Genomic DNA, 62570 nt, shown 5'->3' with positions numbered 1-62570 from the left:
CGGTTTTCAACCGAAACTGTGCATATATGCATTATTTCGGTTTTTTTCATATGCATTATTTCGGTTTTCAACCGAAACTGTGCATATATGCATTATTTCGGTTTTTTTCGTATGCATTATTTCGGTTTTTTCATATGCATTATTTCGTATGCACAGTTTCCATATGCACAATTTCAGGGTGCCGCAAAAAAAGGCAACATCAAATGTGTATATATGGAATCAGGGATAGCTAAATCGTGGACATTCTTAATCGAATATACTCTATCTCTTTAGCAGAAAAAAAGGCAATTTCCATAAAATCCGTTCCCTGCATAGGTATATTAAAAATGAAGTGATCAGTTATGAAATATATAAATCTTTACATATTCTTTAAAAAATTTTCAAAATAACAGGTGAAAATACCCAATTATTGTATCTTGTTTTTTAGAAGGTAGTTTCACTTAAAAATTTTTGACATAAACCATGTCTGTGACAAACACGCAATGTGGCCACTGCCACGATATAGAACTTGGGAATTTTCGCTTGTTATTTTATATATTTTTTAACAGAACATGTACAATTTATATATATATATAATATATATAACTGATCACTTCATTTTTAATATACATACATATACGTATTTAATACATACATTTTTGCCACTGAATAAAAATAATAAAATTTAAAATATAACGGCAATATTTCTTGTTTAAAATGTTTTAGATCCATCGGACACCACGGACTTTATTGGCCGCCGATATACGCGGTGTGTTACATGAACGCACTTCAAAATGTAATGTGTAAATGCCTTTTATTGAACAGCTGGTCAAGCGTCAAAATATTAAAATTAAAATACCGACAGTTAGCGAAAAAGCAAAATTTATTAAACTTTGGAAAAAAAATTCTAGTAAATGATCTGTTAATGTTGGAGCTGTTTGGAAAACATGATAGTAATATTGAAGTGTTCTTTCATTCAATGATAAAATATTTATGTAAATACGCATGATTTCAGATGTTCAACGAAAAAAGGAAGATGAACTTATGGAAGACTTTAGCTTTTTTAGCTTTCGCCCAACTTTTTAATAAATGTTTTGCCTCATTTGGATGAAAAAAGATTTAGAGAAATTGTGCGAGTCAGCAAAATAACATTTGATCTTATCCTTGACATGATAAAAGACGACGATGTGTTCAATGGTCCGCGTTCATGTAAGCAGTTCCCTATCCAAATTCAATTGGCTGTTGTAATAACTCACCTGTTATGCGATACCCCAAATGACATAGATATTTCTAGTGGTGATTATATGTATTTAAACTGTAATAAATAATGTGTACAAATTCACAAACAGGAGCTAATAAATTCACAACCGCACAGTTCAGCTAGTACACGTCAATTCCTCGATTCTTACTCGATACATTAATCGACTATCGCTCACACATACATGTCCAGGTCTCTACATCTCTCCCTTATTTTTGAGTCTTCTTTTCCATCTCTGAAATCGGATGCAGTGTGGATTGTTGGTGATGACCAGGTTCTGTCTTTATGGTGTAGGTGCTGGTAATGACGATATGTGTTGTGGAGCTCCGTCGCCCTTGGCCTGTGTGTGTGATGTTGACATAGTTGAAGTCGATGTGGTTGGATCTCCGGGGTGTTGTCGTTCTGCTGTATTTGTAGCGTTATTGATAACCGGCAACTTTTTGATATGGCTTATGTTTCTCCTGAAGGTCTTTCCGTTTGCGGAAACTGTCACCTCATGTCCATCTACTTCTTTTACTTGATACTCGGTTGGATCAAAGGTTGGCGTGAGTTTGTGCGCGAATACAACATTACGCAAAAGGACTTTATCCCCCACTTCAATATCAGGTTCCTTCGCACCACGCTTCGTATCAGCCTTCTCTTTCCCTTTCCATTTGTTGATCATGTCCAGATCTCTAGCCGCCGAACCCATCATATCTTCCGATATGTCCTGTATACCCGGGATCTTATCTCTGATGACGCGATTAAACATAAGTTCGGATGGTGAAGACCCTGTTGTACCGTGGGGTGTAACGTTGTACATTAGCGTCAAGTTCTGGATTTCCTTTTTGTAGTCGCGCTTGTTGTTATGTGCTATTATCAAACGTTTTACCAGCGACCGGTTCATGTTCTCTACTTCTCCATTGGCCTGTGGTCAATATGGTGGTGTCGTGATTAGTTCTATGTTGTGGGTTTTACAGAAACTCTTAAACTCTGAGATTACAAATTCTCTGCCGTTGTCCGCTCTTAACGAATTTGGTATGCCCAAACGGCTGAATATCTCTTGCAAAATCTCAATTATGACTCCAGAGGTAATTCTCTTTGTAAACTTGACCTCTTCATATCGAGAATAATAATCGATTAACATCAACACGTATTCGTCATTTAGGAGCGGACCCAAAAGATCCGTGGCAACACATTGCCAGGGCCCATTCGGGAATGAGTACCTCTGCATTGGTGCTGGTTTGTTTGGATGAGATACCAATAAACAACTGATGCATTTTTTTACACACGATTCCGCATCTCTATTTACTAGTGGCCACTACACTTTGGAACGTAGTCTCCGTTTCATGGCCGATTCTCCCGGGTGTCCTTCGTGGGCCAGCTGTAATGTTTTCTCCCGTAGAGTTTTTGGGATGACGATTCGAGTTCCTCGGAGCAATATGTCGCCTACCGCTGCTAATTCGTGTCGGAATGGGTAATAAACATTAGCTTTGTTGACCGACCATAAGTCATTCTTAACAAACGATATGGCATCTACCAGTTCCTGATCCTTGATACTTTCCGTCGCAATCTCGCATATTCCCATAGCTGAAGGTGTGGCGCTCTCGATTATATGAAAAATGTTATAGTTGTGATCATTATCGAAAGTGTTTCCCTTTTCAATTTTGCATAGTCTTGACACGGAGTCAGCGATATTCTCCTTGCCAGCGCGATATATCACCTTGAATTTGAACGGCTGCAGCCTAAGGAGCCACCTTTCTATCCTGGCAGGTGGTTTGGACGTCGGTTTGAAAATTGTCTCCAGCGGCTTATGGTCGGTTACTAGTTCGAACTCCAGCCCCATTAGGTAGTAGTAGTACCTTTCCACTGCCCATACTAGTGCAAGACTTTCCTTTTCCGTTTGAGAGTACCGCTTCTCCGTGTCTGACAAACTCTTACTAGCGAACGATATGATTTGCGTCTCACCCGAACGATCGATCTGCAATAGTACCGCACCTAAAGCTACGGGACTTGCGTCAGCTATGACTCGCGTTCTTTTCTGAGGGTTAAAATAAGCAAGATTGGGTATTTCTGAAAGCGCGTGTTTAAGTTTATTAAATGCTTCTTCTTGGGGTTTCTCCCACACAAATTTACAGTTCAGTTTCAACAAACTTCTTAGCGGTTCAGTGGTGTTAGCGAGATCGGGTATGAATTTCCCTACGTAGGTTACTAGTCCTAAGAAGCTTCTCACTTCTTCCTTCGATTGTGGCGCTCGGAATTCTCTGATCGTCGTGATTTTATTTGGATCGGGAGCAATTCCTTCATCTGATAGTACATGACCTAGAAATTTGAGTTGTCGTACCTTCCACACACATTTCGTTTCGTTTAGTAGCAGACCATTGCTTTTGAATACCTCAAGCACTCTTTTGACAGCCTCATCGTGTTCTTGCTCTGTTTTCCCGAATATGATGATGTCATCAATATAGTTTAGTGCGTTTTTGCAGGAGCATAAAAGCTTTTCAATCACACGCTGGAAAATTTCAGGAGCTGAGTTTATTCCAAACATCAGCCTCTTGTACCGGAAAAGGCCTTTGTGAGAAATAAAAGTAGTGATGTGACGGCTGGACTCATCCAATTCCAGTTGGTGGTATGCCCATTTGAGGTCAATCCTTGAGAATAGTTTGGCTCCTCTCAACTTCGTCACGAACGTATCAAAGGTCGGTAGCGGATAGTTCTCTCGCAACACAGCTTGATTTGCTCGACGCATGTCTATGCATAGCCTCATTTCGCCTCCCTCTTTGAAAACAATCACTATTGGTGATATCCACGACGTGGCCCCTGAAACCGGCTCTATAATATCCTGCACCAGCATCTGATTTATTTTATCTTCGACCTGCTTCTCTAATGCTATAGGGACTCGTCGCATTGCCTGTTGTATCGGCTTGATTTTTGGGTTTATAGAAAGTTTAATTTTTACGCCCAGCATCTTGGGAAATAGTTCTACTACATCCACTCGGTTTACGTTCACTCCTAGTTTCAGGACTCCTAATTGCGCTCCCGTGTCGCGCCCCAATAGTGATTGACATCCATTTTCAATCACGTAAAAAGTAGCAATTCTTTCGGTATTGTTAATTCCTATCGGTGCGTCAAATACACGCAAAACATTTAAAGATTGGTTCGATGCATATGTTCTGAACTGAGTGGATGAGTCTTTACGTTCATTCCATACGACCGCTGCGTTACTTTTCAACAATTCCCAATCGTTTTCGCTCAACAAGTTAAGTCGTGTGCCTGAGTCAATGATCATTGGTATGACACAGCCCCCCACGTTACACTTCAGGTTTTCGTCATTGGACCCATCATTTAAAATTTTGAAACATTTAAACTCTCGCGCCTCTTCTTCCTGGTCGCTATCATCCTCAACGTTGCGCACTTTAAGTGATTCTGATTTTAGTTTTTTCGGGGAACTGTGTTCGCTTCTGGTGAACTTTCGCTTTTTAGTCTGACATTTCCTCGCAAAATGTCCCACCAAACCACATTTGTTACATTTCATGAATCTTGCTGGACACTTCGAGTCTTTTGCTCCATGGCCTTTATGACCACATCTACTACACTCGTCGTCGTCATGTTTTCTTCCAGGTGTTTTGGTTGAAATCCTGTTAATTTTCTCTTCACTCGGTTTAGTAGACATGGATCCCGATTGTTCGTAGATCTGAGATGACTCGACTATCTCTTCAAGGCTTTGCTCTTTTTCTAACAATTTTCTTTTCAATTCAACGGGAGCCCATGAGTCGATAATTTTGTCTTTTATGCAAATTTCGGTAATTTCCGACTTAGTATTGCCAAACTCGCACTTTGACACTTGATGTCTGAGACGCAACAAATATTTGCTAAAATTTTCGCCCTCAATAGGGGACAGGTTCCGAAAAAGGTGTCTCTCAAAAGTGGAGTTGCGCTTTGGGGAGAAATAGTCGTTCAGTCTATCTACTAACACTTTAAAGACATCAGTCTTTTCGTCGGGTTCAACCAATGCACCTGGGATATTAAATGCAACTTCTTGCAACTGTGGTCCGCCCAGGTGTAGCAGTTTATTCTTTTTCTTTACTTCGTCGTTTATGTCTTCTGATCGAAGGTATAAAGAGAAGGACCTGTACCATTTTTCCCATTCTGAACGTATCAGTGCTTTGTCGATATTATCGCACAGAAATGGACGAATTTCGGTCATTTTGCATAAATGTACGTTCAAAATTAATCTGAAATTTGTTTAAGTAAATATTTTGCTTTCATATGCTCAATTGAATGCGCAACTTCAATATACCTGTGTTTGTGAGTTTTACCCAATTCGTGTTATTGTGGTTGCACTCGTATCGTTGCCAAAATTTAATTTGTCACCTTTAGCTTTTCTTGTTGCAGGCGAGATTTAACTCGTCACCTTCGATTCCAAATTGCTGTAGCGAAATTTAATTCGTCCCCTCTTACTTGTTCTTTCTGCAGACGAGATTTAACTCGTAGCGAAATTCAATTCGTCACCTCTGATTTGAACTCGGTATAGGCGAAATTCAATTCGTCCGTCTTGCGAGATCTGAAATCTCAAACTACGTCAAGTTCCAGTTGCTTTTCCTTAATTACGCAACCCAATGTATCACACACTAACGCAATATCAGGAATTCAGCATTTATTCGTTATCAATAGCCTGAGTTCACCGAGTATATATATGTATATATATATATACTCGTTCGAAGACACCAAAGAAAATGGTAGCAACTGCCGTTACTCAAATTTGCCAATCTTTTATTTTTGGTGTCTCGATCCCATCCTCGTCGCCACTGTAATAACTCACCTGTTATGCGATACCCCAAATGATACAGATATTTCTAGTGGTGATTATATGTATTTAAACTAATAAGTAATGTGTACAAATTCACAAACAGGAGCTAATAAATTCACAACCGCACAGTTCAGCTAGTACACGTCAATTCCTCGATTCTTACTCGATACATTAATCGACTATCGCTCACACATCCATGTCCAGATCTCTACAGCTGTACCGACTTGGTTTATGTGGAGAAGGAGCAACAATTACCAAAATTGCAAGTTTGTTTGGTATTAGCGATGGTGGAGTAATACAAGTAACTATTTTTGTATCGGCTTCAATTTATATTTAAACTAAATTTAAATTTTATTTTTAGGTCATGACCAACAGAGTCTTTGATGCAATTCTTATAAGAAAAACAACTTTCTGCATTGGCCGGACCCTATAGAAGGTAGAGCTTTGGTTGTCGAAACACTTAGTGAGTCACCACATTGCGTTGGTTACGTAGATGGAACTGAAATAAAATTGGCAGAAAAACCCAGTGAAGATTGTGAAGCATATTTTTCTCGCAAGAATATATATGGTTGTGACCATAAATTACTAATTCGTCATATGGTGTTGGGATATCCCGGTAGTAGGGCTGTGCGATTAATTGATTATTCAAAATTTTAATTAATCATAAAGTAAATAACTCAGTTATTCGATTAATTGAAAATTATGATTACTCAAAAGATCAATTACTCGAGTAACCAAGATTTTGATTAACCAAAAACAAAAATATATGAGTAATTTGCTTTATGATTAATCAACATTATGAGTAAAATGAGTAATCAACATTTCAAAGTACTGTTTACATATAAAGAAGTTGAAGTTCCTTGATACTTTGAAAACAACGTTTCTGTTTTCAAAAAAATAATTTTTTCATGTACAGAATGTAAAAAAGAAAATAAGCATTTTTCAAAGCAAACTCATTTAACGAGCAAAATTAATTTTTTTGATTAATTGATCAAGTAACTCGATTAATCATCGTTTTGAGTAATCAAAATCTTGATTAATCGAGCAATTGATTAACCGGAAAACTGATTAACCACCTTGGTCGAGTAATCGAATAATCGCACAGCCCTACCCGGTAGTGTTCACGACGCCAGAATATATAACAATTGCGAGCTATCTACAAAAGCCACTGAAATGCTTACAGGATCAGAGTGGTTGGCTGGTGACAGTGCGTATAAATTGACTGCGAGCGTCATTACTCCTTTTAGAACAAACGCAACGGAAGGCACCTTGAACCAACGAAATCTGTTCAAAAGAACTTTCAGCAACTACCGAATCAGAATTGAGCACTGCTTTGGTTTACTGAAACAGCGTTTTAATAGCTTGAAAGAACTTAAAATTCAAATAAAGGGTGACAATTCTGTGAAGTTTGCGTTCAGGTGGATACTGGATTGTGCGATATTGCACAATATTCTTATAATAGAAAACGACCATAATATTGATGTCGACGAAGATAGCGTGAGTGACTATCGTGAGGGCGACGAACCTGGAGACCAAAACTTACCTACAATTGAAGGTGTATCTAAGCGCCTCACATTGTTATCTCTAATGGAAACTTAATAGTAAATTCTTAAAACACATGCAAAGTATATCTAAAAAATTAATTTATGTATTTATGTACAGGTACATTCATTTACACTGTGCCCAGCTACATACACTAGGCGACAAATGAAAGTGTGCACTTTGTTCTAATATAATATTCCCAATAATTTTCGTGAACAATTTTCGCATTAATTGTTTTTGAAAATATAGTTTATTCTATAATATAAACCATATAAATCAAAGTTTCACACTTTATATAAAGCTAGCAAAAATTCAAAAAACTTTCATACAAATTTTCAACTTTTTATTCAGAATTTCTAGAAAATTCTCCAGTACGCAATTCTAGTAAACAAAGTGCAAGTCTCAAGTCGCTAAAGATTACGGTTGACTTTTTAGATTTTTTTTGTATGGAGGGTGTTGCCCGTTTTCTTCCATAGAACGCATGATCAAAAACTATTTTTATATGGACGAAACGCGCAACACCCTCGGGGAAAAATTCTACAAAATCAACGGTAATCTTTAGCGACTTGAGACTTGCACTTTGTTTACTATCATTGAACTGGAAATCAAACTGCATACTTGAAAATTTCTAGAAATTCTGAATAAAAAGTTGAAAATTTGTATGAAAGTTTTTGAATTTTTGCTAACTTTATATAAAGTGGGAAACTTTGATTTCTATGGTTTATATTATAGAATGAACTATATTTTCATAAACAATTAATGCGAAAATTTTACATGAAAGTTATTGTGAATATTATATTACAACAAGGTGCACACTTTCGTTTGTCGCCTAGTGTATGTATGCAAACTCCAAAATTATATTCATACAAAATTACTTTGATTTGAGTTTTAGCTCTATTTCAAACATTTTGATTCTTTCCTCGCTTGCAAGTTTCAGCTTTTCAATTTCCAGCTTGGATTCTCTTTTTGATTCAGTCTCAATTCTTGTCATTTCCATTTGATTTTTCAGTTCAATTTTTTCAACTCCACCTCATTCTTTTCCTTTGCTTTTTCTAATTCTATTTTCGTAACTTCTAGTTCCAACCTTTTCTCCTGAATGAGAAGTAATTTATCAAAGGGGGCTTCACCTTTTCTTTTTGGTTGTTTTTTTATTGAACTTCTAAAACTAGCTGAGCTCAGAGGTGTAGAAGTAACCGCAGCACTGCAATGGCTGCTATTAGGCAATACTGGATCAACTGAATCCTCAGACTCGAAGGAACATAACTCGTAGCACTCGGTGGTATTATTTAATGAACTATCAGCAGAAGGGGAATCGGCAAGTACTTCAATATTTTGAGTGATTTCAAAAATTACTGTGGGATTTACATTTCCGTGTTGCCCGAAGATTTCTTCAAGTAAGTTAAAGTTGGGACAAGTTTTGCTGATATATATTGATATGCTAGATTCGTCACCATTAGCCATTAGTTTTATTTTTCCAGCCTGCAGGGGCAACGTACGATGCCTTTAGGTATCTCATTTTACTTTTCATCGCTAACCAAGGGACAGATTGAAGTGCCGATGTATTGTGCTGCAATTTCTCATAAAACCTTTGAGCCGTCGGTTTCTGGAAGATATATGTTAATTTTTGTTGAATACACCAACATTTTTCTCTATCTAAAATGCTTACCTCAAATGATTCTGGATTTTCCCTTACCACATCGGAAACTGCTTGCAGCAGCTGCAGGGTCTGCGAATCTGTCCAGCGATGGAACGGTTTCAATCGAAGGCCCTTTTGCTTTGGCTTAGATTCCTGAAAATATAAAAAATTTAGCAATTAAACAAATATTAGGTTCTAAGTTTCATTCTTACCTCTTTCATTTTAAATTTCACAATAATAAACATCAGCTGGTCGTTTGGAAGGGTTGCTAAAATTGGTGCATAATATGTGTAAAAGAATTTTCATACAAGTTGCTGCCAAATTTTTACGCGTTGGTAAATTTACGCAGTTTAAGAGGTTTATTAGGCTTTTACACGTTTAAACGAATACCCTTATTATATTATGCTTTACATCGAAAAAATGCGTAAAACCGTAAACTTGGAATCTTTCTAAAAATTCTGAATTAAAAGTTTGTTGTTAAGAGAACCCGCTCTTTTTTTTTAATTTTCGTACAAAGTGTGAAATATCGATTTGTGAACATACATACATATATGGTGTTTGTTAAATTTTCTCTGTCACATAAAATCCGAGATGTTTTATGAGGTTAGAAAAAAATCCAGACGTGATGGAGTAAAACGGACTTCAGATTCGTGTTCAGCGACCCCAAAAACATATAACAGACTAGGTTTGGTCAAAGGAACCTATCATCGATTTTTTTTTTTTGTGGACCTGTGAAATTAATCAACTGGTAAAACTGGTCAAGATGTCTCACTGCCATTATTTCGCATATAAGTACATACATATATGTGTAAACACGTCAGAATAAATATATTCCGGTGTATTTCCCCTTCGTAATTAGAATGCTGTGTTATTTTACGATGAATTTATGTATATACATATGTCTAAGGAATCCTTCATCAAAGTCATTTGCTGTAATAATTTGGTTAATTAATAATTATAATATTACCTCAGTGTATTTTATAACTAGTATTTTTAAAAATATATTGTTCTTAAAAGACCTTAAAAGAAAGAAGTTTTAATTTTGTGGCCCTTTTATCTTCTTTTCGACACTATTTTTGAAGACCATTCGGCACATTTTGAAATTTTTAAATTCCATCCCTGGCATGAAGTAGTCGAGATTTTCTGATTAGCTGAGTACTTTTGTATGGGAACTCTCCTGCGACAAAATTGCGACATTGCCATCACGGTTGCTACATTTGGTCGCTTCCCAGCAAAAAATCGGTAATCGTTTTTAGTGGTTACGTGTTATAGAAGGCATAGCGTTATAATGCCTTCGAATTTGTTCGCATCGTTTAGGCATTGCCGGTAATGCAAAGTAGAATGTCCTATAATATTTTTTTTTTATTCGCTTCTTTGCTTCATTTCGGGGAATGCAAAGTAGAATGTCCTACAATATTATATTTGTTTCACTTCTTTGCTTCATTTCAGGAAATCCAAAGTAGAATGTTCTACAATATTTTTTTTTATTTCGCTTCTTTGCTTCATTTCGGGAAATACGAAGTAGAATGCTACATTGTAGTCAGCTGAAAAAATAGAATGAGTATCCAAAAATTCTTTTTCTACCGTTACTTTCTGTGGAAATTTGTCTCACATAAAAATCATGTTTCGCTTTGTTAAATTTGCAGCGATGTTGAAGTCAGTCAATGAAGTGAACAGGGTAGCCAACTCATTTCTGATAATTCCCCGATTTCGACAATGAAATTCCCGATTTTGTCCCAAATTTCGTCAAATTCCCCACCCATAAATATAGCTTTGTTACAAAAAAAAAAAAAAAAAATTTCTGTTCTGTTTCTTTCTGTTAATTTTATTTTTAAAAGTATTCATAAACCAAAGCAAATCTTTATAAAGTTATTAACAAGTAAAAATAAAAAAATGTTTATATAATATTTAAATACATACAGTTGTCGAAAAAACTTAAGTCGCGCCAGTTACATTCCTTTTGTTTTGTTATTTCATTTGAGTTTTTTTTATAAAAACATAGTTTAACAAATAACGTATAAATCCAAGTTTCAAACTTTGTGCAATATTTGAAAAAAAAATCAAATAACTTTCCTAAAAATTTCGAGCTTGTTACTTCGATTTTCTAGAAAGATTTTTTCATTATAGAATTTTTTTGCCGAAGTTTTTGCGGTTTTCTACCATAAAAAAATAAATTATGTTTATTCGTTATGTGAAATATAATAATTTTTTTTTTTGGCCATTAATAATATAATTTTTGGCCATTTTAAACTTTATTATACTAGAATTGTACGAGCTGAAATTCCCCACAAAAACGGTCCATTCCACACGCAAATTGAAATTCCCCACAAATCGGGGAATTCCCCACAAAAACGGTCCATTCCCCGATTCCCCACGAGTTGGCTACCCTGGAAGTGAAGTACAAGAGCGAGGAAGTACAGTTTTAAGGTTAATTAAATATGCATGTATGTATGTACATATCGATTTTTAAGTAAAATCTAAATACCTAAATACATACATATGTATGTATAAAAACTGGTTTATAAAGATTTTAATCTTTTAAGACAATCTGTATTTTCTGTTTTCAATTTAATACAAATAACTATGCACTTATCTAGGCATTCTACATTAGTTTCTCTGTAAGGTATTGTTCGCTTCTCTGGACTCTGTTTATCCATGCGTTCTCCCTTCGTTCGAATGTAATGCTGCGAGTAAGGGCTTACGGCCAATGACATGCCCATGTTAAAATAATGCCTTCTTGAAGCGAAAGGGTAAGCGATTCCCATCGCCTAGCCCGTTTCCACTTCCGTTTCTGTGGTAATCGTGTTTTTTGCTAGGTTGTGACCATAATAGGTAACTTTTCGAGTGCTTGGTAACTTGGCAACTTTTTTTTTCATTTGGTAACTTTTGGTAAGTTTGCCGTGTATAAAGTCACACTAAAAAAGTTGGATAATTTGATAAATTGTACTGTGTTTGTGTGCGGTAACAACCAGGGATGGAAAATCCAAATTTCAAATTGTACCTAATTTGACAATAGAAATGTACCTTTTCACTCAAATGCACTCAAAAAGTAGCTCACGATTTTATTAACTTTTTTATTATTTTTAGACTATTGCTAAAAATTAAATAAATTTAAACATTATTTGCAATAACAATAAATTGATTAATATATCAAAACAGTTGAATTAGTATTCGTAAAAATGCAATTAATATATATGTATGTATGTACATTGGGGTAGTCCAAATAAAATTAAAGTCGGAATTTCAATGCTCTCACCCTCTAGGATTGTACTTTAATGAAAAAATTCGTTTTATATGGAAATCAAAAAATATTTAGGGGTCGCTCAAAGCACTCAAAGTTTTCCATGAATTTTATATGGAGAAAAACATGGTTTCGTAGAAATGGTAAGGAAGAACTTGGTTTCTCTTTCGGACCTTTTTACCCAATCGTTTATTTAACCTCTTTATACTATTAACTATTTCTTATAGGACCCCTAAAACCTTCAAAACAATGCAATGGGGGACCCATAAAAAATTGCTATTATTAGAAATCGTAAAATGATCAATTGGGTATTATTATTGGCAGTATCTTAAAGAGAAGCAACGCTTTCCTATCAACAAATATTGATTTAAGAATTATATACCATTTTTACGAAAACTTGTTTTCACCCCATATGAAATATGTACATGGAAAACTTTGAGCGCTTTGAGCGACCTCTAAATATTTTTTGATTTAAAAAAAGGGTATAATTTTTTTTTGGTATCATTCATTCATTCATTTTATTTAACCCTGCTTATAAACTATGTTTTTAGTAGGCTTTCTTATGGTTACGTTTGAGTTTACATGTTTGCGAATTACATAATTATTAAAAAATATACTTAAAGTGAAAGTACTTAAGAAAGTATTTGAGAAAATTACATTAGTTTTCACAATTTATTCATCTAATATGTTGGCTCTGAATCGCAAACAGTTAACAACATATGCATTGGATTGCTTTCAAACTCTTTTGAAGTGGTCCTAGGTAGTAGTCCCTAAAGGAATAATAAGTTGGGTACTTGAAGAGCAGATGCTCGAGGCTTTCTATTTCGCCTAGATTGCTCTGCGTACATAAAGCATTTGGCCTTTGTATAAAACCTTATGTAGTACTTCGTAGGCAACCGAACTTGAGCTTAAATTTTACTCCAAATTTGACTTACTTAAGATTAAGATATTTCCGCCTTTCCCAATTGAAATGGACATACATGGAGATTTTCACTGTTCGCAAAGAATTTAATAGAGAAACTTGGTCACTTTGCAAATATTTCTTGTTGCCGCAATGACATGTTCACAATGATATATGAGTTGCCATATCTCCTTGTTTACAAAAATGTTCTTATTTTTTTTTCACAAGCAACGTAGTCTTAAATATGGATATATATATTATATATTTATTTTTTCAAGAAAATGATAGCAGCCGCAAAGTTATTTTGCTAGCATCAGAAATAATGAAAAATATTTCTCGTGATTTTTCTTGAGAACTACAATGGTATTTCTTTGATGATCAACGAAAATAAATATTTTTTAAACTTTTTTTGATAACAAAAAAAAAGACTTATTTCTGATATTTTTTTATATAAATAACGAAATGGATTTTTTTATTTGCATATCTATGCTGTACAATTAAAGTAGCTCAAACCGATATAGGCCCTTTTCATGGGATCTCAAACAATATTTTAAAATTTAGCTAGCCATAGCTTTAGTTCAAGATGCACTTTTCATAGAAACTTAATAAAAATATAAACATTTTCAAGATAAACTGGTTATTTTTTAATTCAAAGTCAAACCTTTTAAAGTATCTTTAATTGAACGGTACAGATATATGTATTCGATAAAAAAATTGCCAAAAATCAACGGTAAGCCTTAGCTACTTCATTTTTGAATTTTATACTAAAATTTAATGGCCAACAAAACCGCATAACATTTTTTCTAATGATGCTGATTAAAAAGTTTAAAATTTGGTGAAATTTTGCAGAATTTTCATAATTTTTGCACAAAGTCTGATACTTGGATTTATATGGTGTTTGTTAAGCAATCAGCTTTGCTTTCATACAAAAATAATAAAATTTAAAAACAACTAAAGAAAAATAACCAAAACTTGTCCAAATGTCGCATCCCAGTTTGGGCCACTGTAAATCTCCAGCCCGTTCAGATGAACGTAGTTTTTCGTGGCAAAAACTTGCTCTGAGCTAAAATTCTTTAATTTTTGTAATTAAATAGGCATAATTTCTTAACTATTGTAGTGATGTCTATAATATAGAATTTAATGAACCATGCCAGTTAATACATAATAAGAAATTCGAATTGGAAACATATTAAATAAAGACACATATTTACTTTACTTTACTTTAATTTTACTTTTTCAGACTTTATTTTTCCTACTAGCTTTTGAAATTTTAAATTTGCCTCTAATAATTTTATTTCGTATAGCAGCATTGCTTAAGTTGATGTTTTTTATTTGTTGGTTAATGACTGCAAAATAGTTTTATACCATAATAAATAAAAATGGTTTATAGTTTAGTTTATATAGTTTATTTAGTGCACCGAGTTTGGGAGAAATTGAGGAACCAGTTACCGAGATACAGTCGATGTCAAAATAAAGTGTACAAAATTGTTTTATTACATTGCTAGTTTTATTTAAGTTTTTGTTAGATGATAAAATGTAACATTTCACATTTTTTGAAAATCTATGGAAAAAAACAAAATTCTTACAAAAACAAAAGTTATGAACAGAAAATATATAGTTCTTCATACACTTGGCGTCGAATGAAAGTGTACAAATTGGGTTCAAGTACTTCTAAGATAACGGACACCGAAAGTAACCGTTACAACGTCGCCTGCTATTGTGTTTGTTTTTGAAAGGCAGCTTGAATGAATCATTTGAAGTGTATGCTTATTCGTGATCAGTTTTAAACCACAATGAAAACACAAACGTAAATCGATATTCGCGAACTTGTGGTAAAATATCATAGGAAAGGAAAAACTTTGTGCGAAATCACAATAATATAAAAAAATAATTAACAAACAAATTATCAGCTAATAAAAACTTAAATAAAGCTAGGAATGTAATAAAACCATCTTGCACACTTTCTTTTGACGGCGACTGTACACATTTGTGGTCATAAGATGGCGGCGCCTCGACCATTATCCAAAAATGTATAATAATCAAATTTTGTGCTAAGTGGTTATTGTAATTATCGATTTTGAGTCGATGTCCTTCATTAGTTACTGATTTATCGCAGTTTTCGTGTTTCAGTCAATTACCGTTATAAGAGAGGTTGGCGTGGTTATCGCCCGATTTTAAAGATTTTTAAGAGAGGCCCTACCGAGTTTGGGAAGCATTGGTGAAGCGGCTACTGAGGTACAGCTTTTCGTCATAAGTGGGAGAGGTCACGCTCGTTTTCCAAAAATTTCATAATAGTACTCTTTTTTATTTAAATTCGACTTCGCATACTAATTTTCAAATATCGTAGTTTCTTCATTTTTCGTGGTATTCTGCGAAAATTCGTCCATATTTTCCCAATCCAATGAGATGCAAATCATGCCAGTATTTAGGGCACACTGCAAAACATTGCAGAAACAATCCCACATGCGTCAATTGTGGTCTCCCTCCCCACGTCCCCGACGTCTGCACACAAACTAAATGTGTCAACTGCTCACAAGAGCACCCCGCCTCATCAAGGCAATGCCCAAAATTTGTACAACAAAAAGAAATCCTACAAATCAAAACAACAAAAAAATGTACTTTGCGTGAAGCAAAAGCAATCTTTAGAGCGAATGCCCCAAAGCCCATTGATACCGCCAGCTACTCCTTTATTGCAGCTGACACACAAAAACAGCAAACTCAAAGCCAAGCAAACACACAAAACAAAACTAAACTAGTACCCACAACAACTACGAACCCAATTTCTCCCTTCTCAATAACACCGAACATACCAAACTCTCAAAATTTCACTCAACAAAAAACACCTGTTACGCAGCAACACATCGTAGATGAGTTTATCAGCTCTCTTTCCACCACAATATATCCACCACACTCAATATCAATAATATCGCAAACCAATGATCACAATAAAGATAACAATACACACCTCGTCTCTCTAAACCCACCAATATCAATCTCTCCTACAGAAGAACTTAATGACAACGATTGCGCATCTCTTTCTGCGGCATTCTCCAATGGGGAACTCTCTTGCTTAGGAAAAAACAACTTATAACGCCCTTCTCCCTCCCATGTGTATCTCTATACTACAATGGAATATGAACGGCTACAACAATAATTACCACGAACTACTACTAATTATAAAAGAACAAAATCCCGACGTAATATGTATACAAGAAACACACTTTCCTTTCAATACACGTAATTTTTTCTGCCCGAACAACTTCACTGGGTATTTTTGTAACTTAGATACGAACCTAAGTGCTAAACAAGGCATTGGTATCCTAATCAAAAAACATATCCCACATGAAGCTTTAAATATTAACTCTACCATATGCACACTGGGGATTGAGATACGCCTTAACCCTAAAGTGACTGTGCTCAATAGCTATATACCGCCACAACAAAGTTTCTCATCCAGAGAACTGCTTAAATTTTTGACACCAATAAGTACGCCAATTATATTGACTGGCGATTTTAACTCCTGGAGCCCACTCTGGGGCTCGCACGACGTTAACTCCAGGGGCAAAATACTAGAAGATGTCATCCTCTCAGCCGATCTAGCTGTACTAAATAATGGTTCACCCACGCACTTATCTACGCACAGTTCTTTTACCCATATTGATTTGACTTTAGTCACACCCAGTCTCATGCCAAACTGTGAATGGAAAATATCGAAAGATCTTCACGGTAGCGATCACTACCCGATAACCACTACCTTTCAGACTCAATTTAAAACTGAAAAACGTGCAATATCGGTGAAATTTAAAATTGACCAAGCTGATTGGCACAAATACCAGGCGAACTGCATAGAGCGTTTCACTTTCGCAACCACTTCTGATGTCAACCTTCTTGCGGCAAGAATTACCAAAGCTATTAAAACTGTTGCAAATCAATCAATCCCTCAAACAAAACCTTGCCGCCAGACATGCACAGTGCGTTGGTGGAACCAAGAGCTAAATAAATTAAGGCAAGATAAACAAACTTGTTGGAGTATTTATAAAAAAACTGGGACCATACCTAACTTAATTTCATACAAGAAAGCCAATGCCATTTTTAAAAAAGCAGCAAAGGCTGCCAAACGTGCTTCCTTTGAAGAATTTTCGGCCAAAATATCACCTACGTCTAGCATAAAAAAAGTCTGGCATGACATAAAATCTATAATCGGTATCCCATCACACACTATAGTATCACTGGAAAAAGACCAAAAAGTCTTCACCACCACTTCCGAAATAGCGAATGCCTTTGGCAGCCATTGGTCCCAGTACTCCAAAGATGAAAATTTCTCTAAAGAATACGTTGAAAACAAAAACAGAATACTCACGCAGAGATATAATCCCAGCAGATTAACGTTATCTGCGAAGCACCTAGAATATGACTTTTCTTTCACAGAACTTGAATTAGCCTTACAAAGTGCAAAAGGTAAAACGCCTGGTTATGATCGCATTTCCTATCCAATGCTAAAAAATTTGCCACAAAGTGCGAAAATTAAACTTCTTGAGATGTATAACCTTATGTTAAACAAAGGCAGCTACCCTCACAGCTGGCGATCGGGAATCGTAGTCCCTATACCGAAACCAAACAAACCCTCACATGAAGTAAATAGTTTCCGGCCGATATCACTACTATCATGCCTAAGCAAAGTCGCTGAGAAAATGCTCGCAAAACGACTACTATGGTACATAACGAAAAATAAATTTATCAGCCCTAATCAAACCGCTTTCAAGTCAAAACATTGTACCATGGATTCTCTGTTGCATCTTCAACACTACGTGTCTGACGCTCTTTCAGCTAAAAATCATGTAACCATTCTGGCTACTGATTTTGAAAGAGCTTATGATCGCGTGGGGGTGCATGCTGTACTTCAACAACTCGCCAGCTGGGGTGTGGGTCCAAAGACTTTCAATTTAGTAAAGGCTTTCATGACCGGACGTTCCTTTCGCGTTAGAGTAAACAACACACTGTCAGATTTTTATACATTATACAATGGCATCCCACAGGGATCCCCACTATCAGTGGTATTATTTATGATCGCATTTGAACGATTAAATAATGTGATTCTTAAACACAAAAATATTGAAGTGTCTATTTATGCAGACGATGCTTTGCTCTTTAGCAAGATAAATGATACAGTAGCTTTAAACAATACATATTTAAAAATACTATGTGATATCAAAGAATGGGGCAAATTCTCAGGAGCAGCTTTAGCGATTAATAAATGTAAAATCTTACATATTTGTAAAAAACACCACTGCAATTATCCTCCATTGATATATGACAATTGTACTATTGAATTCACTGACAACCTTAAACTACTAGGTGTAATTTTTGATAAAAGGTTTACATTTAAGCACCATTGTAAGTACGTGAGAGAAAGTCTAAACAAACGCCTCAACATAATTAGATTCCTTAGCTCCAGGCGCTCGATGGTTCATCCGACAATATTAACACAAGTGACTAAGGCTCTTATGCTGTCCAAGATCGATTACGGGTTACCGATATACGGATGGTGTGCAAAGTCAAACATCCGACTTCTTCAATCCCCATATCATACGGCTGCCCGGCGGAGTATTAATGCCTTTCCAACCAGCCCCACCAAATGTATACTAGCTGAAGCGGGACTGCCATCAATCTCCGAAAGAGTTCTACAAACAACGCTCAAACTCATACCAAAACTTTTGTGCACAACCAACACCATTCTTCGAAATGACGTAAAGAAAGCAGCTAAGAGCGTACGAAAGTTTAAGGTGACATCCACCCTACGCAGAAGTATATCTCTCTGCAAGCAATACGACATTGCTACGAGCTCGCGTAATAGAATCAGCCCAACAGCTCCCTGGCTGCTAAAGCATTCATCATTCAACACGGTACTCCAGCAGTATAGCAAACCAACTACCAACTCTGCAATTTACAAAAAAATATTCGCGAAAGAGGCAGCTGAACTCAACGCAAACAATTGGCAATGGTTATATACAGACGGATCGAAAAGCGAATCAGTCACGGCATTCGCTGTCATCAATTCCAAAGGAGCCGACATATCAACAGGCATACTTCCATCCTACTACTCAGTGTTTTCAGCTGAAGCAGTCGCAGTATTTGAAGCGGCAAAATATGCGCAGTCCAACAAAGGAAAATTTGTCATAGCCACTGACAGCCTATCAACCATCTCGGGAATACAAAATATTTACAGTAACAATAGTTTACTCGCCGAGATACGCGAGATTTGTGTCAAATCTCCCAGAAAAATCAAATTGATGTGGGTTCCCAGTCACAAAGGAATACACGGCAACGAGCTTGCTGATACTGCTGCCAGAAACGCTAGTATACGCCCCTGCCACATGATTGTCCCTGGCATTGAAAAAGATATTTTCAACAAAATAAAAATGATCAACCAAGAAGTGGAGTCAAATGAGTGGTCGTCTTTCAACCACGCATATAAAGCCATCAACCCATACAAAAACAGCATCCGCTTCCCAGCCGACTTAAATCGCCGCGACTGCAGTGTGGTAACCCGTATGAGAATTGGCCACATAAAAATATCACACTCACACCTCTTAACCGGAGAAAATAGATCAATATGCCCAAGATGCGGACTAACCCCAACCGTTACACATCTACTGGATGACTGTAAGTCACTGGACAACATCAGGCGTCAACACTTCAACTCAAAAACACCGTCTTCGCTACTTAAAGATATAAACTCCTCGAATATTAATATTGTCACGTCATTCCTTAAATCTGCCAAGTTATACCACCTTATATAAGGCAAAGCATCGCTCGTATAATTAATGAATAGAAATTTTTTATTTTTATTTTTTTTCCATATACATATGTACACTAAGCTTAATTCAATTTCGCTTGTAATATAGGGTCGATGGTCTATGCAACTAGTACCCATAAGTTTCCTTTTTTTTTAATTAGTTATAATATTATAGTAATATGTATTATAATTAATTGTTGTAAATAAATAAATAAATATCATTTTTCGAAAATACCGTTATATGGGAAGTGGGAGTGGTTACAGTTCGATTTCGCGCATTTTCAGTACCAACCTACCTTGGATACAGGGAAACCTACATGCCGAATTTCGTTGAGAAAGCTCAATTTTTGCTCAAGTTATCGTGTACACGGACGGACAGACGGACGGACAGACAGACATGGCTTAATCGACTTCTCTATTCATTCTAAACATTTATGTATACATTTGTCTATATCTATCTCGATTCGTTTTGGCTGTTACAAACGACCGTTATGTGAACAAAGCTAATACACCCTTGTGCACAAGTGCGCTCGGGTATAGAAATTAATATAAAATTACATTTCATGCTAACTTTCTTTTCCAGAACTGTCGCAACCAATAAATTTGCTTTGGGAAATCAAAATGTTATAGTTATATACGCACAATTATACCATACGGTATACAAACATAGCTTCTGGCTTGTAATGGAAAACTGAACCACGATCTTAGAGTCGAACAGAAGCTTGAAATACACGTGCATAGATATGTATTAATGTAAGCCTACGAAATGCTCTTCAAACGCATTTCATCCATTAATTTACGAAGTAGACAATATGAACGACGAACGCGGCTTCCATCATCAACGAAGACCACCTGACGTCGAAGAGGCGCTTTCGTCCATGCTTTGGAGGCCATATGAGCGTAACTCTAGTGATAGTTCCTCCGACGAAGAAGATCAGAAGGGGCGGACCAAGCGGTTGCGTAAACCCCATAGCTATTATGAGCATCGAATCACCTACGAACCATTTATATCATCATACTTTGGTGATGATGACCAGTTAGAACCAACAGTGGCGATAACAACAACCCCGGAAAGTGCAACCAGCACCCTGCAATCAATACCTTTTGTGCCTTTTTCCAATTTTTTCTACGACAATGTGAACAACGACGATACATCCGGAAGTAGTCAGTGCGAACTCAAAGTATTTGAGTCTAATCATAAAGAAGCTGGAATATATAAAGACCGTTCTTTCCGATTCTCATATCCGTACTATGTCCCAATTCCCAGCCTTAACAAATGGTGGTCTGCGTCAACTACCTCAAAGGAGCCACCTTCTTATGAATCTCTGTACGTGAAGGATTCAGCAACAGCGGTGGTACTCGATACTGATGACACAAGCTCAAGCTGTCAAGCTGATACACTGACAGTATTCCCTGACGGGCAATACGATTCTCTCAAATGTGATAATTATAAGGAAGAGCCAACTCAGAGAGAGGACTTTTTAAGTTTGAATCAAGAGGTAAGTTAAATACATAGAAGCATGTATATGTAGCACATGTACATACATACACACCCAGCAAAAAACACGATTATCACAGAAGTTAAAATGGAATCGAATTAGGCGATGAGAATCGCTTACTTTTTCGCTTCAAGAAGACATTATTTTAACATGAGCATGTCATTGGCCGTAAGCCCTTACCCATAGCATTACCTTCGAATGAAGGGAGAACGAATGGATAAACAGAATCCAGAGAAGTGACAAAAAATGCTTTACAGAGAAACTAATTTAGAATGCCTAGAAAAGTACATACTTATGTACATACTAGGAATGTTAATCCCGGGATCCCGGACTTTTTAAGGTCTCGAAAATCCCGGGATTCTTGGCAAGTAATCCCGGGATTTTCGTGATTTGTGATTTATTTAATAATTAATATTTTGTTATAAATGTCTAGCTCATTATACATATTACACCGCGCGATAGTAAATTTTAAACACAAATATCAATATCACAGCATACGGCAGTGCACGTGAGTGACGAAAGCATCCACAGTAGCTTGCTCAAATGACTCGCTTATATATACACGAGATTTGGAAGTTTTTATCCCGACATCCAATCGACATGTTTTATATATTGTTGGAAAGGTCTTGCAGAGTGTGTCCAGAAAATGTATGTAATGTCAAGCTTCATAAACGATTAACCGGATTCTTAAAAATTAGGCTAAAGTGTTGCGAAACAAAAAATGTTTTATTGCTTTTGTCGGTTTAAGGGAGCATGTGGGTACACCCAACATATTTAGTGTTATTCTATAGGCCAATACCTTTGAAACGATACCTTATATATTAGTTTCCGGCTACTAATTGGAAAGATATAGAGGTAAACGTGTTTTGGTTCGTGTCTCCACTACGAGATGCTTTGGTATGTATGGTCTGTACGTACCATTATTTAATTTTTTCAAACTTTCAGGAATTAAAGTACAAAAAAAACTAAGAAGGTTTTGTACCAGGATGTTTTGATTCGTATGCCTTTGTGGGCGTGGCTGCTGCCTGAAATTCGAAAAAAGGCAATTTTTTAAACTACCACTGAGGCCGCATTACTCAGTCCATGACATTGATGTGGATATCACTAGAAGGGTCTTCAAACAAGCTATCTGATGCTATCTTTTGTGTTTTTATCGCCCGAAAACTGAAAATCGGGCTACTGAGAATATAGATTTCGGGCATTTTCTCAAAAACTGGTCAGTCGATTTTATTCTATGTTTCCACAAATTTAGCTTAAAACCTTAGTTTACATCTGGTATATAGCTTATATCTGGGTAAACTCTTGTTGTGGTGATATTGCGATTCGAATTNTTTTTTTTTTTTTATTCAATACCAACACATCTTAATTTAACATGGAATGACACTCGTTTATCTCACCGTAGAAATTTTTTTTATANGGGCATTTTCTCAAAAACTGGTCAGTCGATTTTATTCTATGTTTCCACAAATTTAGCTTAAAACCTTAGTTTACATCTGGTATATAGCTTATATCTGGGTAAACTCTTGTTGTGGTGATATTGCGATTCGAATTTAAAAAATGTCGCTCCAAAGAGGGTCAAATGGTTAAAAATTAAAATATCCGTCTAATTTGGTTACTTTAAGATATAAAAATAACATACCCAATAACAAAAATAACATACCCAGGAAAAAATCGCCCATTTCCCGAATTCTACTTAAACCGAAATTCCCTGAAAATCGACAAGTTGAAGAATGCAGCTGTGCTAATCACTTCGTACATATCTTGGAAACCACAATTTGTGTGTATTTTAGAGTTTTTTCAGTCACATGCCGAAATTGTAACATTTTTTCCCATTTTAATTGCTGGTATGTACACAATATTTACCTATGCTAAATGTGTTTATCACCCGCACTTAACCTACCTGGAAGGACGCGTACAATATTACCTACAGTTATACATAAATATGTATGTATAAATGCATTTAGTTCATCCAATGCGCCGCTACTACTTACATACATATGTAGAAATTGCCACTGAGCAAAACTACTTGAGAAAAAATCATTAGTTTAATAGCACGAGTGCAACATCGTACACGTGATAGAAGTAAAACTTCTTAAAAAAGCACATGTGTGCCACCACACCTGGTAGAAATCTTAACCAAAATAAACTGCTCGACAATCAGACGAGTACAGTTTTTTATTGTATCCAATGTTGGTACCAAGTTGATAAGTTTTCATTTCAATTTTTTCGAATGCAAAGGATATGATAATTCATTTTCGCTTTATTCCGTATTCGAAAAATTATATGTTTCAATGGATACATCGATTTGAATACATAATTTCGATTTAGATAACATTTTTAGTAATTTATTTGAGAAAAATAAAACATTTAGATTACTGTTCGTATTTTGGTCGATTTTAAATGTGCTACACCAAAATAATTGATATCAAATAAAACACCTCTTTGAGGTAAAATTTTCGAGTGACGAAAGCTGAACTAAAAACACAGAGCTTATGATATCAATTTCGTGACGAAAATTATACGCATTTTTTATTTTCCTTGGAAACGTACGGAAAATCTTTTTTTATTTATTCCGAACGCTGCGAATTTCCGTTTACTGCTAGAAACACAATTAAAAAAACAGAACTTTTGCAACGATTCGTATTCATTCACGTCCCAATTTTTTTTTTTTTATTCAATACCAACACATCTTAATTTAACATGGAATGACACTCGTTTATCTCACCGTAGAAATTTTTTTTATATTTTATGCAAACTTTTTAAGCTTAAACTACTCAGTCATCTGAGGTAATTTTTTCAAAAAATATTTTAAAAAAAACTGTTTATTAATAAAAGAACTCAATTTGTGGAGGTATTTTCAGATCGTAAATCTTAATATTTTCGCGAGATATTTTGGTGGAAGTCTTAAAATATAATACATAGATTTTATAATTCCAGTGGAAAAACAGTACCGCTTTTTTTTTGCATGGGCAGAAATGCAGTTACTGTACATAAGTTGGCTATGATTACTCGGCTACTACTGATACTACTTTTTGTTGTTTGTGTGAAATATTTTACTTTTATCAGTATTTTTCTTTTAATCAAAATATGTTGAAATAAAAGTGAAAACATTTTTTTTTCAGAAGCGCCCCCCGCAAAAAAAACCTGGCTACGGCCCTGTGTACACATATCAAAAATGCAACACCTGAATCGCTGTTTTTATGACGTGTCAAATATTCGCTAACTTTTTAAACGACCCTGCAACAACACTGGAATTCATCAATATCACTCATGTGATAGCTTAATAAACGATAAACCAATTTACATTAAACAAAATGAAAAAATAAAATTAAGCCTAAAATTGACTTAAGAACGTCAGCCAGTGAAATGTATTTTTTTATTTTTCCTTACACACACTCATCCTTATTTTGACTCTCCCGAAAACTTTGACGTTTGATAGTTTGACGTCAAATTGGCGTCTACCCAAGGTTCATAGAATACAAGGTTACGACATCACCATGGCCGCCATCTTGATGACGTAGATGGCTCAATTTTTGGAGTTGCCAGATTCCTAAAAAATTATCTTATAAAAATACACTATTTTAGTCAAAATTACATCACTTTTTTTTAAATATTTTTATTANTAAAACACCTCTTTGAGGTAAAATTTTCGAGTGACGAAAGCTGAACTAAAAACACAGAGCTTATGATATCAATTTCGTGACGAAAATTATACGCATTTTTTATTTTCCTTGGAAACGTACGGAAAATCTTTTTTTATTTATTCCGAACGCNTTTATTAGGAAAAATTGAAAAAGCAACAAAGTCTAAGCGGTAGAAGTTATAGCACTATTTCGGAGATCACCACATCTCCTCATCAGACTTCTTTTTTCTAGACTTCAGCAGGGATCGAACCCCCCCTCAAGTCAAAGAATAATATTTCACTAACATGGGTCTAGAAAAAAGGCTCTTTAGAAGAAATTGTGCGTAATAAAGTTTCAAAACACGAATTTTTAAAATCATATATTCAGCTTTTCGCTTTATTTATAAAACATTTTGATAATTTTAAACACATTAAATTTTTCTTTTTACTTATAAATCAATGAAACGAAGAATTTTAAAATTTTTCGTGGTTTTTTGAAAAATTCTTCTAGAACTTCGTCAACTGAAAAATTTATATCTTTGTGAATATTCATAGATGCTAGACCGTTGAGCCTCTCTTGACATGTTGTATTTCTCAAGGAGGTTTTAATTCTTTTGAGGCATGAAAAGCTTCGTTCAGGTGTGGCTATTGAAACGGGCAAAAGTGCCAATATATGTAAGATCTTAAAAACATTCCTAAAAGACGCTGTATTAGCTACTTGTAATGCTTCGAGAGCATTTCGAAAATGTTCGTGTGAAACTCGTATTTTCCACATTTTTACCTCCAGAAGAAAGTTTTGTTTCGAGCAGTCGATTACTTTTTCATAGAAAGCAAACAATTCTTCAGTTTTTTTTCGTTAAAATCCTACTTTGGAAACAAAACACTAAAATTATTTAAAACTGATTTATGGTTTAGGAACCGGCTTTTCAAATGAGCAATATATGTATCAAGGAAGGGAATGTAAAAAGCAATGCAATAGTATGCCTCGCCGTCTCCGGTTTTCATATTAAAGCGATTCTTTTGGCGACTGCTGTATCGCGGTACTTTGATTTCTGTACCTAGGTTGGTGCATACTTCTTCTACGTGTTCGAAAAGAAAATGAAAGTTTTTTTCTGCATCTTGTCGCATTTCTTCAAATTCCTTTAAAGCGTCGTCGGCTAAGCTCATTGCTTCTGCAAGACCTTCATCAGGTACTTGTAATTGCCGGCTAGCAAAGCAACAACAATTTATAAAAGATAATAAAAAAAAAATATTTTTTAAANGAAAAATTTATATCTTTGTGAATATTCATAGATGCTAGACCGTTGAGCCTCTCTTGACATGTTGTATTTCTCAAGGAGGTTTTAATTCTTTTGAGGCATGAAAAGCTTCGTTCAGGTGTGGCTATTGAAACGGGCAAAAGTGCCAATATATGTAAGATCTTAAAAACATTCCTAAAAGACGCTGTATTAGCTACTTGTAATGCTTCGAGAGCATTTCGAAAATGTTCGTGTGAAACTCGTATTTTCCACATTTTTACCTCCAGAAGAAAGTTTTGTTTCGAGCAGTCGATTACTTTTTCATAGAAAGCAAACAATTCTTCAGTTTTTTTTCGTTAAAATCCTACTTTGGAAACAAAACACTAAAATTATTTAAAACTGATTTATGGTTTAGGAACCGGCTTTTCAAATGAGCAATATATGTATCAAGGAAGGGAATGTAAAAAGCAATGCAATAGTATGCCTCGCCGTCTCCGGTTTTCATATTAAAGCGATTCTTTTGGCGACTGCTGTATCGCGGTACTTTGATTTCTGTACCTAGGTTGGTGCATACTTCTTCTACGTGTTCGAAAAGAAAATGAAAGTTTTTTTCTGCATCTTGTCGCATTTCTTCAAATTCCTTTAAAGCGTCGTCGGCTAAGCTCATTGCTTCTGCAAGACCTTCATCAGGTACTTGTAATTGCCGGCTAGCAAAGCAACAACAATTTATAAAAGATAATAAAAAAAAAATATTTTTTAAAAATAAGCTTTTATTTAATCTGTACAATCAAAGGAATAAAATGAAGTAGTGTAACAAAAGATTTTTGTCAAAACTGCACTAAAATGAATAAAATAAAATAAGTTAAGGTCTCGTTAAAGTTATTAAAAGCCATTTAGTGAAAGGAGTTATTCAAACTCTAATGAAAATTACTAACAATTTGTTTTAATTTACTTCGTTTTTAAAAAAGCTTGTCGGCGAATTCAGCGTACATGCATAATTGGTTAGGTATGTATGTATATGTATTTATGCAGATATTTAAATGCCGGTTTGATTGTTCAGATTAAATAAAAGCTTGTTTTTAATAAATATATTTTTTTTTTACATTATTTTATTTCAAANTCAGGTGTGGCTATTGAAACGGGCAAAAGTGCCAATATATGTAAGATCTTAAAAACATTCCTNTTCGTTTTTAAAAAAGCTTGTCGGCGAATTCAGCGTACATGCATAATTGGTTAGGTATGTATGTATATGTATTTATGCAGATATTTAAATGCCGGTTTGATTGTTCAGATTAAATAAAAGCTTGTTTTTAATAAATATATTTTTTTTTTACATTATTTTATTTCAAACTATAATTGTTTGTGTAAATTTGTACATTTTACTGGAGTGCCTTAGCTTCATATGCGAGGGCGTTTCCTTTTCCCTTCCATATGAAACTCAGGCACTTTCATTTGAATTGTATTTATATGTCAGGGCATATGGGAGGGCGATAGGTACATTTTTTTTTATATTTATACTGTCTCCATTGAGAGATTTATCCATTAAGATTTAATAAATCCAGTTGCTAAATCACAACCGTCTCCATTACCACAACGAGATATGTTTGACGTTCACATTTTTAAATATTTGACGTTTGCTTATGTATGATTTTATAAATACAGTTGCGGACATTGATATACAGACAGATAAAAGGAAGGTACCAAGCGGAATTTCATTATATGAATTCTGAATATTATTGGCTTCTTATTCGTGGTAAATATGTATGTATAATATATAGTTTGGAAAGTGTAAAGAATGGTACCATATTCCGAATCATATTCCCGAATTTAAGAAAAATTATCAAAACGGTAAAAAACATTTGCGGAAAGAAAAATTTTTGTAGAATTCTCTTATTCATAGGAGGGAACCGAAAATCCAATTGGGGGCCTATGGCATATCATGAATACGAACTGAGTTCTAGAGGATGTTCGGTGCAATGTTATCGAAGCAAAACCATTACCGAAATTTATAAATTTTTTGTCGCAGCGCGTAAATGACTTATAGAAAGCGGAGAAGACTCTGCATGATATTACTATAAAACATTTTTTCTAAATTTTTAGTTTTTAAAATAATATTTTCTTAATTTATTACAACCAAAGTTATGTAAATATATATTACTAATTTTCCTCCCAAACTAACAAAAATATAAAAATCCCTAAAAATAGGCTAGATTTCAATGTCCTCAACTGTATATTGAAAACACAAATGTCATTTGACTTATGGCATGTGAATTTGTGGTTGCCTCATCCAACAAATTGTACTTATTGATCAATATTATTGAAGATTTGACGAAGATTTAACTTAAATCTACTGCCTTTCGAGATTTAATTTTATATGGTAAATCTCAAAAGATTTAACGTCAAATCTCGTCAGAGGGCTAAATCTTCATTAAATCTCACAATGGAGACATATTATTAAAGTGAAAATTTGTATATGTGCCTATACTACAGGGCAAAACAAAAACAAATGTGCTACAAGTGCTTATGGAGTGAGCAGCTCTGGTTTAAAGAAATGGCGTGTCTTCCATTTCCGCTGTAGCATGGCAAATATTTAGGCGCAATATTTAACTTCTTCTCGCGGGGCGACATCTGGAGTCTTCTAATTGGATCTCCTTAATATGATGCCTACAACGAGGTTCATATCTAGACTAGGTTGAATTTGCCACAAATAGCTTTGCTACACTACCGCCGCGGCGCGCTGGCAGCTTTAACAATTTTAGAGTGGTTTTACGTTCTTTGGCAAATTACGCTCTGTTAGCCATAAATCTTAATATTTTTTGACCGCCTGTGAATCAAGATCCCTGGACCATATGGGGAATTCATTTATATTTTAAGTTGCATTGTCATCGTGATTGGAACTATGCTGAAAATTTCAAGTCTCTAACTTGTCGGGAAGTCAGTTTAAAATCGATTGGAAATTTGCTCGTTTAAGGTAATTAGAATAAGGGGCAAAAGATCCGCCGCTGTATGTACATCCCGTAAACTCTTGTTGCTAATTCATTTTCCTTATTCAACCAACTACTATCAAGTGCAGCTGATTTGCCGCTATTTAAACTCGACAGCTTGGTTGTTGTTGTCAATTCTATACATCCATTTGCTTATTTGCTTTTTTGTATATTCAGGCAGGCTCTTCCTAAACTATGTATTTGTCAATGTTATTGTGGCTTATTAACATTTTATTTTTAATATTTTTATTGAGCTTTGTACCGCGATTGTTTATTAGGAAAAATTTAAAAAGCAACAAAGTCTAAGCGGTAGAAGTTATAGCAGCTATTTCGGAGATCACCACATCTCCTCATCAGATTTCTTTTTTCTAGACTTCAGACGGCAACTATATTTTCTGTGTTTTGTGTACTATCCTTCTTCGTAAAATATTTCAGCCAATCAGAACTCAGGAGAGTACACAAAACACAGAAAATATAGTGTCCGTGTAGCATATTTTAGGAATCCTTATCAAATGGGCATTTTTGATATAAAATCGTGGCAAAGCTTATTATAACATCATAAAAAGTTATAACTTCACGTGAAACTGGATTAACATAATAATATTCGTTCAATAGTGACAAATGAAATGTAAATCGAATGCTTATTAAAATTTGCTGGTGATTTAATTCTTGAAAATGAGCAGAACGCACTCGCGCATTTTTAAATAAAAAGTGTTCATAACATTGGCAAAGTTTCGCTACCGAAATTGCAACTCGTCTTTAGACATACGGTAAAACCTAAATTACCTTTTTCATCGTAATTTCTGCGATCAAAAACAGCGCACTTAAATTTGTAATAATTTAAATAAACTCAAAGACGCAGAAAAATGCACAAACTTCAACGCAAATTGTCAAACGGTAAATATCAGGGTTACACATATTTGAAATAAAACGTGATGTATTTTTGACTAAAATAGTGTATTTTTAGAAGATAATTTTTTTAGGAATCGGGCAACTCCAAAAATTGAGCCATCTACGTCATCAAGATGGCGGCCACGGCTGATGTCGTAACCTTGTATTCTATGAAACTTGGCTTCTACCCATGATTCAATAATGAAAGGTTTTGTAAGAAAAACTTTCTCACACTCTAATTTTATCAATGGCACTCCCACCCATAATACAAAAAATGAAGGTAGTTTCACTTTTAAATTTTTTGACATAAACTGTGCTTACTGACGTTTCTACTTTTCGTAATTTGCCACTGCCACCTAATCAAATAATTATTTTGGAAATTTTAATATTTTTTAAGGAATTTTTATTTCATTAAAAAGTAATTTGCAACGCACGAGGTAAATATACTTACATGATTGTTCGTATTAAAAGAGCTTGATTTAAATTGCAATAAATGTAAGGCACACCAGCAATGTAGCATTATCTTTAACATGATATATTATATCGTCGTTTAAAGTGCAAAACCGCGTATCAGCAAAATGCAAAACCGCGTATGTGAAGTTGTAGAAATTATTTTCTAGAGCGTAAAAACACTCATGTTTCAAAATGGTTCTCTATTTTATAAAGCAATCGCACTTCTGGGTAGTATATTTCAGGACGAATGGATAATGATTGAACCAAGAGTTTGTGTGAGCAAATCCAATTTTTGGCAGCCAATGTTAGTTACGCGGTTTTGCAGAATGAGGATACGCGGTTTTGTACTTTAAACGACGATATGCAGTTGGTCCTTTAAGAAACAGAATAGGATGTTGCTTTATTTCGGATTCTAGGGAAGTATAAACTTCTTTGTGATGACGCATGATGTATAGCTCCTTGCATCTGCATGCATTCTTCTTCTTCTTATTTGGCGCTGTAACCGCCTAAGCGATTTTGCCAAGTCCTTCTCCACCTGGTCTTTCCAACGCAGAGGAGGCCTTCCTCTTCCTCTGTTACCAGCATCGCGGCCCGCGTTGAATATTTTCAGAGCAGGAGCGTTTCTGTCCATCCGAACGACATGGCCAAGCCAGCGGAGCCGCTGAATTTTAATTCGCTGCACTATGTCTATATCGTTGTAAAGCTCATACAGCTCATCGTTAAATCGTCTGCGATATTCGCCATCACCAACGCGTAAAGGTCCGTAAATCTTTCGCAGAATCTTTCTCTCGAAAACTCCAAGAGCCGCCTCATCAGATGCTTTCATTGTCCATGCTTCCGCGCCATACACCAGCACAGGCATGATGAGTGACTTATAGAGTGTGATCTTTGTACGACGAGAGAGGACTTTACTTCTCAATTGCCTACTCAGCCCAAAGTAGCACTTGTTGGCAAGAGTGATTCTCCGTTGGATTTCAAGGCTGACATTATTATTGGTGTTAATGCTGGTTCCCAAATAAACGAAGTCGTCTACTTTTTCAAACTTGTAACTGTCAACAGTGACGTGGGTGCCAAGACGCGTATGCTCTGACTGTTTGTGTGCTGACAGGAGATACTTCGTTTTGTCCTCGTTCACCACCAGACCCATTCGCTTTGCTTCTCTATCCAATCCCGAGAAGGCAGAACAGACGTAGCCCTTGTTTTTACCGATAATATCGATGTCGTCGGCATACGCCAGCAATTGTACGCTCTTATAAAGTATTGTGCCTGAGCGGTTCAGTTCTGCGGCTCTTATTATCTTCTCCAACATAAGATTAAAGAAATCACACGAAAGGGAGTCCCCTTGTCTGAAACCTCGTTTGGTATCAAACGGCTCGGAGAGGTCCTTCCCTATTCTGACGGAGCTGGTGGTATTGCTCAACGTCATTTTACACAGCCGTATTAGTTTCGCGGGGATACCAAATTCAGACATCGCGGCATAAAGGCAACTTCTCTTCGTGCTGTCGAAAGCGGCTTTGAAATCGACAAATAGATGGTGTGTGTCGATCCTATTCTCGCGGGTCTTTTCCAAGATTTGGCGTATTGTGAATACCTGATCTATGGTGGATTTTCCAGGCCTAAAGCCACACTGATAAGGTCCAATCAGCTCGTTGACGGTGGGCTTCAGTCTTTCGCACAATACGCTCGATAAGGCCTTGTAACCTATGCTTAGAAGGCTAATTCCGCGGTAGTTGGCGCGTATGGCGGGGTCGCCTTTCTTGTGGATTGGGCAGAGCACACTTAAATTCCAGTCGTCGGGCATGCGTCTGCATGCATACATTAGTTTTATTATGCGTCTACATTTATACAATTGTATATTTTCACTAGCAGACCCGGCGAACTTCGTTCCGCCCAAAATTAATTTTTTGTATTGAAATATTTTGGTCTAACATTTTCACCAACAGTTCACGTTCATGATTTTCAGTGGCGCATTTATCTTCTAATATTACGGTTTGGTGGTTGTCAGAAGGCATATTTCCATAACCGTCTTAAATAACCTAGCAAAACTATACATGTGTACAAAGAAACGTAATAGTTTCAATGAGCTTGAAAGGCGCCACGCCCCCTTTTCAAATAGCCCGAATTTTCTCTAAAAGTATATGATTGATTTCATATATCTCCATATGGTAGTAATCTACCATTGGAGGTGCCACGCCCCTTTTTCCAATAACCCCAATTTTTCTTCATGACCACGCAACTGATTTTATAAACTGTACATACCAAGTTCCAGAACTCTTCCATAAACCCATCCAGATCGGTCGAGCCGTTTAGAAGGAGTTCGACCACTAACACCGTGACACGAGATTTTTATATATTAGATAAGCACGATGCGAGAAGAATAGGAAAAATTTCAGTGAACCAAATACATAACAATTTTAATATTTGTGCGTTAATTGTTCTGCGTGGATTTAAACAATTATTGAGACATTGCAAAGCAAAATGAAGTGTGCCGTGGCAAAGTGTAAGAGTGGAAACAAAAGGAAAGCGTGCGATATAAGTTTTTTTTTCGTTTCCTACGGACGGACGNCAATAACCCCAATTTTTCTTCATGACCACGCAACTGATTTTATAAACTGTACATACCAAGTTCCAGAACTCTTCCATAAACCCATCCAGATCGGTCGAGCCGTTTAGAAGGAGTTCGACCACTAACACCGTGACACGAGATTTTTATATATTAGATAAGCACGATGCGAGAAGAATAGGAAAAATTTCAGTGAACCAAATACATAACAATTTTAATATTTGTGCGTTAATTGTTCTGCGTGGATTTAAACAATTATTGAGACATTGCAAAGCAAAATGAAGTGTGCCGTGGCAAAGTGTAAGAGTGGAAACAAAAGGAAAGCGTGCGATATAAGTTTTTTTTTCGTTTCCTACGGACGGACGAATCTGGCGAAAAAGTGGAAGCAGTTGTGCCGGCGAGGAGATGCATTAAACACCAAATCGAGCTTTGTGCTATGTGTGTGAGCTATGAGCTTCTACATGGAATTATGTTGGCCTTTCCTAGGTGAATTGTAGTAGGTATATTTCCATGGTGAATGTAGACAGTTGCTGGTTTAGTTTTCTGGTAATGGCATACATATAAAAGCAGTTTTGTTAGTACCTGATTCTTTTTAGTGCTGGTATGAGGTAATGCACCAGTGGATAAGGTCGCCGGGTGCTAATTCCAGCGGCATCTAACCGCGCTGTTACGTACATAATACAAAACAGGGCCCAAATTATTATACATTTAAAAGTTCAGCTTAAATTATGTTTTACTTACATAGAATATTTGTTTCCAAAGAATCCACACTCATTCATCCTCTCGGAAATGGTACAAAAGTCATCAAATAAAAGCTGTGGAGTCAACAGCTGTGGAGTTTATGGTGGTTGGCTACCGTCTACAAATATAAATATGAACTCTGCATGGCTTTTTACAATGGCGAGTCCAAAAATTCACTTTGCTGCACACCTTCTTTTTGGTCTACAGGAAATTGACACATTTTTCTGCATTGTTCACATATTTTGATATGCGTTTTGGCATTTCTCTCTCGCAATTGCACCAAGATGACGTCACGCATAAATTACGTTAAAAAATCCTCTCTCATTGGCGCAGTCTTGTATTCTCTCATTCTTGGTACTTAGGTATTGACCTACAGCGNCAAATACATAACAATTTTAATATTTGTGCGTTAATTGTTCTGCGTGGATTTAAACAATTATTGAGACATTGCAAAGCAAAATGAAGTGTGCCGTGGCAAAGTGTAAGAGTGGAAACAAAAGGAAAGCGTGCGATATAAGTTTTTTTTTCGTTTCCTACGGACGGACGAATCTGGCGAAAAAGTGGAAGCAGTTGTGCCGGCGAGGAGATGCATTAAACACCAAATCGAGCTTTGTGCTATGTGTGTGAGCTATGAGCTTCTACATGGAATTATGTTGGCCTTTCCTAGGTGAATTGTAGTAGGTATATTTCCATGGTGAATGTAGACAGTTGCTGGTTTAGTTTTCTGGTAATGGCATACATATAAAAGCAGTTTTGTTAGTACCTGATTCTTTTTAGTGCTGGTATGAGGTAATGCACCAGTGGATAAGGTCGCCGGGTGCTAATTCCAGCGGCATCTAACCGCGCTGTTACGTACATAATACAAAACAGGGCCCAAATTATTATACATTTAAAAGTTCAGCTTAAATTATGTTTTACTTACATAGAATATTTGTTTCCAAAGAATCCACACTCATTCATCCTCTCGGAAATGGTACAAAAGTCATCAAATAAAAGCTGTGGAGTCAACAGCTGTGGAGTTTATGGTGGTTGGCTACCGTCTACAAATATAAATATGAACTCTGCATGGCTTTTTACAATGGCGAGTCCAAAAATTCACTTTGCTGCACACCTTCTTTTTGGTCTACAGGAAATTGACACATTTTTCTGCATTGTTCACATATTTTGATATGCGTTTTGGCATTTCTCTCTCGCAATTGCACCAAGATGACGTCACGCATAAATTACGTTAAAAAATCCTCTCTCATTGGCGCAGTCTTGTATTCTCTCATTCTTGGTACTTAGGTATTGACCTACAGCGCCGAATGAGACTTTGACGCAGTATAATATTGGCAAACCACATCCATGGGGCCAATCGTAACACACGACAGCTCGGTTTAGTCAATGGCACGATGTAGATCAATTCAAAAATATTTTCGAATAGTGTTGTCACCTATTTTTTGCCTAAAACAATTTAATATGGATATCAAATGAAAGGTATTTTTGAGAATTTAAATCAAGAAATATTTTCCATGAACGATGCCACGTTTTTTTTAATGCAAACTTTTATCTTAAAGCGTTTTCTTCTGTCGAAATAATGCTGCATTTATTCTCCCTGCGCCAGGTTTTAGTGTTCTTTTCTCAGCATATTCACACGCATATTGTGTGCTCTCTCTTTAAAATATTACAGTCTAATAATGTTTCCATATAAAACGGTAACGTATTTTTTGAGAAAAGATAACGCCTAATAATTTCATACACATACTTACACAAGAATATCGAGGGCTTATATTCAATACTCTCGCGACGAAGGGTCGCTTAGCCAAATGAAGAAAACACTTGTTTAATGTACGATGGTTCGACAGGAACTGAACTAAAGTTTTATTACTGCTCTTTAGCAATATGGCTATGACAGTTCTTATAACTAGGATAGGTTACATAGTTGTCTTTTTCTAATAATAAAGCTATGCCGGATTTAATATAGAAAGTATAAGAAATAGAGTGAGTGAGGTAGAGAAACGAAGAAGAGTGTAGTGGAAATGAATGTTTAAATTGGAGACATTTTACACTATACTACACCTTCCTTTTTCAGTAGAGTGGTCATACAATGGTATGAATACTCTGTTCATTTAAAATACCTTAAGTCTTAGGTCTACGAAGTAATTTTATAGTTGGAGAGTGATGACATTCAAATCTCAATTAAACTCATTACAGTGTTTTAATTTCAATATAATTTTTTTTTGTTAACTACGTGATATGACATGATGGATAATATGAATTTATATAAATATTTACATATGTATATATTGTACATATAATATTTTAAATTAAGTTTATTGAAGTAATTTCAGTCTATTAATGTGAATTTTGATTTACTTATTTTTTTCAACCTTTAATGTGCAATTGTTTTTATCGTCTATATCTATAACTGTGTATGGACCGATATATTTATTTTCTAATTTATGACCTGAATCGTTTCTTACCATTACCATGTCACCCATATTTACATCTACACTATTAAGTTTTCTATCACAAACTTCTTTTTGTTTTAATTTTCTTTGTCCAACCATTTCTTTTGCTCTAGCATTAGCGACTTGGAGTCGAAATTTCACCTCCTTATCGTATGAATCGATATTGTAAATGGGATCAATGCCAGCGCTGTTAAACAAATCTGGTCTGTTAGGTGTTTTACCGAAAATAAGTTCAAAAGGACAGTAATTGTGTACTGTGGAGGGTGTCGTATTATAACAGTAGGCAAAATAAAGTAAGTACGTATCGCAATCGCTTTTATGAATAGAAAGATATGATCGCACATATTCGTTGAATGTACGATGACTTCTCTCCACTGTACCTAATGTTTGATGGTGATACGGCGTCGATGTTTTGTTATTTATCTTTAAAAGTTTGTAAAGTTCTTGAAATAACTGATTTTTATACTCTGTGCCCATGTCTGTTATTATGCTTTTCATGGGGCCATACGTTAAAATAAATGACTGAAAAATTCCTTTGGCAACTTGTTTTGCGCTTTTATTTGGTATTGGTATTGCAACCAGATATTTTGACAATTCGCATATTATGGTGATGGCATACTCATTTCCATTTTCTGATCGTGGAAACGGACCAATGGTGTCTATTTGTACAATGTAAAACGCTTTTGCTGGTGTTGGATACCTTGTTTATACCTACGCAATAACAAAAGCTGATTTGCCTCAACACATTTCTTTCATGCATTTATATCTGTGTCGTTATAGCGCACTCGCTGAAACCGTATTCAAAAGTAAACAAAGTTTTTTATTTTTATTCGATATTTCTTAAATAATTAATTTGCGCGGAGTTATGAAATGGAATCGAACAATAATTCAAATATGTTTTAATAATAACTGGCTGTATAAAGCCTTTTTTCACTTCGCGTCAAATTGTATACCTGTTTTCTAACCGATGTGAGAAATAAAAAAAGTAAGTGCGCCTGGGCCACACTGTAGAAGTGAAACTTGCGTTACTTATCTATCTATACATACACACATCTGCTTTTGCTAAGGCCTTAAGCCTTAAGGTTATATTTTTTCGCTTTTTTTCTATCAATGTAGATCCCTACCTTTACCACTGTTCGTTTTAATAACATTCATGTTATTCTGTTTTTGCATTATTTTCTTTTTTATCTTTATACTCTATCGATACCAAAATCGATTATAACATCCATCAAAATGCCGATAACAAAATCGATGACAAACTCGATAAAAATTTCAATAGCAACATCGATAATACCATTGGTAGCTAAATCGACTAGAAAATTCGTAAAAATATCGATAACAAAATCGATGACAAACTCGATAAAAATTTCAATAGCAACATCGATAATACCATTGGTAGCTAAATCGACTAGAAAATTCGTAAAAATATCGATAACAAAATCGATAAATATTGATAACAAGATCGATAAATATCGATAACTAAATCGATAAATATCGATAACAAAATCGATAAATATCGATAACAAAGTTGATTTATATCGATAACAAAACCGATAACAAAATCGATAAATATCGATATCAAATTCGATAAATATCCATAACAAAAGCGATAAGTATCGATAACAAAATCGATAAATATAGATTACAAAATCGATAAATATCGATAAAAAACCGATAAATATCGATAACAAAATCGATAAATATCTGTAATAAAATCGATAAATATCGATAAAAAAATCGATAAATATCGATAACAAAATCGATAAATATCGATAAAAAAATCAATAAATATTGATAAAAAATCGGTAAATATCGAACACAAAATCGATGAATATCCATAAAAAAATCGATAAATATCGATAACAAAATCGATAAATATCGATAACACAATCGATAAATATCGATAACAAAATCGGAAAATATCGATAACAAATCGATAAATATCGATTACAAAATCGATAACAAAAGCGATAAAAATATCGATTATTTTATCGATAGGTCTCGAGAATCCCGAAAATCTCTAAAATCCCAAAATAGCTCCCAGATTGAGTCTCTGGTCTCTCTCTCTATTTCCTTTCCTCCTTAATTACCTCTATTTTAATCTTTCTTCCCCTATCTTCGTCTTTGCTTTTATCTGTATCCTCATCCTCCTTTTTGTCTTTACTTTTATGTTCATCATTTTTTTTAGCTACATATTCCCCTTCACATTTGCCCTTATATATATAAGTAAAGTTTTTAAATTTACCTTGGTCTTCATTTTTGCCTTTATCCTTACGCATCTTTATTTTTGTTTTTATTTTTACCTTTGCCTTTATCCTTTANTCGGAAAATATCGATAACAAATCGATAAATATCGATTACAAAATCGATAACAAAAGCGATAAAAATATCGATTATTTTATCGATAGGTCTCGAGAATCCCGAAAATCTCTAAAATCCCAAAATAGCTCCCAGATTGAGTCTCTGGTCTCTCTCTCTATTTCCTTTCCTCCTTAATTACCTCTATTTTAATCTTTCTTCCCCTATCTTCGTCTTTGCTTTTATCTGTATCCTCATCCTCCTTTTTGTCTTTACTTTTATGTTCATCATTTTTTTTAGCTACATATTCCCCTTCACATTTGCCCTTATATATATAAGTAAAGTTTTTAAATTTACCTTGGTCTTCATTTTTGCCTTTATCCTTACGCATCTTTATTTTTGTTTTTATTTTTACCTTTGCCTTTATCCTTTACTTCATTTGTATACGTAGTCACCTTTACTTTCATTCTTGTATTGGTATTTTTCTAAGTGTTATTCTTTAAGCTTTTGTTAAATTAATACCATATGGATACACACAATAATAATAATAATAATATCCCAACGGTTTTTACCCTCCATTCCCGCCCATCCGCACGAGGGGCGCAGTCCGCATGACGTACGGAACCAATATTTTAAATTTTTGTGCCGAGTCACGATAGGCAGGAGTTTGTTAAGTGTCGAGATCTAAAACTGTTCAGCTACAGAACTAAATTCATCAGCTGATATTATATATTTATGTCAATAATTTACTTATTGAGAGAGGAGAGTATCGCTTTCTTAATGCTGAAAAGCGGATCTGATATATCAAACGTGCTGGAATGAGAGTTAAAATCCTGGCATAAGCAACGGAGTGGGTCGTGCAATTCAAAATTGGTTTTACAAGCTTTCAGAAATATGGGACAAAAGTGTCTTGATACGCGTGAGGGAACATTAAAGCTTACATCAGCCAGAAGAGACGGACTTGAAATTGAGCCTGTCAGTAATTTAACCATAAAAATTATACCAAGCATTTCCCTGCGACTGGCAAGTGTAGGAAGGTTAATAAGTTTTAAGCGACTCGTATAAGGTGGAAGACTATATTGAGAATCCCATCGGAAATTTCTTAAAGCAAAAAGTAGGAATTGTTTTTGAATTGATTCTATCTTGTCTGAGTAAATTTGATACCTTGGATTCCAAACCACCGAGCCGTATTCCAGAATCGGCCTAACTAATGTTGTAAACAGGGTTTTAGTGATATAAGGGTCACTAAATTCTTTTGACCATCGTTTCACAAATGCAAGTACACCTTTAGCCTTGTTGACTGTCACATTAATGTGAAGATTAAAATTAAGCTTAGGATCCATTGTGATACCAAGGTCCACAAAATTGTATACCTGTTCCAGGTTATGGTTACCTATTATATAAGAAACTGGCAGAACAGCTCTTCGCGAGAAGCACATTACTTTACATTTCTTAAGATTTAGAGGCATAAGATTTACTTTACACCAGTAAGCCATGCTGTTTAAGTCTGATTGTAGCAAAGACCTTTCTTCAATTGAAACGTACGATTTATAAAGTTTTACATCATCTGCATACATTAAAATTTTGGAGAAGAAGAAGCACTTATTTCAGCCCCAACCATTTCCGTTGCACCATTTCAGTTGCATCATTTCCGTTGCATACACACAAGAAGTACTTGTTTCAGCCGCAACCATTTTCGGTGCACCATTTCCGTCGCACAATTTCCGTTGCATCATTTCCGTGTGCAATTTTCGCTGAATTTGCCAATTTACTCCCAACCAACCAACCGCCGCTAAAGAAGTTTCACTTCAAAAAGGAATTTGAAAACAGATTCGAGTCAATACACTTTCGAATTTCTGAGCGTATTGAAAGTTGGTTTATGCTTCCGTTTTGAATCACAGCGAACTGGGTCTTTGACCGCTTTATGTGTTGGTATAAACAAGGTAGGAGTGATAATCATCGGTTGTTTTAAATTCTTCAATCGTTTATTCTTATGGCATTCCTGACATGACTTAACGTATCTCGATATGTCTTTGGTCATATTTTTCCAGTAGTAGTATCTTCTTATTTTGCATAATAACCTAGTTGTTCCGGCATGACCCCCAGACAGGGGATCGTCATGAAATTTTTTTATAATGAGTTGTTTCTCGTTAGCATCTACTATATTTTCACCTTTTGGAACTAGCGCTATTTTTAAACCATTTAGCGTTTGGTTACCTATTTCTTTGAACTTTTTGATGAGGATCCTCTGAAATATTTTTTAATTTAATGACATTTTTATTTTTTTAATGTTGTGCTCATGGGCTGTTTTTTTCAAGTTTTAAGAAAAATTGTCCTAAGTCAATATTCTTTTCCGTAAAAATTTTTGCAACTATCTTTTTACCTAGTACTCAGCTGGCCATCTGAGTGTAGCGCATTTTTTAATCTCTTTTGGGCTGATTATTCCATAAACATTAATGGGTTTCGATACTTTCGAAAAACAACTTTTTTCTTGGTTATCTGAAAGGCTTGTCTTTTTATTGGTAGTTCTTGTAGTAGATCGTGTTGTTACTCTCAATACTTTGGCAGTATCTTTAGTTATATTTTTTAGTTCCTCCATAGTTATAGCATCGGCAATGTGGTTTTCTGCTCCCCTATTGTACTCTACAGTGAATTCATATTCCTCCAAATCGAGACGCATTCTTGTGAGTTTCGAAGAAGGATTTTTTAATGAAAAGACGTAAGACAAAGGTCGGTGATCGGATTTTACTAAAAATTGTTTACCATAGATGTATGGTCTGATGTATTGTATAGCCCAGTGAATTGCTGTCAACTCTTGCTCAATTGTTGACTTGTTGCTTTCACCTTTTGTGAAGGTTCTTGAAGCGTATGAAACTGACATTTGTTTTCCGTCGTACTCCTGGCTAAGTACGGCTCCGCAAACGTATTTTCTTGCATCGGTGGTGATGCAAAACTCTTTTTCGAAATCCGGATATTGGAGTACTTCGGGCGAGATTAGTCCATTCTTTAAATAATTAAATGCACCTTCGCATTCTGAACTCCATTTAAATGGTACGTTCTTTTTGCAGAGTTTTGTTAAATGTCTAGAGTGATCTGAGAAGCTCTTTATAAATTTTCTGTAATAGTTGCAGAATGCCACAAACCTACGGGCTTCATCAGCGTTTGTTGGAGTTGGGTAATTTTTTAAATGGCAGTGTACTTGCTATCATCTGGAAGGATGCCTTTAGTTGTGTTTTTTTACAAATTATCCAGTAACTTGCCAGCAACTCTCCAGTAACTTTATTTCTAAGAATTCGCTCTCATAGAAAAAATTTGCAAAAAAGTACGTGAACGCTTTTCCAGTAATAATTTGCAAGTTTCATGAACAGCTGATAAATTGGTTGTTTATTCGCAGCAAATTCCTAATAAAACAATATATTTTGTATTTAAATAGGTTTATTTTGTGAAATTCAACAATAAAAACCCACAAACAGTTTCCTTATTAGTTTAAATTTCATCCAGCAACATGCGATCAGCTGTTTTTCGTACTGGCAAATTCTTACAAGTAAAAATTTATCCAGTAAAATCCAGTAAAAACTTGCAACTTCAGCTGTCATATTTCGCTCTCTCAATTTCACCTACTTTGCAAGGTTTTGCGTACGAAAACGCCAAAACATGAATATTCGTAAAAACTTTTACTGGATTTTACTGGAAATGAGTAAAAAAACGCAACTTTTGTCTGTGCACTTGTGGCCGAGATATGGTACCTCATGCATAAAAAATTTACATTTTTCAGGGTTTAACTTCAAGTTGTACTTGCGACATATAGGGCTGGTTTCTCCAACTCAACTTAACTTAGTTTAGCCACTTTTTGGACTTAAGTCAAAAGTTAGCCTACGTTTTACACAGCTTATTCATGACTCAAGTCAAGAAAATTGGGTTAACTAAGTTAAGTTGAGTTGGAGAAACCAGCCCATAGAGAATACCTCACGAAGGTTTTTAAACATGTGCCCCTCAGAAAAACCCAGTACGACCAAATCGTCGGATGTACAAAAATGCTTGTGCCGCCGATAGGTGCCGAAAATGCTAAGGTCCTCATTCGTTCAAAAGAATTCGGTGCTATTTTTAACCCGTATGGAAATCTTTTAAAACGGTATGATCCATTGCTTGTGGAGAACGACGTAATGTCTCTAGCGCTTTCTTGCAACTTGATTTGGGGAAACCCGGACATTAAGTCCAGGCATGAAAAATATTTAGCCCTACCAAGTTGGTCGAGAATGTCATCGATTCGTGGTAGAGGGAATTTATCAGCGATCAATTTTTTTTTAATCTGTCTGTAATCTACGACGAGTCGCCAACGCTTTTCGTTTGAATTCGGCAGGGATTTTTTGGGAACAAGTAAGATCGGACTATTATATTCTGATATAGAAGGCTCTGCGATATCGATATCATCATTTATCAGTTTTTGTACTTGCTTCTGTACTTCTTCTTTTTGGGAATGAGGTATACGATAATATTTTATGACCACCGGTTCCCTATCTTTTATTCTAAGGCTTTGTTTATAAAAATTGTTGGTAGATATTGGCCCCTCTTCCAAGCCAAAAACGTCGCTGATTTCTGAGCAAAGTTTTATTAGTGAATCTTTGAATCTGATGGGAAAATTTGATTTTAATTTATTAAGAATCTCTTTAGTTCTATTATGTTTTGTACTTGATTTTTTCTTTATGACTTCATAGTTACGCAAGCTTTCTGTAATAATATTATCTGTGTTTACATTGCTGTTTGTATCGTTGGTGTTTATTATGCGAACGTAGGGCTTATTTGAGTTAATGATAGTATTTGCTACGAAAATACCAGGCTGTAGTTCTTGATTTGGAACCACCAACTCTTTCTCAGGGCTGTTAAGTTTTATTGGCCTAATGACTTCAGATATTCCCGGTAATAAAATAGTATTATCTTTGTATGAATGTGTAATAGGAATGGCTATTCGGTGGAAAAAGTTTTCTGGTCTTAGAATTAACCAATTCTTATTTCCATTAAAGTCAAGAATACAATTGTATTTAATGATGAAATGCATACCTAGAATTCCATGACACGGTATCGGAAACTCTTTTTCTACCATGTGAAATTTTTTTGTTATCAAAATATTCTCAACCCTCATATCTAAAATAGATGTACCTAACGATTGAATTTTACCCTGACCAATTCCGCTTAAATACTTGGTTTCATTGCGATTGATTGCTGTTTGTGAAGAGAAATGGTTCCATTTGAGAAGGGGTATATCCGCACCGGTATCGACTAATAAAGTTAGTAACTTATTGCTTTTGTTATCGAAAATTTTTACAAAAATGCTCAGATTTAGATTTAGGTGATATATGCTTACTGTTGGTTGATAGGGGAGCTTTGGGGTTTTCCGAACCTTCGTCGTTTGTATATCGTACAAGGCTTCTATTGTTGAGGTTATATTGTGGTCTACGGTATTGCCGTTGCCTATTATATTGACTGTAGCTACGATTTCTGACATTGCCTCCATTGAAAGCATTTCGACTACGATAGTTATTAGAATAAGAACCTCTAGAATTACCTCTGTAGCCGCCACGCCCTGCCCATCCGTTTTGCTTTATGTGTAGAATTGTGTTCTGGTGTCCAGTAGCCTCTGTGCAGCTATGTACAAACTTAGCTATAGCTTCATTCATCGTACTAAATTGACCAGCTTCCACTATCACCTTAACTTTATCGATTGAACAATTCTTAGCCATGTCTTTAACTGCTGCTTGTGTAAAATATTTTGACGCTACTTCCATAGGTAATCCATCAGCTATTTAAGCATTTTCTAACGCTTGTCTTAACTCTTCTACTTCTTGAGTGTATGTATTAGCATATTTGCTATTTTGCTTAACGTTAATTATCTTTACTGATATAACTTCAACGGATTCTCCCTTTACTGAGTGTTTTAGCTTCTGCATGATTTCTGTAAGTGAAGATTCCCTATCTGTTAGATTTCTTGTGGTACATTTCAATTTAGTTTTCACTAGATTGACGGCGACAGCTTCGTGATCTCCTTTGATGGAGACATATTGATTTTTTTCACGCAAGATCACGCGAGCAGGAGAGTAGCCCGTTAGAATCGCATTAAGGAAAAAAGTTGAACGATTTTGACATTAGCCGTTTGTTTACATTTCATCGTTGGTGACAATTTGGTGGTGGCTTTTTACTGCAATTTTCTTCATTTTCGCTTGTGACAACGTGTGTACACATAAGATAAAGAATAATTTAACACAACGGCATGATTTTTAGAAGAATTTACATAATAAAAATTATTTTTCATGCGTTCAACAATTTCGCGGTTTTCTCCGTTCTCTTCGTTGTTTACTTCTTACAACAAAGATGGCGTCGAGATTTCGGCAGCTAGAAAATAACTTTTTTCGTTCTTTCCTTCCCGCGTGATCTTGTGTCTTTCGTTCATGGGAAGTTTGCGATCTCTTTTTTTTCTGTGCTTTTGTATTTTGTTTTCTCACTACACTTTTGTTTGCTATATTTGTTTCTAACTACTGCTGTACTGTTTATTGCTCCATGTAGTATACATAACTATTTCTCACTCATTTTGTATGTAAGTATTTAAGAAAGGAAACGGTAGAGTATAGACTGTCTATTATAAGTTTGCGATCTTCTTTTATGTTGTGCTTTTGTCTTTGAATTTGCTTGCATCATTTACATAAATGCATACATATGACATTGAAATGACCTAGGCTTCATGGTGGAACAAAAAACAACGGGAATTTTCCGTTTTTGCCTGAAAAATGTACACGTGTGCATAGTGGATTTTCGAGAACTAACATCTTGCATAAGGTACAGTTAAGTATTTTTAGCAATACTCCCCTTTTTTGCACGTATGTCACTTAGCACATATGTATGTACCTTTGCGGTATTATTTGTATTCGATTTTGATTTGCATGCGATTTAATACATTTTTACCACTGATTTATTTTGGGTAGGTTCAGTGCAATCAGTGCACGCACATGCGCTTGTTAGTTTTCGCACTTAAATATGTCGCTTAGCGCTCATATAATAGTTTATTTTGTACTCTGTTTTTTTTTTCAATTTAATGCATTTTACCACTCTTCTCGCTCGTTACATTTAATTAAAGTGTTTCTCAACAAAAAAAAAATTATAATTATGTGTTGCGTCCTGTCACTGTCGCCATCTCGCGACGAAGGGTCGCTTAGCCAAATGAAGAAAATACTTGTTTAATGTACGATGGTTCGACAGGATCTGAACTGAAGTTTTATTACTGCTCTTTAGCAAAATGGCTATGATAGTTCTTATAACTAGGATAGGTTACATAGTTGTCTTATTTTAATAATAGGATAAAGCTATGCCGTATTTAATATAATAAGAATAAGGAATAGAGTGAGTGAGGTAGAGAAACGAAGAGAGAGTGTAGTGGAAATTAATCTTTAAATTGGAGACATTTTACACTATACTACAATACCCTCTATCGGCATTATTCACAAAAATGAGACTCTGATATAAAAATCCAATCCTAAACTTTCAAACTTCCAAACTTTCCTAACTTTCAAATTTTCCTTATATACATATATATAAAATATTACCCTGAAATGCCAGCTTAATAGGGTCGAGCCCCCCTTAAATTTCATTCTGGCTACGCCGATGGTCATTGGTGATGTTAATGCTGACCTTGTATCACGCTTGACAGAAGAATTTACTTTAAAATTGCAAAGTCAGTAGCTCGTTTCTGTAACTATTCTCTACTAAAGCGAATTCGTATATGAATTCGCCGCCCTGTTCTCTACTACTACTGAGTAGTAGAGAATGACGAAAATTCTCTACCAGTAGAGAAATAATCGGTAGAGAAGAGTTACCGAAACGAGCTACAGAATTAACATCAGTGATGACAGGTAAGACCCAGATAGGTTCTAACATCACAAAGTTGTTTTTGTAAAAATTACAGATAGAGGCTACTGAATATATGCCCTCGATATTCTTGTATATCCATCAACTGTGAATGGTACCGCAAAAATTTGCTAGGCAAACAAACACACGAAAAAAATAGCTCAAAGTGGACCATCCATTCTCGAGCTATGCGCCGTCTGACGTACATACGTAACTGTGGTACATATGTACATTTAAATGTTTTTTTTTTTTTTAATAACAATCAGGGCATATATGTAATACTCCTAAATTGGCAGTAAGAGTACCATCCGAAAACACTACAGTACAGATATATCAATAAACACGTACGAAAGAAAAGGAACACATAAGTTTATAAATAAACATGTACACAACACATATACAAAAACGGCACTCAAGCACACAATGCATTGACAACAAGTAAGAAAGTCTTAAAGCGCAAACAGTCAACGACGTAACGTAGACGTAGGTTGACGCAGACACGATCTACCTTATGGGATGCGCGTGTTGACGAAAACTCACCACCGCATTGCGGTGACGTTGCCGTTGCTTTTCTCTCTCTCTATCAACAGTCAATTTTATATGCTGCTACGTACGTCAACCTACGTTTACGCTACGTCGTTGACTAACTGCGCTTTAAGTTCGGGAGGAGCCGAACATTAAATACCCGGCGCAAGTATTAAATATATGCTTTTTAACCTTTCCGAAGGCTACCGCTACATGGTCAGCCGGCGTGTATCAATTTTGAGTAAGTTAGTGTCCTTAAATTTCGAAATATTGAAGTTTCAAGCATTTCTGAAATTTACCGTTATATGACAAGCGGCCGTAATTCTAGTCCGATTTCAATAATTTTCAACATTTTACTTTTATGTGGCAAGCACAATAACCATACCGAGTTTGGTACAAATTGGTTTAACGGTTACCGAGATACATATATGTGATCATAAGTGGGCGGTGCCACGCCCATTTTCCAAAATTTTATCATAAACATATTTCCTGGTAAAGAATTGTTGCCAGCATCAATTTTGAATAAATCTGCTTTAATATTTACTGATTTATCGAAGATTTTGTATTTCTCTAAATTACCGTTATATGGGATGTGGGCGTGGTTCTTGTCCGATTTTGTACATTGTACCAAGGCCAATAACTGTGCCAAGTTTGGAAGAAATTGGTTACCAAGTTATACACATGTAACCATAAGTGGGCGTGGCTACGCCCATTTTCCAAAAATTTATAATATTCTTATTTTTGTCTGAAAATTATTGTAAATATCAATTTTGAGTGATTTATCGTCAGTAGTTACTAAAATATCACAGTTTTCTTATTTCTGGAAATTACTGTTATATTGGAAGTGGCGGGTGGTTGCAGTCCGATTTCGCCCATTTTCAATACCAACCTACCTTGGATAAATGGAAACCTACTTACCAAATTTCGTTGAGATATCTCAATGTTTGCTCGAGTTATCGGGTACACGGACGGACGGACAGACGGACGGACAGACAGACATGGCTTAATCGACTTCTCTATTCATTCTGAGCATTAATGTATACATTTGTCTATATCTATCTCGATTCGTTTTGGCTGTTACAAACAACCATTATGTGAACAAAATTAATATACCCTTGTGCACAAGTGCGCTCGGGTATAAAAACGGTACTAGACTGTCTCGCTTTTATTTCGGAATGCTTACACATTGAGAAGTTAGCTTACTGCCAATATAGAAGTATTACATATATGAATCAGGGGTTATATTCGATGTAAATAAGCTTGTTTGAATTAAATAATTAAATCACTATACTACCCACCCTTTTGAGGAATTTAGCTACCGTTTTAGGAAGTGTGAATGAATTCTTCCCCTTTTTCTCCTGCTTCCAAAAACCATCCCTTTGGGTGGAAGTGTAAAATTTTAGAAAAAAGCTACATACAAAACCTTTTATTATTGAATCATGCTTCTACCTGTTTTAATGTACCTAGGTTCGAATCATTCAAACTCATTTCGGTAATAAAGCAGAATATACACAAGTAAACTTGTCTGTACTACATGTCAAGTATGACATACCGTCGCATGGTGGATAGGCGGGTATGCACACCAAATTTTAGGTACGCATACATGTATGATGAAAATTAAAAATTTTCAACTTCTCTGCTTGTTATTGCGACAGGTCTGAACGTTTATACCATGATACAAAAAAGAAGGTAGTTTCAATAAACAACTTTTGACGGATAATAAAATTTTTTGAAGTTTCATAAATTGTCAGTATTATCAACGGCCTTGCCACTTTGATAATATTAAAACAATACATCGGAGTATTTTCTTTCCCATATTTTTACCAATGTGAGAATATTTCAAATCAAAACTCACAATCAGTACTTGATATTTTTTTACTTACGTGGTTTGCCCCTCTTTTATTAAAAATATATAAAATGTAAACTGTTACATTGTAAATATTCTTTTTATTTTATAATCGAAACCATTAGTGCATTATGTTGTTATTTTTTTCATTTTCTTATTTTGATATACAATTTTCGTTTCTTTAATCTTGCGATTTAAAAATCGAATTCTAAAGAATGTTCTTCCCAAATAAAATCTTTTTATAATATTTTGGTCCAAATTTACTTTTAAATTTCTCATCAGATTTTGCAAAAATTTTGGCTTTGTGGTTAGCGAATCACCATTAATTTCAACAAATTTTGAATTCAAAATTTCCAATGTATGCAAAAAACTTGAATTAGGCTTGTACAGACCGCCCTCCGATAAACAGTTAACATACGTATAATTTTGATCACTTTCTACATGCGTCCTGAAGCCTAGTTTTGTCAACCCCATTTTCGAAATTATGTAGCCGGCAAAATTTTCAAGTCCATCATATTCCACATCTTTGAGTGGACTGATGAAATCTTCTGCTTCATGCTCTTCTGCGAGCTACTTAAAAAAATTAGAAATCAAATAAAAACGAAAGGGTAAGGAGTTTACCTCGAGTTCTTCTTCTGCGGATATTTCAATATCGTTAAGTGGTTTGAAAACATTTTCACTGAGCAACTCCTCTTCAAATTTTAACATTACTTCACTTGAAGACTCAACATTTGTTTCCGTGCTCAAAATAGTTTCGTTTCGCCCTAATAAAGTTCATGCATACATTTTAGAATCTTTATGACAACAACAATAATTTCTTTAAGTGGTTAAAAAATTACCTAGAAGGTATGATCGAAATCTGTACTTGAATTCGAGAGGTGACGGATGGTCATGCAGCCCTCCTTTCATATATATTCAATAACTTCACTAAACTTCACCCATTTTCATACATTTTTGTTTACTTTTACAAAAAAAAAAAATATTATCTCTGGTGATCAGGTAGCATGAATTTTATGAAATGTCATAAATTTATTAAAAGTCAAATGGTTAGCAACAACAACGAATGTCATTAAATGGAACTACCTTCTTTTTTGTATCATGGTTTATAGTACGCAATGCAGACAGAACGTCATATTTGAATAGAAAATTATAAACCCAGCAAACATTTGGATTCACAAATAAATCACTAAATATAATTTTTTAAAACTGATTTCGCATTATACGTTTATTAAAGACTATTTTATGCAAAAAAAGAAAAGCAAGAAATCTTTAACATAGGAACCCATGCAAAACCGTGTAAACGACTTATGTATGTATAAGGATAAATCATTAAAATAACAAATTCTAATCGTTTAAATTGTTTATGATGTATCACGGAAGCTTGTGGGAAACTTTACTTTAGGGTCTGTCGTTGTATGCGCGGTGGGCGTAGCTGTAGGGGCGTGGCCTATCCCACACCCCATTTTAGAGAGGGAATAAACCGCCCTTATAGGTCCCTAGGGAGCCCTGTTTTTGAAGAGAAATTTGACATGCGTTTTCACTATTTTTTTTTTTATTAGATAAAGGCACTCACTTGAGCCTTTCCGTGTTGCCGGAGAAGAGTGGACCCGCAAAACAGAATGGCCGCGCTTAGGGATTATAACCGATACTAAGTAGAATTCTCCTTTCCGTGTTGCTGGAGAAGAGCGGTGGATGCCTCTCTTCTTTTGTCAAGTGTAATCCTTGTGCTACGTGTACATGTGATAAATAATAATTTCGGCCAATCCTTATAAGTGAAATAAAAGAGGCCATATAGCTTTATATCCCGCAATTGTGGATATTTCGACATTATTAAATAATAAAAGTACTTTTAAACAAAAACAAGTAAGAAAGTCTAAGTTCGGGCGGAGCCGAACATTAAATACCCGGCGCATTTATTAAATATATGTTTTCCACCTTTCCGAAAGCTACTGCTACACGATAAGCCCGGGTGTAGAAATTTTAAGTAAATTAGCATCCTTAAATTTCGAAATATTGCAGTTTGGAGCATTTCTGAAATATACCGTTATATGAAAATCGGTCGTAATTTTAGTCCGATTTAAATAATTTTCAACGCTTTGCTTTTATGTGGCAAGCACAATAACCATACCGAGTTTGGTTCAAATTGCTAGAACGGTTAGCGAGATACATATATGTGATCNGCCCATTTGCCAAAATTTTTTAATATTCTTATTTTTCGTCTAAAACTCATTGTAATTAACAATTTTGAGTGAATTATCTTCAGTCGTTACTAAAATATCGCACTTTTCGTATTTCTGAAAATTACCGTTATATGGGAGGTAGGCGTGGTTATTGTCCGATTTCGCCCATTTTCAATACCATCCGTCCTATGCCCAAAAGAAGTCCACGTACCAAGTTTCGTTAAGATATCTCAATTTTTACTCGAGTTATCGTGTGCACAGACGGACGGACGGACAGACAGTCACCGCTTAATCGATTTCTCTTTTCATTCTGATCATTTATGTATACATTTGTCTATATCTATCTCGATTCGTTTTGCCTGTTACAAACAACCGTTATGTGAACAAAGTTATAATACCCTTGTGCACAAGTGCGCTCGGGTATAATGAGATCCTTTGGCAACGTGTGCAAGTGATAAACATCTGAAAAAATCTTTAAATGTGACTCCATAATGAGCCGTATGTGAGGGCAATAAAAGTCCACTATGGCCAATTTGCGACTCTAAAGGGGTCTTAATCAAAAGTGATAAACTCTTGATAAACTTGATAAAGTGATAAAGCTATCATTTTGATAAATGAACTGTCAAACTTTGTATGGAAGTCTATTTAACCAAAGTTTATCGGTTTATCAAACGACTTTGGTGGATAAATGTATAAATTTCAGCAAAATTCAACCCTTACAGGTTGCCAGGTAGTCGCTTTTGCTAGACACATAAAAGCGAATGAACGCAATGGATGAGGTAAACATGAAACGTAACTAGCCATATAAGTTAAATAATAAACAGTTTTATGCAATTATTTACCAAGGTGCGTTCATGAAAGAGGGCGGGTAAACTGAAAAATTTAAGCAATTCATCCCTTTATTACTTTAGATGAAAACCCCTTAAATGTTTGATGGGAAGAAGTAGATCCGTATGCCGTGATTAACGATGCCGTGATTAACGATTACAACGAAATGGAGTTTGAACAACGTGTCGCATATACCGAACTGACATGCGACCAAGGATGCATACAAGTCTGATTGTGTATATTCTGCTTAAAAGTTTTTTCTACCATCAAGTTTATTCGTATTGTAATGGGAGCGCAGCAATACATACATATATACATATATTTTTAGATATTCCCTGCAAACCAAAGTTCCCGAAATCGTTAGGAGTATCTGATTTCTGTAACGATTTTTTTACGAATTTTCAAAGAAAATTATATGAAGGGGTTGACACGAACTCGTAAAGAAATTTCTGTACGAAAAATAAAGAAAATTCTGGAAAAATTATGAAAGATAATCTTCACATAGCAGCATTATTTTCGTTGCTTCACAGATTTTCTTCCGAAATTTCGCAAAAGAATGGAAGTGTGCGTAATTTATTTCATTTTAGAAAATTCGGCAAAAAATCGAATTAAATCTTAACGAATTCTTTAAAATTTCTTTAGAATACTCTGAAAAAATGGTTTGCAGGGTTCATACCAAGGCACATAAATACAGGTAGAAGCCAAAATGACGTTGCTCTCATGAGAACCAAACCTTTAAACTTCAACTTGGTTTTCTTTTATTTCCTATATTTCGTTACGCTTTAAATGTCATGCAGTTTTTTTTTTTGATTGTCCGTTAAAAACAAATTTTAATTAGCATTTGAATTTTTGTTGTGTTGTGTGGTTTATACTTAGTGTATGTGTTAAAAATGCAACACCTGAAGCGGTGTTTTTTATGTGGTGTTAAATATAATGCAGACACCACTCATTTTTTTAACGTGCCTCAATGTCTTTGGCGTAAGGAGCGTTGGAAAAGCAGCTGTGGGGTAGAGCTGCAGCGAAATGCCTTGCTGTGCGTTAAACATTTCAAAGCAGCAGATTTCATAAATGTACCGGGAGGTACAGGAAAGGCACGTTTGATGCCAAGTGCTGTTCCTATGACCCTTATGCCGGAAAGTCCCTTCAACAACACTGCAACTCATAAATCAAAAACAGAAAAAAAAACATACAAATTAACAAATTTTAACTAAAGAAAATAAATAAATAAAAACAAAACTTCAAATTCACTTAAAAACGTCAACCAGCGAAATGTAATTTTTTATTTTTCCTTACACACGCTCATTTTTATTTTTACTCTCCCGAAAACTTTGACTTTTGTAGGTTTGATGTCAATTTGGCTTCTACCTGTTTTTATTGTACCATTGGTTCATACAAAACATTGTCATTTATTTCAATTCAATTTATTTTCACTTTGTTTGAATGTTGTAATGTTCATAGTGAAAAAAATATATATACATATATATGTATTATTCCACTATGGTAATGTTTACGCATATTCACTCCAAGGTACATAAATACAGGTAGAAGCCAAAATGACGTTGCTCTCAACTTGTTTTTCTTTTATTTCCTATATTTTGTTACGCTTTGAATGTCATATCGTCGTTTTTTTTTTGAATGTTCGTTAATAAAAAATTTAAATTAACATTTGAATTTGTGTAGTATTGTGCGGTTTATACTTAGCGTGTGTGTTAAAAATACAACACCTGTAGCGTTTTTTATGTGGTGTTAAATATAAAGGAGATACCACTAATCTTTTTAACGTGCTTCAATGTCCTTCGCGTAAGGAGCGTTGCGAAAGCAGCTGTGGGGCAGAGCTGCAGCGAAATGCCTTGCCGTGCGTTAAACATTTTAAAGGAGCAAAGTTCACAAATACACCGGGAGGTACAGGAAAGGCACGTTTGATGCTAAGTGCTGTTTCTATGACCCTTATGCCGACAAGTCCCTCCAACCACACTGCAGCTCATAAATCAAAAACAGAAAACAACATACAAGTTAACAAATTTAACTAATGAAAATAAACACATAAAATAAACTTCAAAATTACACACAAACGTCAACCAGAGAAATGTAATTTTTTATTTTTCCTTACACACGCTCATTTTTATTTTTACTCTCCCGAAAACTTTGACTTGTGTAGGTTTGACGTCAAATTGGCTTCTACCTGTTTTTATTGTACCATGTATTCTCAAATTAAAAAAAATTTAAACAAAAATCATTCATTCGTTTTGTATACGAACAATTCATAAGCCGTTTTGAATGAATTCATGCAGCCTCTAATATACAGTATTGGCCAATACAATAGCACCCCCATTTCAAAGTGATATCGTTTGCCACTCATGTTTATTTATTTATTTTTAAGAATTTTCAATTAAAATACAGTTCATTCTCTCACAAAACTCACTTAAACTCAAGCTTAAAACTTTTTAAAAGACCGCAAAAAAGTGCAACAAATGTTCACCCAAATTTCAAAATTTTTTCTCAGAAGCGGTAGAATTTTTTTGAATACACAGTTTTATAGCCCATTCAATTTTAGTCTAATAATGTGCAAGTTTGAAGTGGCTAAAAATTACCGTTGATTTTTTAGAATTTTTTTCGCCGAGGATGTTGCGGTTTTCTGCCATATAAAAATAAATTGTGTTTAGTCCATATATGGAAGCAAATAAGACAAAAAAATTCTAAAAAATCAACGGTAATCTTTAGCGACTTGAAACTTGCACATTATTGGACAAAATTGAATGCGCTATAAAACTGTATACTCAAAAAAATTCTAGAGCTTCTGAGAAAAAAGTTTGAAATTTAAGGGAAAGTTTGTTGCCCTTTTTACGGTCTTTTAAAAAGTTTAAAACATTGGTTTATATGGGTTTTGTTGGAGAATGAACTGTATTTTAATTGAAAATTCTTAAAAACAAATAATTAAACATAAGTGGCAAACAATATCGCTTTGAAAGGGGGGTGCTATAGATATGTCCAATACTGTGAATGTATGTACATATGTACATGTATAAATTTTTGCAACCGTTTTTATGTAGATACATGGACCTAGAGCTTTTGATTCAGCTTGTGACTTAATTAATTTTCCGCTAATTCTCTTTTTATCTCAGGACTCCCTTCAGGCAACGGGTCAGATTAACTTGGAACTCGCTGTCCATTTCAACAACAATGTCCAAGTTGCAACGCATGAACAAAGCATTGAGGCAAGAGCAGGGGCTACGTTGCAGTGGGGCGACAAAATGCAGCTGACGAATGGCCGATCACAACAAACTGAAAAGTACAACATTACCAACAATAACCATGGCGAAGATGATGATAACGAATCGATAGAGAAAAACCAACTAAAACGGTACCATCAGTACATACAATCGCAATTCACAAACAGCTCACAACCAAACACAATGGCACGAGCGATAGCTACATCAGTCACAGGGGTTACGGATAGCAGTATAAAAGGAAATGAAAGATCAGAACCAATATCACACGAGAGAGAGGAGGTCAGTCAACCTGTTCCCTGCATTAGCAGAAGCCAAAACCCCTTTCTCCTCTCGTATTTACACAATAGCATCGTAAACAACCAGAATTGTAGTAACAATAACAACGACGCTCTACTCAACACAATGCCAGTGGATGTTAGTTGCCCCAACAGTGGTAGACAAATGAACGCTGCTGCAATAAACACAATAACTAACTTATTTGCCGTGGCTTGGAGCGACAAAGCGACAACAGCTGAGAGAGAATGTGGTAGCCGCTGGGAAAGCCACTTCGTTGAACGACGTACTGCGCCACCAGTGGTTGATGCAGTGACGATCATTCAGTCAGCGACGTGCTCATTCGACGGTCGTGCTAGCGCGCATCATTCGCGATCTTCGTTAGTTACCTTATCGTCGTATTCGAATTTATGGAAAAAGACGTTAAGCGGTGTAAGATCAAAAGTCAAAAGAGCGACGCGGCCAAGTTCCGAAAACCTTCGTAACCCATCCGTCTCACCACTGGATACTCTTACACCCAATAAATGCTTGGCGGAACTCGAGCGCTTGTACGCTGAATTTCGGGCGAGTGAAAGTGCGCTAGTGGCCGCTCGTAACGATGCTGATGAAAGCAGCATAAGCAGTCACTGCCGCCAGAAATGGCTTAGTCGAAGTCAAAGTGATAGTGGGGACAGTGCTTGCGGCCATGGTTGTGAATTTTTGAACAACAACGACACCAAAAAAATCATTGAATCCACGAACAATATGCGGCTCAACATACCCGCCGCGGCGAATACGTCATTGTGTTCTCCACCCTCGGAGTCACAGGCGCAGCAAGTGCATACGCTTAAAGTTTTGCCAGCCGGCAGTTCGAGCAGCGTCTTTCTAACTAGCTCCAACTGTGCGACCACAGGTTGTCTGACCAGTAATAGTCGGGCGAAAAGTAGCAGCGACGATCGATGTAAGAATCTGCTGCAGAAAACAAACAATAATAACGGTGACTGCTCCACTAATGTGAGGAATCAAGAAATCAACCATGACGAAGTGGTTGATGTCATTCGAAATGACAGCAAGAGTAATAACGCAATGGTCGCGGTGTTGGCCTCGTCGGTCATTCGGAGTCAGCCGAGCCTGACGATACACGTGAATTCGGATAACAGTGATCAAAATAATAATAATAATTGCACTAATAATAAAAACAATGCTAATTGCAATAATGAAAAAAATTATTGTAATGATTGCGTCGGCGGAGAAGCCACGCCGTTGAATGTAGGCGCACAACCAAAAAATATGGTTAAAGGCAATGGCGTTAGTGTAATCAATTGTAATTATTCCAGTGTTAACACAATCAACAAGAGTGCGTGCAAGTTGAGTGCAACTACTGCAATCACAACAATAACCACACCAGTGAGCAGTGTAAATATCAATAAAAGTGTCAGTCAAGTCTGTCGAGTACCAAATGTGCTATGCACTGTCAGAAAAAGCGATAGTTGTAGTAGTATTATTGGTGTTAGTGGTGCCAAAAATAACGGCTTTGTGATCAACAATGTAAATGTTGCCGACAGTGTAAATAGTATAAATTCACATGCTGGGTCACATGGTCAGGAAATGCGAACCCAACAGGTCCCAAATAGTTCCACGACCATACCTCTTATAAGATCGACGCCATCAATAGCAGTGTTATCGCAGACAATGGTGGAGACTCCAGCACCAACAAGTGTATCTGTCGTCATTTCTCAACAGCCACGTACGTTTACGTCAACAGAATGTCAAACCGACGAGACCTTGTCCACGCAAATGCGAACCGATCGGGGTCCCGTCTCACCAGTTTTAAACCGCGTGCAAAGACGTCGCGACAGACGTGAACGACGGCTACTACTTCAGCAACTATCTTCTTCCTATTCACATCAATTACATCTGCCTTCTCCCTTACGTCGTCCACAAGACCACCACTCAATGCCTCCTGGACCAGTACCTATTACGGGTATAGCCGCGATGCATTTGCAATCCAATATACAACATTCAGCGGGGTCTTCCACTACCACGATGCCTGCAACAATTTCTACGCTGTTACGGCCTATGATACCGGATCTATTACAAAGGCATTTCCCCCCACCCTATAGTGCGTTGCCATTAAATGGCTGTGCATTAACGGCGACAACATCGCCTCCTCCTCACCCAATAGTAGGACTTGTGCCACCACCAGGGACAACGCTCATTACGCCAGTGATATCAACGGTTCCTATGCCAGGTAGTGCACCACCAGTCGCAAATGATGGCCGATTTACTTTGCCACTGCCAATTATAAGAAGGTAAATATAGACCTGTTTTAGAAAATTTGATTGAATAAAAATTAATATTTCATTGGTTGAAATAACCTGTGCACAAATACAATGCAAAACTTTGGCCACCCAGTGATAGAATTTTTGACAACTTTTAGTTGAAAGCAAAAATCGCCTCGTCCGAACGGCCTTTCAACTAATCGCTTTCAGCAAAGTTGGTCGCCTGCCAACTTTGAGCTCGTTCAACTTTTTTTCCTTGCAACCCTGTGTTTGTTTACATTCTGTGTACATGCTTTTTTTCTATTTTACTTTTATTTTGTCTTTCAGCTTCGCTAAAAGCACTTCTACCAACGCTTGGCTTACCAAATTTACGCCAAGTGATAAAATCCAGTATATTTTGCTTTTCTGCCTCTATGCTTAAGTGCACATTTAAGATACCTACCCCAAAATGCGCATCAAAAGCATTATTTTTAACATTTATAAGGAAACTGCTCCGATAGATGCATTCAACATACCTGCACATTGGCGATACCTGCCTTAAAAATTGTGCGACTAGTATCAATTATCAATGAAAGTATTACGTTTACCTGCACTGACCTTACAATTACCTAATTTTACAACCTTTTATTTTTTTTGCTCATCTCGCAGAACAACGAAAATGGCTATCAATTTATGTATTTATATAGATAATTAGATAACATTCGGTAAAAATTTCGCTTGCAGTAATTTCTACATGGTAAGTGCTCCGCCAATATTAGGTTTCATAGAGATTCGGATACCTTCCTCATTGAAGTAGTAAAGAAAATTCGCTTAAGTGCCTTTTTCGGTTACGTGCACAAGTTTTTCGTGAAAAGAAGGATTTGCAGCTAAGCAAAATATACTGTATTGCTATTTAAATTCATTTTCAATAATGTAAATAACAATTCGTGTTGAATCGAAAATCGCCTCGTGTGAATAGGGATGGCAACTTTTTTACTTACAACTTCTCATTCAAATTCGCATTCAACTTTTGTTGCCTGTAAAATCGCTTCGTGCAAATGCCCGATAAAGAAAAATACACTTCCATGTATTTTTAGAGCAAACGCGAAAACTGAAGAAAAATCAGATTGCTTTGCTTTCAAAAGCTTTTAAGAGTTGAAATCTGATCAAACAAATAAGCATTTCTAAAGCAGCTTTTGAAGTAAGCTTGCAATCAGTTTACTTCTACAAGCTTAAAATAAATGTTTATAGCAAAAAGTTTATTGAAAGATTTTTAAACCAAATATCTTATAAGTGTTTGACGCTTACATATATTTATAAATCACTTTTGTTCGAAAATGAAATGGAAATGTAGAAAGCGAGAAATAAATGAGGCCGCGAGAGCAGAAGTGGCCTAACCCAAAATTATGTTTTTGGCACTTTCTTATTTAAAATAGTCACAAACGTGATGTTTTTAAAAACAAAGGTCGTCATTCCTTAATTTTAATGTATAAAGCTACATACCGAACGATTAAATTAAGATATATCATGGCCTCAAACGTGGTGAGTCCCATTCTCTAAAAGAAAGGTAAGCTCTCTTCCACAAAATTTTTTTCGAGAATGGGCTGTATTTCGAATTTACAACGGAGGTAAAATACATTGGATAAAGGATGCTCCGTTACGCTGGAGAATGGGCAAGTTATGCTACCGAATACCACTCTCTTACACCATTCATTATCGAAGGTCAGGCAAGAATTCGTTTTCCAATAATTAAAGAATTTTTAATTTAATTTATTTGACGCAAATGACAGTTTTAATAATAATAATAATAATAATAGATTGGCGCTTACACATATCGAGCCCTAACCGCCAAATTAACGTAGGCGACATTTTTTTCAAAATTTTCTTTTTGATGCAGAAATGTATCTAGATGCTCTAGGAATAATTCTGCATCAAAAAGAAAATTTTGAAAAAAATGTCGCCTACGTTAATTTGGCGGTTAGGGCTCGATATGTTAGTGTTTGGCCGAGCTTCTCCTGATAGTTTTAGACATGATAAAAACATTACAAGGTAAATTCATTCTCTCATTTCGTCGGCCATGATTTTTTTCTGACGTTTGCCAACAGTTTAAAATCATATAAAATTGAGAATAACTTGTTATGTTTTTATCATGGCTTTAGATGTCAATATAACCACGGCAATGGGTTTTGTCTAGTTTAGCACAAATATTGACTGAATCCTTGCACAATTTATTGTTTAATTAAGGTAAGCTCTTGTGTTTCTCTTATGAAATTACATTTTTAAATTTGTAATTTATACTTAAAGGAAAATAATTATATTAACTTACACTGATTTAATTTGGAAAATCTTAGCCACCGCCATGCCGACTAAAACCTGCAACCTCAAGAGCCAGTACCGGTAGCCTTCACGCGACGCCACAGCCGACATTTGTCAGGAAAGCAATTATGTAATTGCGTTTTATTTTTGTCTTTGAAAACTCAAAAGCAAATGTCGCTGATCGCATAAGTTGCTCGAAATTGTCGAACTGGTAGGCCACCTTTAGCTCGCACTAGTCAATGAACTGGTTAACTGATTCGGTTTTTAACTGTAAGGATATTTTTTTGTGTTTGAAACAGCAAATAGCCAGTGTTCGGACTATGCCACATTTGTGGTAGAGCTTGCCCTTCGTTTTGCTAAATTGCATTTCTACTACATCATCGACTTTAAAATAAAATAACTACATTTTGAAATTTCACCTTTTTAGAAATTTATTTCAAAACTTTGCTAAATAGAAGGCGCTCTGTATAAATCCTTTCACATTTTTAATTGGTTACAAAAGCATATGGCCCAAATCGCCGAAAACGAAACCAAGGTGAAGTATTTTTTTCTCAGGTTTCGAAGATGTTGGATCATGTCTGGATCATACATATTCTAAGGTATCGGACAACACAACTCTCCTTCTCTCAATTATGAAAATTCACTTAATCCCGAGACAACTTTAAATTAACGAAAATTAAAAAATCACAACTTGAAACTAAGTGGTAGTGTATATTGAAGGACCGCCATTTTGTCGCACTAAACTTGCTTCCCTTCGCTTGCCTTGTATTATTTTTGAGTAAATATAAAAAGAATTTGACAAAAAAATCAGTTATTAGCCTTCTGCTTATATGAAAATAAAGTCGGCAGCATTTTTTAATGTAATGTAACAGTTCAAAATATGAAACAATTTTTTGGCGCGAATTCTCCAGGTTAAAAAATGGGAAAGTCTAGTTTTCTTCGAGTATTTTCGGCCTTCTTTCATAATGAAATAAGATATCCTCGTATTCTTCTTTATCTACATATGTGTTTTAGGTGGAAAACTTTTTGTAACATAAGAGATTTTTTTACTAATTGAATTTTCAGGTAAAATTTTTTTTGTTAGTTAGAGAGGGCTCGTTTTGCAAGCATTATTTAAAGCTATTCGGCGTGTTATTGTCCTTTAATTAAGATGTTTATTCCTTTTTACTTACATAGGCTCAGAAAATAAGTATTAGTAGAAAAATAAAATAACGATAGGATTAGGTTATTTAAAAAAGAACAACAACAAAGAACAACAAGGAGTGAAATAAGAAGCTCAAATAAGAAGAATAAAATTTCCCGATTAAATAAAAAAAGTCTGCTGGAACTATTTCGCCTGTTTTCCTAGTACTAATGTTGTCCTTCAAAATCCACTCTCGAATGGTGCTATAAATATGTACATAAAAACACCGCCAAACCAAGCATATGCTTTCTATGTCATTTTTAATGGTCATAGCTTCTCAAGGAATAATCTTTAAGCACCACTCAAATGGCGCATTTTGAGCCAACAAACAACAGCAAACAAAAATTGCTATTAACCTCGAAAAACCTCAACATCTTGGCGCAGTTCTAAGCTCGAGTTCGAGTTCTACGTTGAAAATGATTTCCGAAACGACCTACAGCTGCACAACATCAGAAAATTTCGTATCTGTATTCATAATTATCATGTTGTTAGTTTCTTAAGATTACACGTCAAATCACAAATCTACTAAATTCATGCTACTTATTGCATAAAATACTTTAAAAACTTAATTTTAATCTTATCGCTAGACATCTATCACACAGGTAACGTAACAGTCTCTTTCTGTAACGTAACAGTTCGACTATTTTTGGCAAATATTGACCTCAAAATGAATTTTATCAGTTCAATTAATACGTAGCTCTTTAGTTCCATCCTTAAGCTAGGAAACTGCGTACCAAATTTTGAAAATATTATATTAGGAGAGCAGACTTTTTCGATAATATAAAGCAGCTTTAAAAAGTACTTCCAAAATTTGTAATGAAAACATTAATTGTTCATTGTTGAAACATTCTTAACTCCTCAACAAGAGGAGTTACAATATATTTTGCATATATATTAAATATAACCACATACTTAAGCTTTCAGACTCAAAAAAAAAAACTATCCGAAAGTTGTATTATATTGAGTTTCAGTGGTATTTGAAAATCAATGTTAGCCAAAATGTAATGTAACAGTCCGCGTTTTGGGCCATATGAACATTTTCGCCAACAAAAACTTATCAAAAATCCACGGTAAATAAAATGCAAAACTAGCCCAAATTCAATTAAATTCTAATAAGTTCTTATTGAATTTAAATTGGATTCCTATCTGAACTACATAGTATGATGACTGCATCA

The 62570-nt window shown here is 35.4% G+C and overlaps 2 protein-coding genes across 2 annotated transcripts; one reads left to right on the top strand and one right to left on the bottom strand.

The window, feature by feature from the left end:
• Window positions 1-2537: 2537 nt before the first annotated feature.
• On the bottom strand, window positions 2538-5423 carry LOC108362570 (uncharacterized protein K02A2.6-like). The gene has a single exon (XM_017615598.1). It carries the CDS (start codon window positions 5421-5423, stop codon window positions 2538-2540), a length of 2886 nt encoding a protein of 961 aa, XP_017471087.1.
• An 811-nt stretch (window positions 5424-6234) lies between these two features.
• LOC108362569 (putative uncharacterized protein DDB_G0277255) lies at window positions 6235-57947 on the top strand (the record flags this gene model as incomplete). Its single annotated transcript, XM_017615597.1, has 4 exons — window positions 6235-6327; window positions 6388-6462; window positions 20726-21641; window positions 55276-57947. Coding segments are annotated over exons 3-4 (3359 nt in total), but the record flags the coding sequence as incomplete, so codon positions are not given.
• Between the last annotated feature and the right edge of the window lie 4623 nt (window positions 57948-62570).

This window comes from Rhagoletis zephyria, unplaced genomic scaffold (assembly GCF_001687245.7).
Source record: "Rhagoletis zephyria isolate East Lansing unplaced genomic scaffold, Rhagoletis_zephyria_1.1 Rzeph_scaffold_01036, whole genome shotgun sequence".
Classification (NCBI taxonomy): domain Eukaryota; kingdom Metazoa; phylum Arthropoda; class Insecta; order Diptera; family Tephritidae; genus Rhagoletis; species Rhagoletis zephyria.
This window is presented reverse-complemented; position numbering and strand designations above follow the sequence as displayed.

Coding starts and splice junctions, on each gene's coding strand:
- LOC108362570 (XM_017615598.1), bottom strand. CDS start 5,423: ATGACCGAAATTCGTCCATTTCTGTGCGATAATATCGACAAAGCACTG.